Source organism: Rosa chinensis, chromosome 2 (genome assembly GCF_002994745.2).
Source record: "Rosa chinensis cultivar Old Blush chromosome 2, RchiOBHm-V2, whole genome shotgun sequence".
Classification (NCBI taxonomy): Eukaryota; Viridiplantae; Streptophyta; class Magnoliopsida; order Rosales; family Rosaceae; genus Rosa; species Rosa chinensis.
This window is the reverse complement of record NC_037089.1, coordinates 77241217-77311650: the sequence shown is the minus strand read 5'-3', so window position 1 is coordinate 77311650 and position 70434 is coordinate 77241217. Positions and strand designations below refer to the sequence as shown.

At 38.4% G+C, this 70434-nt stretch overlaps 6 protein-coding genes and 2 long non-coding RNA genes across 14 annotated transcripts; 4 read left to right on the top strand and 4 right to left on the bottom strand.

Moving 5' to 3' along the window:
* The first annotated feature begins 18608 nt into the window (after positions 1-18608).
* Positions 18609-20062, top strand: LOC112189162 (transcription factor MYB41). The gene is made up of 3 exons (XM_024328430.2): positions 18609-18836; positions 18923-19052; positions 19177-20062. The coding sequence occupies exons 1-3, from the start codon at positions 18704-18706 to the stop codon at positions 20027-20029; spliced, it is 1116 nt and encodes a 371-aa protein (XP_024184198.1). The 5' UTR covers positions 18609-18703; the 3' UTR covers positions 20030-20062.
* Positions 20063-28396: 8334 nt separating this feature from the next.
* On the top strand, positions 28397-30475 carry LOC112184861 (uncharacterized GPI-anchored protein At4g28100). The gene is made up of 2 exons (XM_024323090.2): positions 28397-29700; positions 29936-30475. The coding sequence occupies exons 1-2, from the start codon at positions 29071-29073 to the stop codon at positions 30263-30265; spliced, it is 960 nt and encodes a 319-aa protein (XP_024178858.1). The 5' UTR covers positions 28397-29070; the 3' UTR covers positions 30266-30475.
* Positions 30476-32999: 2524 nt separating this feature from the next.
* On the bottom strand, positions 33000-37196 carry LOC112184862. Its single transcript, XR_005806620.1, has 4 exons — positions 37048-37196; positions 36820-36925; positions 36060-36232; positions 33000-33179 (listed from the first exon to the last, which is right to left on the bottom strand). It is a non-coding gene; the product is annotated as an uncharacterized LOC112184862 (long non-coding RNA).
* Positions 37197-37332: 136 nt separating this feature from the next.
* Positions 37333-39992, top strand: LOC112184864. Of its 3 annotated transcripts, none has more exons than XR_005806619.1 (5): positions 37337-37686; positions 38009-38080; positions 38785-39060; positions 39151-39211; positions 39324-39992. It is a non-coding gene; the product is annotated as an uncharacterized LOC112184864 (long non-coding RNA). The 3 variants fall into 3 exon arrangements; XR_002930104.2 differs by having other exon boundaries at positions 37340-37686; positions 38920-39060; XR_005806618.1 differs by having other exon boundaries at positions 37333-37686; positions 38009-39060.
* A 3730-nt stretch (positions 39993-43722) lies between these two features.
* On the bottom strand, positions 43723-47425 carry LOC112184865 (equilibrative nucleotide transporter 3-like). Of its 3 annotated transcripts, none has more exons than XR_005806616.1 (5): positions 46079-46192; positions 45807-45962; positions 45097-45718; positions 44253-44406; positions 43723-43986 (listed from the first exon to the last, which is right to left on the bottom strand). XR_005806616.1 is itself a non-coding variant. In XM_040514786.1 (4 exons), exons 1-4 carry the CDS (start codon positions 47277-47279, stop codon positions 45653-45655), a joined length of 342 nt encoding a protein of 113 aa, XP_040370720.1. In that variant the 5' UTR covers positions 47280-47425; the 3' UTR covers positions 45214-45652. The 3 variants fall into 3 exon arrangements, 1 of the variants encoding a protein (XP_040370720.1); XR_005806617.1 differs by having other exon boundaries at positions 46120-46134; XM_040514786.1 differs by lacking the exons at positions 43723-43986; positions 44253-44406 and adding an exon at positions 47265-47425 and having other exon boundaries at positions 45214-45718; positions 46079-46183.
* LOC112184863 lies at positions 46794-52969 on the top strand. Its single transcript, XM_040514785.1, has 3 exons — positions 46794-46999; positions 48678-49007; positions 52754-52969. The coding sequence occupies exons 1-3, from the start codon at positions 46977-46979 to the stop codon at positions 52797-52799; spliced, it is 399 nt and encodes a 132-aa protein (XP_040370719.1). The 5' UTR covers positions 46794-46976; the 3' UTR covers positions 52800-52969.
* A 2152-nt stretch (positions 52970-55121) lies between these two features.
* On the bottom strand, positions 55122-58484 carry LOC112184859 (equilibrative nucleotide transporter 3). Of its 3 annotated transcripts, none has more exons than XM_024323086.2 (10): positions 58107-58484; positions 57428-57496; positions 57209-57313; positions 56937-57092; positions 56705-56848; positions 56477-56582; positions 56035-56207; positions 55793-55953; positions 55453-55711; positions 55122-55359 (listed from the first exon to the last, which is right to left on the bottom strand). In XM_024323086.2, exons 2-10 carry the CDS (start codon positions 57464-57466, stop codon positions 55252-55254), a joined length of 1251 nt encoding a protein of 416 aa, XP_024178854.1. In that variant the 5' UTR covers positions 57467-57496; positions 58107-58484; the 3' UTR covers positions 55122-55251. The 3 variants fall into 3 exon arrangements, with proteins under 3 accessions (XP_024178854.1, XP_024178855.1, XP_040370718.1); XM_024323087.2 differs by lacking the exon at positions 58107-58484 and adding an exon at positions 57989-58076; XM_040514784.1 differs by lacking the exon at positions 58107-58484 and adding an exon at positions 57602-57877.
* A 3977-nt stretch (positions 58485-62461) lies between these two features.
* LOC112183729 (cytochrome b6-f complex iron-sulfur subunit, chloroplastic) lies at positions 62462-64155 on the bottom strand. Its single transcript, XM_024322071.2, has 5 exons — positions 63994-64155; positions 63661-63899; positions 63218-63335; positions 62875-63057; positions 62462-62750 (listed from the first exon to the last, which is right to left on the bottom strand). The coding sequence occupies exons 1-5, from the start codon at positions 64030-64032 to the stop codon at positions 62649-62651; spliced, it is 681 nt and encodes a 226-aa protein (XP_024177839.1). The 5' UTR covers positions 64033-64155; the 3' UTR covers positions 62462-62648.
* Between the last annotated feature and the right edge of the window lie 6279 nt (positions 64156-70434).

Genomic DNA, 70434 nt, shown 5'->3' with positions numbered 1-70434 from the left:
AGGGGAATCAAGCAATTACAAATCACAGCTCAATCAGCATTTAGTATCATCAATGTAATTGATATTTCCGTTGTAATCATATCCCTATATAAAGGGATTATGAATGAAATAAGTAAACCAATTCCAATTGTCATTTTACTTTAACACGTTATCAGCACACTCAGAGCCAATAGCCAAAGAAAAAATCTAATTTTCTAGTTTCATTCTTCTTCCCGTCGAAAAACAAATCAAAACCCTAGAAGAAAAAAAAAACATTTTTTTCTTCTTTTTCTGCCGCCACAAACAACAACAATTCTAAAAAAAAATATTTGTCCAAGACCGGCCCCATCCAGACCGACCTCACCTCCAGATCCTTCGCCCAGCCTCTCACAACCGGCGGCGACCTCCAGATTCTTTGCCCAGCCTCTCACATCCAGCCCCTCCAGATCCTTCGCCCAGCCCAGAGCAATTTGCTCTCTGCACCCACCGGCTTCCCGGGTCCTTGCCCAGCGCCTCCAATCCAACCTTGCACCGCTGGACAGCCAGATCGATCATTCAGCCTCCAGCCTCACATCCGGCAGCAACCCCAGCCCCGCCTACAACAGTGCTGCTCCCTACCGGCATCCACCACTGAGCCCATCGCAGCATCGATCCCTGCAGCAACCTAGCCGGCAAACCTGCACCTGCAACCCATCCCAGCAGCTCACCAATCCCGCCTTGCTGCTACCTTGCCCAGCCACTGACTAGCCGAGCCGCTGCCTTCTCCGATCCAGCCACCCCGCCTCCGCCTCCAGACTTGCTCGCGGTCTACCACCTGCAGCCCTCGGCTCCTGCCCAGAAGAAGAACAGAGCAGAAAACCAGAAAACGCGAAGAAGGGAGAGAGAAAGAAAAAAAAGACTTGACCCGGGCCAAAGTAAAGACCTGGCCCAAAAATAAAAACAGGCCTCTGCGGCCCACAGAAAAAAAAAAAAAAAAAAAAAAAAAAGGCATTGCGGCCCAGAAAAAAAAATATATATAGAAACAGGCCACCCGACCCCAAAAAAAACAATAAAAGAAAAGAAAAGGAAAAGACCCGGCCCACTGCTTAAGCAGGCCTTGCGGCCCAGAGAAAAAAAAGAAAAAAGAGAGGCCCTGCGGCCCAGACAAGAAAAAGAAAGAGTAGGCCTGCAGCCCAGAAAAAAAAAAGAAAAAAAAGCAAAAGAAAAAAAAACAACAAGGCACACTGTTGAAAAGGGAAAAAAATACAAACAGTACCCAACCTATGGCCAACTAGTAACTTCAATACCCAAATTTTCAAAACTATCACTTTGGTACCCAGGTTATCTAGCCCGACCCAACTTTAGTACCTAAAACACTGTTTGCCGTTACGGTGTTAGCCACCTGGCAAACTTTGAAGGGTATTATGGTCCCTTCACTGTTCGTCTTCTTCTTCCTCACACTCTCTTCGTGACCAAAACCCGGTCGCCGTCTGCAGTTCAAAACCGTCCCCGAAGCCGTCGCATCTTCCAGAAAAAGAGAAGTCACAACGAATCCCACCACCAATCAAGGCCCTAACTCCGATCCTCACAGCTTGGGAAACATCAAACAACATCAATCCAAATCTTTGGAATTTCATTTCCCATCTTCATAGTGTGAGTGAGTCTCAGAGAGAGAGAGGCATCGGGAGCTTGGCCGAGAGAACCACAAAGCCGTCGAGAGCTTCACTCGGCAGCGCCTCCAGGTCTGAAAAACCTAGCTGAGATTCACCTCATTCTTATCTGAAAAACCTCTAAGTTGCATAATTCTCAGTATGTAGAGCTGCAATCGCAACAAACACGAAATCTCTTTGCGAAAAGCAAATATCTCAAATCAAATCCTTCATAAAAATGATGAACAAATAAACATTAATTTACACTAACACAACCAAATTAAGCAACAATTCAACACACATTGAATCAAATTACTCAAATTGAAGTTCAATCGAAAGTCAAGCATACCATCTGAATCTTCATCATCATCAGAGAGAGGGAAATCGAGCCAAGTCTCGGGATGCATAGAAACATTTCTCACGAACGCAAGAACCTCCGGCGTCACACCGAGAGCCAGCCCAGCCGCCTCGGCCTCTTCCTCCGATCCAAACTGAAGCAAATTCGAAGCGATCTTAGTGAACTCCGAAACCGCCATATTGCTCGAAAGCTTCGAGATCCCGCTCTTGAACTTTCCGCCGATCTCCGCGAAATCGCTCTGGATTCCGGCGATCACGTCCTCCTCGGAGAGCTCCGGATCGGACGGCTCTCCCTGCTCGGCGGGTTTCGGAGTGGCCGCATTGGGCGGCGGGGCGAGAAACGAGGCGACGCCCCAGAACTAGCGGGACAGGGTTTTGGTGAGCTCTTGAATTTTCGCGGCAGGGGTTGCGGCGGGGGGGGGGGGGGGGGGCAGCTGGAGAGGCGGAGGCGCGGGTCTTGGTCGTTGATAATGGTTAGAGAGAGAGAGAGAGAGCGAAGAAGAGGTAAAAATATATATATATATATATATATAATGAATTAAATATGAAAAGACAAAATTACCCTTCAATATATGTCACTTGTCAGACGTCGTTACTGAGTTAACGGCACCAGGTACTAAAGTTGGGTCGGGCTAGATAACCTGGGTACCAAAGTGATAGTTTTGAAAACTTGGGTACTGAAATTACTAGTAGGCCATAGGTTGGGTACTGTTTGTATTTTTTTCCCTGTTGAAAAAAAAGGAAGCAGCCCAGTTTTTCTCAAGTCCAAAAACATCGCTACGCACTCCTGCATCAACACGCACGTGTACTAGGATTGTTTTATTTTCTCGACAACAAGCATGTTCTCTTTTATTTATTTATTTTCATACTTTGGTATATTTTTATAATTAGACCTTTTTGAGCATGTAAAGTTAGGTAATTTTAATCATTTTAAGCATGCCTTGTTATTTATGTTTTACATAATTATGTTTAAGCATGTTTTAATTATGCTATAGTTTATACTTTATATTGAACATGCCATATATATTTTATTATATATTATTTAAGCAATTGTGAGCATGTTTTGTGAATTTTATTTACTCTTATATATTCCTAAGCATGCCTTTATGTTAGGGGCGGGCAGAAACCGAACCGGACGTCAAAAACCGGCCGAACCGGCCCGGAAATCCAGTTTGGGGACCGAACCGGGTGAAACAGGGCTGCAAAAAAAAAAAAACCGGACCGGACCAGTCTGTAACGGTTCGGAACCGGGTTTGTAATTAGAACCGACCGGTAATAACCGAACCGAACCGGATATATATTATTTATTTAAATTAATATTATTTTAGTTATTTTAGTATTATGTTTATATTTTTAAATGTGCTGTCGAATTGTAATTGGTTTAGGTCCAGGTACAGGTACACCCTGCTGCACTGGATTACTGTCTCAAAATTGAAAACCCTAGCAGATTCGCAAACTCCCATCAGCCTCTCATTTTCAGTTTTTCACTTTGCACTTTTGCAGTCTTTGCTAGCCTCCTCCCGACCTCATCTCTCTCGAATCACGACGAAGACGACTGAAGCTGACTGCGCCGACGACGCTGACGACTGACGACGCCGAAGACTGACTTTGCTAGCCTCTTCCCGACCTCATCTCTCTCGACTCACGACGAAGACTGACGCTGACGACTGAAGCTGACGCAACCGAACAACCGAAGACTGACGCCGACTGAGCATGGAATCAGTACTTGGGTTAATTTGTTCAGCTTGTTTCGATTTTGATTTGTTACTTGGGTTAATTTGTTCAGCTTGTTTCGATTTGTTCAGCTTGTTTGGATTTGATGGATCATACTTGGGGGTTAATTTCGATTTGTTACTTGGGTTAATTTGTTCAGCTTGTTTCGATTTGATGGATCATACTTGGGTTAATCTGATGGATCTTAGTCATCTTACTTGGGTTAATTTGTTAATCTGATGGATCTTAAAACTCCATGACTGGTTCTGTTTCTTAGGTTTCTTTATGAGCTGGTGTACCTTGTTGTTCATAAATTTGGCCATGTTTCTTGGATTTGTTAGTTAATAGTTTTTGTAGAATGAACAAGCATCTTAGTTACTCTGCATTCTCTGAAAATGGGCGTTGTTCTTAGTAGCTGGATTTTGGATTCATTAGTTTCTTACTTACTGTTTGAGAATTGTGGTTCGATTGGGAATGTTTTGATTTACAAGTGTGAAATCATTATTGAGCTGCTCTGTTGTTTATATTTGTATCTTGTTTCTGTTTGTATCTGATTCTTTACTGATGCTAATGATTGTTTGAGACTTTGATGGTTGTGGTTTGGTGCTAAATTATCATGCTAATTCTGTTTTTTATTTTACTGTCAGGGAAGTGGAGCATCTCAAACTCCCAATGCGACACCAACTGGGTCAAGCACCGGAACAACACCAACTGCTACAAGTGAAGCTGCTGCACCGCTTATGCTTCCTCCCCCACCACCTTCTGCAGCTGCTGCTCCAATTAGTGAAGCTGACTATGTGAAGAGGAAGAACCAGTCTGCAGCATGGGATCATTTTGAGAAGATGAAGAATCCGGATGGTACTCCGATGGCGAAACCAAGAGCTAAGTGCAAGTATTGTCCCACCACGTATGCTTGCGACTCAAGATCAAATGGGATGACATCCATGAGGACTCATATGCTCTACCAATGCAAGAAGTGTCCGGCATACGAACCAGCTAAGAAGCAAAAATGTTCTACTTGTAATGTTCATTACTTGATTTAGTGAACAGATTATGAGTGGTTTATACTTTATTTTGTTGATATTTTGATAGTAATGGTTACTCATTTTAGGACGGTTAAATTTGTCGACTTTGGTCGAAAATATGTCAAAAAGAAAAGAAAGTCGAACATAACCGAAACCGATCGGCACCGCACCGCAAAACGGTGTAATCGAAGTAAGCAGTATAGGTTTTTAAAATGCGGTTGCGGTTTTAAATATAGCACAACCGAATGAAGCGGTTCGGTTGCGGTTTTAGCCTAACACCGAACCGCGCCCACCCCTACTTTATGTTATGTTATTGCTTATTTTACGCATGATATATTATTGCTATTATTATGTGTAACATATATTTTGATATATATTTGTGAAATTTGAGCATGTCATGTAATTTATTTTAATATATGCTATGTTTTTATTATTTATTACGTACTATGATTATTACTTGTTTAGAATGCTATACAAAAAGAATTGCGTTTTGCCATGATAATGAAAGTTCATGCGCATTATAAATACACACTTACTGTGATAAAGTATTGTCACATAGCATTGGAAAAAAATGTGACCATTACGAATCTTGGTCTTGAAATCTAATTCATACGTTTGGAAAATAATTCACGTGGATGTCTTTATGACTGCATAATTTATTTCTTCTCTCTTGTTTATGTAGATGGCTGATCCAACTCGACCTGAGTTTGACATCTTGGACTCAGACTGACTTGAGTACCACCGTTGGGTTTCTGATGTAGAAACTGCCTTTGTGGCAAGAGTATACACTGCCACCATTACCGACCCCAAAGTCAATCGTCTGATAAGGTGAAAGCAAATGTCTTAATGTTTCTGAGGCGACATATTGCTCCTAGCCTCCGTTGGGAATACCTTCAATTGAAGACACCCAAAGAACTGTGGGATGCCCTTAAGGGACGTTTTGGGAACATTCATGATACATTGCTCCCAGAACTGACCGTTCAGTGGAATCAAATCCGCTTGCTTGACTATAAAAGGGTACATGACTTCAACAAGGATATGTTGCGCCTAAAAGCACGTCTAAATTTTTGTGGAAAGGAACTCACAGAAGATGATATGATCCAGAAAACTCTTTCCACTTTTCCTACTTCAGCAATTATACTAGCGAACCAGTATAGGCTGGAGTACGATAACAAAAGAATCACAACCTTCAACAAGCTGATCAACCTACTGCAAGTGGCTGAGAGCCATAATGAGGTTCTTTTGAACAACAATGCCAGGCATTTTGGGACAAATAAAATTCCTAAGGCTAATTATGGCAAAGTGAAAGGTGGACAAAACCCCAATGCAAAGGGGGTTGGACGTGCTGATCTCTACCCACGTGGCAACAATGCACCACGTGGCAAGGGCCATGGGGGTCATGATATGAGCCGTGGAGGCCCTCCCAATGTATGGCGCAAAGATGGTGGTGCTGGCCCTAGTGGTCATGGAAACAAGGTGCAAAGGGCACCTAAGAACCCTTTAGTCAAACAGAATAGAGTTGGCAATGAACCATGCTATAGGTATGGAATCATTGGGCATTGGTACAAGAACTGCCAAGCAAGCAACAGAGTAGCAGCCAATTACAAGAGATATAGGGAGTCTAAAGAACAAGAAACTCAATATATGGAAGAAGGAGGCCATGACCCAGATGTCAACCTCTCAATTGCAAACCTCAATGGCAACAAGGAACTTGCTCAATCAATGGATGCACTAGATTTTGATTGACCTGCTTTATCTATTAATTTTCCAAAGACAGTTGTGAAGGCATAATGCCTCACTTTTACTTAGACTATTGTTTTGGTCTTAAAGTTTATTTTCAATCATGGATTGATGAATAAGATTTCTGAACAAGACCTTGATTTAATTATCGTATTAATAATTTTTGAATTTTATTCTGAAGCACTGAATTTATTCAAATTTATTTACCATACACATATTTACATGGTTCGACATAGCAGTATAAAGATGTAAAGCAATACATCTAGTGAAAAATTATTAGAATGAAAAGAATATCATTCTACGCAAATAGAAATACTCTAAAGAATATGAGCTATATTTTCTAAATACCTCCCATTTATTTGTAAGAATGAATGGAGGAGAACTTGAGTGCTTAATTGATAGTGGGACTACCCACACAATATTAAGAAATAGGCAATTATTCATTGAACTAATAGCTTATAATTCCTATGTGACTACGATGATTGGATTATCACAACTAATAAAATGGCGAGAGACTGCCAAATTTTTGCTGCCTAATGGCACAACATTTAAAGTCACAGACGCTCTATATGCACCAAGAGCTAATCAAACCTTGTTAAAGTTTCAAAGCTATTTGTGCCAACGGTTATCATGTAAAAACACACCGTGAGAATGGAACTGAATACCTTGATATTACATCTAATGACTATGGAAGGAAATGCATCTTAGAGAAACTTATGAGTCAATCTAGTGGACTGTACCTCACTACGATTCGGATCATTGAATCATATACTGTCACCAACAATGAAATGTGGGACACTGACTCATACAGGCTTTTTCATGACCGCCTATGGCACCGAGGTCGTGACATGATGATCCGTATTTTTAAGAACTCACACGGACATCCCTTCTTTCGAGTGAAAAATGGGAGAAAAATCCTCCACACTGCAAGGTGTCGGTTCTAGTATTGCTCAAATACAGTCATTGCCTTCTGAAGTACCAGAAGCACTACCTCCCTCCCATTATGCCTCATTGACTATTTCAAAGGCACATCACTCGTTTTGCAAAGCCTTCTCTTTAGCAAAAACAGGATTGAGACCTTCCTATGCTAAAGATACAAAACAAAACATTCCATTCTTACAAATGATACAAAGAAATGTCTATGGACCTATCCATCCAGAATGTAGACCATTCAAGTACTTTATGATTCTAGTGGATGCTTCGACAATCTGGTCACATGTCGTTTTATTGTCCACAAGAAATGCTGCAATACTCCTAACACAGATTATGCGTTTAAGGGCTCACCACCCTAATCACCCTATCAAGTCTATAAGGCTTGATGATGTTGGAAAGTTTAAATCAAAAGCATTTGATGATTATTGCATATCTATTTGGATCCATGTAGAGCATCCTGTACCCCATGTGCATACACAAAATGGTCTCGCAGAAGCCACCATCAAAAGGCTACAGTTGGTGGCTAGAGCATTGGTTATGCGCACCAACCTGCCTATATCTGCATGGGGTTATGCATTATTGCACGCAGCTTTACTTATTTATTTCAGACCCACAACTAGCTAACCATGTTCTGCGTACCAGTTGGTAACTGGATATGAGCCTGACATTTCATACTTACGCATATTTGGTTGAGCAGTATATGTGCCTATTGCGCCCCCACATCGCACTACAATGGGTCCTCAGAGACGATTAAGTATTTATGTTGGATACGAATCCCCAACAATTATCCGCTATTTGGAAACCTTGACAGGCGAGCTATTTACCGCTAAATTTGCGGACTGTCACTTTGATGAGACAGTCTTCCCGTCGTTAGGGGGAGATAGGAAAAAGGATTTTCCAAGGGAACGACAGGAATTGTCGTGGTTTGTCCCCACTCTGTCTCATTTTGATCCCCGCACTTCACAAAGTGAAAGTGAAGTGAAAAGAATAATCGATCTTCAGAACGTAGCAGATTTGATACCTGATGCGTTTACTGATATCGTAAAAGTGACGAGATCACATATACCAGCTGCAAATGTGCCTGCAAGGTTAGAAGTCCTCAACAAGGGGCACGATGCCGCAGATAGAGGCACAGCAACCGCACTTAGTGGAGGTGTGGTTGAGGCCGTGGCTCCCTAAGGAAGAGGGGGAGGTCACTTGGTTAGATTGACACTCACCCAAGGAAGAAAAGGTTGAATAAGGCACAAACTAATCATCAATGTAAAGAATCCCTCTCATGAGATTATCTCTGATTATAGTTATGTCTATGAATCAATACTGGAGGACGCTCCGATGTTAAAAATGATCCCAGAGAACAAAGAAATCTCATAGGATTATGAGAGTGCGTATGAGTTGATAGAAAGATCTTCCATACACATTGATGATATATACTGTTGCTCAAGGAATTATAGAGCACGATGATATCGAACCACGCTCTGTTGCAAAATGTCAACAAATAGCATATTGGCCTAAATGGAAAGAAGCAATCCAGGCAGAATTAGATTCTCTAACTAAGAGACAGGTATTTGGTCAGGTAGTGCTAACCCCACCAAGTGTAAAGCCTGTAGGAATGCGTTTGTAACTAGGTTGAACGCTCACTTTACGGATTAAAACAATCCAGGCGGATGTGGTATACCCGTCTAAGTGACTGCTTGATTGGGAAGGGATATAAGAACGATGAATTATTCCCCTGCGTATTCATAAAGAAAACAAGTTCCGGATTTGCAATTGTAGCAGTATATGTCGATGATATGAACATAACAGGTACTCTTGATGAAATAAGAGAAACCGCGAGCTACTTGAAATCCGAATTTGAGATGAAGGATCTTGGGAAACTTGATTCTATCTAGGCCTTGAACTAGAATACCGAGTTTGTGGAATATTAATCCACCAGTCTGCATATGTCCAAAAGTCAGGCGATATAACATGGACAAAACACATCCTGCTAGCACTCCCATGATCGGTCGAAGTTTGGATGCAAGGAAAGATCCATTTCGTCCAAAGGAAGATGACGAAAAGGTGTTAGGAGCTGAAATTCCCTATCTAAGTGCAATAGGCGCATTATTGTACTTAGCCCAATTTACTCGACCAGACATTGCATTCTCAGTGAACTTGTTAGCTTGATTTAGCTCAGCGTAATTGGAATGGTATCAAGAACATTTTTTGATACCTAAAATGAACCATTGACTTGGGACTGTTCTTTCCCTATAGAGAGACAAGAGGGACCGCATATGGAACTGCAATCCCTAAAGGAAATGTTGATGGCGAAAGCGCCACTCACTACACTGAAACACCAAATGACGTTTTGGTTGGTTTTGCTAATACTGGGTACCTCTCTGACCCACATAAAGGTCGTTCCCAAAATGGTTATGTATTCACCATTGGGAACACGGTGATATCTTGGAGATCAACCAAGCAAACCCTTGTGGCTACCTCCTCGAACCACTTAGAGATCATCGCTCTACATGAGGCGGTCCGTAAGTGTGTATGGTTAAGAGCTATCATCACACATATTCGAGGGACTAGTGGTTTGAGTTCTACCACTGAAGAGCCTACTTGCATTTATGAAGATAATACAGCTTGCATCGAACAGATGAAGCTAGGATATATCAAGAGTGATAATACAAAACACATATCGCCAAAGTTTTTCTACAATCAGCAACAACAGGCCCTCCTCAAGATTCAAGTGAATCAAGTAAGGTCTGAGGAGAATGTGGCAGATTTGTTCACCAAATCATTGCCTAAGGCCATATTTGAGAAACATGTGAAAAACATAGGAATACGAAGACTTTCCAAGCTCCCCTGATTAATGTAAGTATCAGGGGGACGTTTAGACGTCAGGGGGAGTCTAACACACACATGTCATACTCAAATGTAAAAGGTGCGTTGTGCTCTTTTCCTTCGACCAAGGTGTATTTTTGTCCCACATGGTTTTTATTGTTACTTGGCAAGGTTTTTAGTGAGGCAACAACTCATGCACCATTTCGTCTTTGACTTGGCACAAGGGGGAGTGTTAAAGGAAAAGCACATTATGTGCCTTCGTCAAAGAAACAGACGAAGAGGGAATCAAGCAATTACAAATCACAGCTTAATCAGCATTTAGTATCATCAATGTAATTGATATTTATGTTGTAATCCTATCTCTATATAAAGGGGTTATGAATGAAATAAGTAGACCAATTCCAATTGTCATTTTACTTTAACATGACTCTAATTTTATTTTTATCTATTTATTTTTATTATGGATTAATTTTTAATGATTGAGAATCCCTCATAATATATCTCAATGCCCAACTAAAATTATTCAAAAGCAAAAAACCAAACTAAGAAACCAAAATAGAAATAACAAAAACACAAAAAAAAACCTACACCAACCCAAGCAAAGCAACTGAAATGAAAAATTGACGCCTAAAACCCTCATGGTGTACATCTCAACAACATCACAACACGAGCCTCCGCCTAGCTAGGATAGTGTAGGGCTAGGGCTGTTACCCTAGCCCTCATGGGAAAGGGTATTCTCCTCCAGCTCTTCCACAGCAAGGCCCACACCCTCTACCTCTACAATCTTGGGTTTGTTTCGACAACCACAGAGGTGACCTTTTTTCTTTAGCACCTTCCCAACAGTAGTAATGGGAATCTCTACAAGCCCCCGAGCAAAAGTTTCTGGCAAAGGCAACTCAACTAAGCAAAGACGTTTCCCAGTCATAGGTTGATCATCTTCACGAAGCTTGCGCACATCCAAAACCATTGCTTGCCCTCAAGCAGAAAGAAGCCCAGGTTTAGGCCCAAATTTTAGCCCATAAGTTAACAGCCCAGAGGTCAACACCCTGGAATTCAAAGGCCCAGTTTTGGTCAACCCTTCAGCAGCCAACCCTAATTCAAAATTAGGGTTTCCCGTCAAAAATGTCGGCGTTATCAAACCAGCGCCCGCCGTCCTCAACAACGACCCAGCCCCTACCCTAACTTCCAGAATGTGATGTCTCGGAAATTCGTATTTATTTTTCAAGGATTTTTGGGAATTTAAATAGTGGGTATCGGACTATTTCGTGACTCGTGGATGGAGCGAAAGTGTTTCGGGCGAATAATTATTCAAGAAGCGTCATTTAGGGGGGGCGCAAGGGTTGACTTTTTATTCGTTGGGATTATCCCAAAACTTTCTTCACGAAAGTTGTAGAGCACGTCGATACGAGTTCGTGAACATGCTGAACGCGAGAATCGGAGTTCGTATGAAGAAGTTATGGGCTTCTGAAAAACTTTCCATTTTCGTATAAAATGACGAAAATTTCTAAAAATTGCAAAAGAGCACAGATTTCCCAAAATGGAAACCCGAGCTTTCCTCTTCTCTCCCGAGCCCGTGTGCAACCTCCATTTTCGCCGGCTTCGTTCTTCCTCCTCCGGCCACCATAGGACTCGATCCAAGGTGGGTTGTGTTCATCTTGCTACCCTCTACACGTCTGTGGAAGCAATCGAAGGCGGGTCGAGTTGTAGCTTATGCTACAACGTCAAGAAAAACCCTAGAAGAGGTCGAAATCGCCTCTATTCGCCAATCTTCGTTCTCCCAGCTCTGGCCACCTTTGGCCGTGGTTCCAAAAGAGATTTTGAACTTCAAGGGACGTAGATATTTCCCCCAAGGTGGGTTGCGTCGATTTCATCTGTGGAGATCGAACTGGAGCGAATTCAAAACTAGGGTTTATCGGATCCATCGGCTTCTAAGGTAAAATTGGATCGATCGGTTTATAATTGGACTTTGGTGTAGTTATGAAAGTTGAAATTGGAGTTGAGATGAAGAACTTTGGTGTTGGGAGTTTTGTCAAATTCTAACTTTGGGCCAGCGGCGGCGCCGCCACTGTGGTGGTGTTTTCCGGTGGTTTCCGGCCACCTTAGGGATAGTTTTTGTTCCTGAGTCCGATCTACTCGTCGATATGAGCATTTTGATATATTGTTTGTAATTTTTGGAGATCGTATGAGCATGTTAGGGTTTTTACAGTTTCGGACCGTTCGATGTTTCGATCCGTGAGGATCCGAGCATCCGATCGACTTGTGGTTTTGGCATATCGATCGTAGAAGTATTCCGGAGACATTGGGTGGTCTTATATGTGGTTTCTTCTTGATTGACATCACTTTGGGGATTTTAGTTCAAAGTAGGGGTTTCGGACTTAAATCATTTGTGAATCGTTACTGATTTGAGTTCATTGGTGATTAGGTGCTTCTAAAGGTGAATTGGAAAAGTTTTGGTGAGAGTGTTAGTTCGGTTCTGTATAGAAGACGCAACGGGATTCTGAGGTGAGTAATCTCACGATGTTCATTCACGAACGGGTTTACCATATTGTCTTGGAGTTATGGGATTAACTGTGACTATAGTGGTATTAGTGGCTTTCCTAAGTGGTTGATCATGTATATATATATTTGCGTGATATATATATGTATTGGTAGAATCTGTGTGATGAGTTGGATGATTGCTATCTGTGTGATGACTGATGAAATTGTGTATTGAGTTGTGATTGTAGGATATCATGTGTTGAGATACCATGGGTCTAATATGACCGTCTTAAGTGAGATTTAAGATATGGTAGCTTGTGTAGAAATATCTGTGTAGCTTGTGTAGGAATATCTGTGTGATGAATTGATGACATCAGTATGATGAATCTTTGTGATGATTGTCATGTAAAGCTTGTGTAGAAATATCTGTGTAGCTTGTGTAGGAATATTTGTGAGGATTGTTATCTGTGTGATAACTAGCAATGAATATATGTGATGATCGCTACCTATGTGATGACCAGCTATATCTGTGTGATGATTAGTTGGATGATCACTATCTATGTGATGACCAGCAATATCTGTGTGATGATTAGTTGGATGATCGCTATCTATGCGATGACCGGCGATATCTGTGTGATGATTATGCGTGATGATTGCTATCAGTGTGATGATCAGTAGGATGATGAATATCTGCGTGATGACCGGTAGAATCTGGCGATGTTCAGTGTGATGAATGCTCGGTAACGGAGCTGAATTGTTATTAAGTTAACAATAATTGAGAAGACTATTGTGATGGTTGGGGCTACCTACAGACGTCAGAGTGTGGGATTACGATGATTACTATGATTTGAATTGCTTGACTTAGTGTGACCTCCTGAACTAAATTATATGCAGGGGTTACCCTGAATTGTTTTGCTTGTTTTGAAATGTGATTGCTTTGTTTCTTCTTGATTGTATTAATTGATGGTTTGATTTATCTTGAAGACCATAGTGGTGACGATTGTGCTCTGTGTGAGGATAGGAAGGTGATTTATTGTTTTCACCTTGATGTCATGTTGATGACAAAAGCTCCTGGAGGGAGGGAATGAATGTGATTTGGAATTCGCCGTAGTGCGTTAGAATGGCGTCAAACATTGCTTGAGGAAGTCTTGTTTGATTGAATTTGTGTAATGAGATGCTAGGTTGAGAATCTGAGCATGTAGTTTAGTCACCAGTTGACTTATGTAGGCACGATATGGAAGGTTATGTAATTGAAGGCTGTAGGTGTAAGATATGTGCATATCGTGTTTAGATTGAGGAGACTTAGGAAATGTGTTTTGCTTTGAAGTTTTGAGTTTACTCATACGGGCTTGCAAAAGCTTACCAGGATTGTTGTGTGGCAATCCGGTACACCATTCCAACGGTGTAGGGGTTATTTATGCAGGTTAGGATAATCGTGGTTGAAGCTGAGGTAGCGCCTTTGCAGCTTTATGGTAGGAAGCTATTTCTGTGACCTTACTTTTGATAAGGACTTCCGTTGTAGTAAAATCTGAGGAGCATTTACGTTTTATCTTGTTGTTGACAATTTAATTCGTAAGCTTATGTAATATATGACTCTGTAGAACGGGTCAATATTGACATAGTGAGTTCAGGGCATCAATATGAACTTGGGTTAAAAAGGAAAAAAGTTTATAGGTATTTTGTATTGATGGTTGAACGTTCACGCATATATAATTATGAGATTATATATCGATTTTTATTTGTGTTAAAAATCAGGGGCGTGACACAGCAGCACCACATGCTGTTCCTGTACCACCCCAGACTGCTTCAGCATCGCCTCAGACCGCTCCATCACCGCGCCACCCTCTGACGCCGATTCTACGAAGTCCGGTTCCAAACTTCAGGACTCTAGTAATGGCAGAACCTCCGCCACCAGGCTTTTGTCGCACACGCTGCCTCCATGACCAAAGTAGCCACACCCAGGACAAATTCCATGGCACTTTTCGCGGCGAAGCTCCAAAAGCACCGAAACCTTCGATGAGAACTCAAAGGTACGTTGAGCCCAAATCCTCCGATGTACATCATGAACCAAGCGGATCCTTTGAATGGGATCCTTCCGTCACAGCGCCGTATGGTCAGCTTGAACAAAAATTCCCAGAGCATTGCCGATCTGGGTTAAGGCTCGTTCGTTACGCATGGCAACACGTAGCCCTTTCATCGCCACCCAAAGCTCCAAAGAATGGAAAGAGACCTCATCCAGTGATCCGACCCCATCGTAGTCCGCCAACACCAAAATAGAGCTGCTGTAAAACCAAGGACCGCAGTGAAGGACGTGGTTCTTCTCCTCCTGTTCGTTTAACTGGAAAACAAAAATGCTGCCTTCCTCCTCACGGATCAGAACCTGCTTCTTCAGCCTCCACACCCTTGAGATCACCGCCGAGAATAACAAAATCACCACAAGGCTCCTCGGGGTCAGAAGCCGGCCACACAGATAAAGGAAAGGGTCATGAATGGCATCCCCTCCCCCGGTTAGGCTCACCACGGCCTCCTCTGACAGTGCAAGTGTAGAAGTAGCCCCACCCGCCTCCATTGCTAAAAGAGCTCGATCAATTTCGCAAGCTAGAGAAAACCCTAAGAGAGAGAAAAGCCGACAAAAAAAATCCTATTTGAAATGTTTTTTTTTTTTTTTGCATGCTTTGGTTATCTTCTATATGTCTTATTTGAATCTGGCGAATGTAAGAAAAAGATTTTTTTTCTCGCTTGATATTTCCCCCAATTTGTATCAAAATCTTTCACTAGAGCACACTTGCTCTAAACCGGAATCTCATTGATGCAAAGATGTTCCCTGCACTGCACCGCTATTTCTCTATGGTATCTGTAATATAATCCATTAATTCTGGTGTCACTGTCCACTCACCTACGATCGCCACATGTATCATATCGGGGCACAGTACAGCGCAATGCCCCAGAAAACTGGTTGCTCAACACCAGAACAAACTTACATCATCCATCATTTACGTGTAATTTCACCATGCATCGCATGCAAGTTTGGTACCGCAACCCTAATCCACGTGTTCACAAGTGACAAAAGCACGCGCCTAATTCGGCCTCATGCCTGATCGACGAGCTCTGATTATAAAGGCCAATCTTATATTTTTATTAGGTCAAACTGTATCTGGGCAAATGCAGATCTTCAAACTAGAACAAACAGCAGATCTCACTGATAACAGATTAACAACTACGTAGAATAAACAATATGCATGGACGAGGGTGTGTATAATGTACCAAATACATAAGTTAACTAAGGGCTCGATGTATTCCATCCACAAAACTTTGATCAAATCTGATCTTCAAGCTAGCCCTCATTCGACTGCATCCATATGTATAACTTGTATTATTTATATTAGTACGTACACCATGACATAGACGCAATAATGTATACTATTCTATTGATATCATATTCAAAGTTTGTTGGGAATTTTTCGGAAGCATAGCTCACTTCCACAAGTAATTAGGAACGCTATTTAACTATTAACTAACCCGTTTAATATAATATCCTCTAACAACCCTAGATTTGTGCATGACAAGTTATTACCTGAACTGGTACGTAGCTAGGCTAGGAACAAAGCATGCTTAAAATTCGTCAATAAACAAAAAGAACCCTAAGTAACAAGGTGTTTTACTATACATGACCACAGAAACGCAGATCTGCATGACCTAGCCAAATTAAGAAAGAAAATCAGATTGGGCATCTGTCACTGCCTGTAAAAAATTTTAAAATCATTCTATTTATCCTTGGAAATTTTTTATACATATGCATGTCTTATGAACACCAACAGGGAGACAGAGATAAAAATATTACGATTTGCTGGCGCTCAAATAAAATTGGTTAATTTATATTCCAGACTTGGATGTACTGGATCGTAGTATTTCCATCTTGTTCTGCGATTTCAACAGCTGATATCATCCATGCAAATTGAAAATAAAATCAGATGAATATTATAAGTGGTACGCAGAAAAGCAGCCAGCATTTGTTGAGGGATCGACGTTCTTCTAGATTTGGTCTCAGTTGGGAACGCAGAGAAGAAGAAAGCAAGCTAGTTTACGCTAAGAATTAATATTAATACCATTTGACTAGTTTCGGTATATGTTAGATAAAAGTGGATGGACTGCAGTATCTGATTTTCAATGACTTCAAGAAATGTTTGATCTTGTAGTTGCAGATTGAGTGCTGGGCTTGCTTGCAGTTGCTCCTGGATGCAGATAAAAGCAACAGATCAAGGACAAGTGTCGATTCAAGGAGACGGTTGACTTTGTTGTTGGAGAGTAGGAAGTACACCTGTCGCTGATCAGTACGTGGCTGGATTGTAGTGGCTTGATTTGAATATAAATTCCAGCTTGGAAAGTGAGCTTCGATCACCTAGGTTAAATTGTGTTAACAAGATGACACACCATCATGAACTTCATTCTTTGTTCATGACGAAGGTTGGTCAAAAGTAAACAATTTTTTTCCTTTTTGGTCTGGGGCTAAAAGTAAACTAGATCGATCATTTTGACATGATTTCCTTTTGTTTTTCTTACGAGACACACAAAAGGATTAGGATCCTGTCAGTTTTTTGAAAGGACAACATTTCTGCGATGCTAAATTTGTCAACATAATACCCTAGCCTTTTCAATTAGAGTAGGACCAAGCATGGAACTGTTTTTCAAAGCCTTCCATTTAGATTCTAACCAATCAAGAAATTAAAGTTGAGGTTAAGGTTCAGAGGAGATGAATAACAAGAATGCCTTCTAGACCATATAACAGAAGTATTTTAATTAGACTTTAATCAGCTAGCTTCCAGGTTCTGATTCTGCCTAAAATTTTGAGAAACTAAACTCGAACTCTAGCATGTTTATTTTCCAATAATATTTTATGGAAATAGTGCCATTTGTCAAAAAAAAATAAAATAAAATAAAAATAAAAACGAAATTTATAACTCAGCCTAATTAGGAGACTCAGTCCCACACTCGATTGGAATTTTATTAATATTTTTCAGGAACAATGTTTTTTCTTACATATATGAATCAAATTAGCTCATGTAATACTGTTCACTCATTGTTGTTTATAGCTTGTCTTGTCTAATTAATAACATCATTGTTTATAGTTTCTCTCTAATTGATAGCATTAGTGTTTATACCTTTACAGTTATTATGTTTTATAGTTAATTTCCATCTGATTGAACAATAACTAAAAAGCTATGGCTATGGGGAAATTGACCTTGCTGATGAAAGCCGACGTAAATGAATTAATAATCTCTTAGTGTACAAGTAATCTCAGAAGGACGAGGTTGATGTAGAGATTAAGATGTGGAACCAACAGTAAATGAGCGAAAGAAGCTAGCTAGCTAGAAGGAGAACAATTTCTTGTTGTTGTTGATAGGAGATGTAACAACCTTACCGTCCAATAACTTTCACTACGTATACGCAGAGAAATATTAAGGTCAAACCTTTACATACTTGAACCCTAGTTTCATAGCTAGTTTTAGTAATGCCATATGTTCCTGGTGGCACATGCGTATCCAAGTATCTTTGAAGAGCTTTATTAATTGTATAAACATATACATATTATTTATATCTAAAGAAACAAAGAAAATACACATGCATGAATTATTGTACCTTTTCAGTGTAAAATAGAATTTACTAGATTGCATCTTTATTTTAAGTGTGCAATTCATACGGTACCCAAAGAAAAAAACAGGAGAAGAAGGTACTGTTAACATATTCTTAAGCAAAACAGCGGAACATGGCATTCATATTTTATACAGTATTTGGAGTACATAAATAGGCCAGGTGGCATGGGGACGGCGCCAAATCCCTTTGACTTAAAAATGTTTCTGAAGCTTCATCCCTGACCCAGTATATATATATATATACACAAATGGGACGTCTTTCCCATTAGACCATCAAACTTCAACTTGAACTCTGATTAGTCATAAAGCACTTTTACTTAGAAAGCTCCTACATCCTCCTCATCAACCAAGTTTCAGGTTTCGACAACATTTCATCAATATGGGAAGAGCTCCTTGCTGTGACAAGAATGGACTCAAGAAAGGTCCATGGACTTCTGAAGAAGATGTTGTTCTCGTCAACTATATTCAGGAACATGGTCCAGGCAATTGGCGTAACCTCCCAAAGAACGCAGGTATATACATACTTGATTTTCGATTTTCAATTAGTCTTCCTCTTCTTCATCTGACTAATAGTTTAATTGTTGATGCATACGTATAGGACTCCAAAGATGTGGCAAGAGTTGCCGGCTTAGATGGACTAACTACCTGAGGCCTGATATAAAGAGAGGAAGATTTTCCTTCGAAGAAGAAGAGACTATAATCCAACTTCATAGCATCCTCGGCAACAAGTATGTAAATAACTTGTATAATATGCTTGATTACAAGTGATTATATTAACTTTTTTTTTCCTTTATAGGGTTGTTAATCAATCTGATTACAGCAACTTACATTTGTTTTTCAAAAACTTGTTAGGTGGTCAGCTATTGCAGCTCGCCTGCCAGGAAGAACTGACAACGAAATCAAGAACTACTGGAACACACACATCCGAAAAAGGCTTCTCCGAATGGGAATCGATCCAGTCACTCACGCTCCACGCCTCGATCTTCTTGACCTATCTTCCATCCTCGGTTCCTATGTCTCCAATATCAACCCAGCTGCAGCACTTCTCAACCTGTCAAACTTGTTAGGCACACAACAAGCCCTTAATGTCAATCCAGAACTGTTGCGGTTGGTAACCACTCTCTCGTCACTGAAACAAGGAAACCAGCAAATGTTTTCACAAAACCAAAACCAGGTTTGCAATATTTCCCAGGATTTACAAAACCAGTTGGTCCCATCGTTACAGTCCAATCCTCAGTTCCAAAATCTCTTCCAAGATGACTTTTCTCCAGACATGGCAAATCTAAAACAGCTCATGCAAATGATCAATACTGAAGGCAACTTACCCAACATGTCCAACTTCAGCAGCCCAGCTTCTTATTCCCAGGAAAATATAGTCCCTAATTCCAATTTCGGTCCCGAAACAGCTGTTTCCAATTTGCCAAGCTATGTACCTAGCAGTACTTCTAATTCTACTGTTCCTGAGTTGGCAGGAAATTCATTTTTCCAATTGCCTTTAAACAACAGCAATGTTAATCATGATTTCGGGTTTGATTCTGTTCTGTCGACGCCTCATTCGAGCCCGACTACCTTGAATTCTTCGGGCACATACAACAACATAAACAGCAGCAGCACAGAGGATGAGAGAGATCTGGAAAGCTATTGCAGCAACCTGTTGAAGTTTGAGATCCCGGACAGTACCTTGGATATCAATGATTACATGTAATTAATGTTATACTTAATTATTTGTTTTTTTCAATTATTGTAGATCATAGTCAACTCAATGTAGCTACTACGTACATTATGTTTCTAGTTTTGATCATGTACTAGTTCGTAGTTGATGTTGATAAATATGAGATTCTTTGTCATCGATTGTTTTTCTAATTACAGTACTTTGAGTTTTGCCACTCATAGATGAATAGCGCATTCCTGTATATATTGAGTTGCGATCAGAAGTAAATGGCAGGCTTGCAAATTTCAAATGAAATGCAATGTCGTCCAAAAATCTAAATCTGCAGAGTCCGCAAAGTACGCTCTAAAACTGATTTGTTGTCTTAAAAAGAATTAAGTTTCAATTTTATTTCTTCCTTTTAAACTTTTTGTTCATAAATGATCGATTAGGATTTAACCATGAGACTTATAACTCATTTCACTCGTTTTGCATGCTTTGTTTAATTTAAAGAAGACTTGCGTTAATAGGACTCTGATCGAAGTGATTGATGTTCTGGCAATAATGGGCTAGCAGGTGGATGGATTTTGTTGTTTTCATTGTGGTCAAGCAACTAACCATCTTCGTCTTCACCCTATAGCTATAACTCTTTCAGTCTTTCTTTGTCTTTGCCGCCCAGTATCCAAAAGGCACTTGTTCAATTCAAAATAAAATCCAGTTTGATCATTCTAAAGCTCAAAAGCGTGCTATTGTCTTCACATGCCTCTTTTTATCTCTTCGTGATCATCATTCTCAAAACAGAACCATATATTTGTATAAATCCCTGTTCTAGTGTTGAATTGTTGTATGGAAGCTAGTGCATGCTAGCAAATTAATCAAAACACTAACTCTAGCTATTAGAATCTAATGATTACTTTTTTGTCTCGATATCTAATGATTACTTTCCACTTATTTTCTTACTAATTATTCAGAGAGACGAATTAATTAAGGCGAGTCTTTTGACTTCCATTAATTACTTCTCATATTCCATAATGCAACCTTAGTTTCAAAAGACAAGACATTTGAAAAGTTGCATTTTAATCTGTTCCAATCAAATCCATTTCAATGTAGTTGTTGTGGTGATTTCACACATGAAGCTACACGAACTATTTGTATTGATCCCCGAGGAATGCTAGCAACCTTCCCTTCTAACTTTCCCCTTTCAACCTTTTCCATTCATTGCTCGCCACGTGTATTTCACTATCTCTAAAAAACAGATAATTAATAGGCAAAAAAGATACATTTTCAATTTCCCTCTCTACCCCTATTTACTTACTTTCAACAGTATTAAAACTCATCAGTCTTCTCACGTTTATCAACTTCTCTCTCTCTCTCTTTTTTTTTCTCTGAATCATTGTGGAATAGAAGCTCTTAAACTTCCATTGACGCCATCCTCCAGTCTCCATCTTTTCTCTTCACTGGGTTCGAAAGCAGCGGTGGTTTTCAAAGGCAACTGATCTAAATATTCAGGTTTCCTTCTTCTTCTTTTTTTTTTTCTTTTGTCTAATAAAACCTATGATTACATTAGATTATGAACAATAGTTCATCGTTGAGGAGTAGGCTAGAAAATCCAATATGAAATTATGCTTTTGATTTGTTCAATTGTAAAAGTCTACCATTCGTATTAGGATTAGAGAATTATGCTTTTGAAATTATGTAATCAATCATTTGTGCAATTGTACAACATTACGTCTCTACAATTGTGGCTTTGTGCAATCAATTCAAATTATGCTTATGATTATTGATAGGATTAGAGAATTACGGATTCTGAACCTAAGGTGGTTGACCCTAAAATTCAGCGTTTCAATGACTTGTTTCATAAATACAGAAAAGTATGTGAAGAAGGGTCTCTTTCTGATCAAAAGTATGATATTGCAAAACGTTTACTAGAGGAGGCCTTTAGACAATGTGGAAGCATCAATCCTTCTATTAATGTCAATAAAGAAATGGTGAAGAACATTGACAAAGAGAATGTCAATAATAAAGTGAGCTGTGACATTCATATTCTTGATCCAAAAGTTTCAAGCACAAAAGGAGCACCTAAAAGAATACGATCTGGAGTTGAAATCAGTTCAAGAAACGGTAACAAAAGATCAAGAAAGGTATGATCTGGTTCATATATTTTCTTTTGTATATATCAGTATTCAGTGGCACTATAATTTATGGGAAATTTATATGTCCTCTTGCCAATTTTGTAGGCACAAGAAAATCTGGAAGTACCTAAATATAAGACAAAAAATACCTTACAGAAGGTGGTTGTCATGTTATAAATTTTTATATGCATACTCCTCTTAAATTTGTCTCTGTGTGATGATAACCATATGCTATTGTTTTATTTTTCTTTATGCTGCAGGTACATGAAAAAGTAGGGGATACAAATTTTGATAATAATGAATGTACACAAGACTGCTTGCAGGATATTGGTAAGTTTACAACAATGCAATTTTTTTTTTAGTATATGCTTTTGAATACGAATCAGGAGACATTAATTATAGTACTGATGCGTGTTCATTTTTTTTTTAGGGAATACGCTGGACTAAATGCTCAATTTGCACCACAAAAGAAGAAAGTTGGATTTGCAGCATAAGGAGCAAAATTGACTAGTTTTTGTTTGGGAAAGCTACCTATATCGATCAAATAGTGTTGAACAAGTTTTGATCATGTGTTAATTAATAGTACTATGGTTCATGGTTATTAACCAGTTGTTATAGCCATGACATAAATTATACTTTGTCCTTGATTCCTCTGTCATTGATTAGTATTTGCACCATTTTTCATTTCAAAGCCTTTTGTTAGAGGATGTTGCAGGTTGCTCTTTTAGTATTTTTACGTTCTCTGTACTAGTATATATCCTAAGTATGCTATGCTATTACTGCTTTATTATCAAGCTTATCAGGCCCTGCTCTATTTCAATTGTTTATTTTGGATGAAAACGCTTAAAAGCTTGCATATCCTACCAAACAAAAATAGAAAAAAAAATTATGGAAAAAAAAGAAGAAGAAGAAGAAGAAATTGATAAATGCGAAAATTAATGCAAATGAAGATAAGAAAAAGAAGAAGTTGATAAATGTGAAAATTAATGCAGGTGAAGATAAATAGGGGTAGAGAGGGAAATTGAAAATGTGTCTTTTTTTTCTATTAATTATCTAATTTTTAGGGATAGTGGAATACACGTGACAAGCAATGAATGTAAAAGGTTAGAAGGGAAAGGTTGGAGACTTGGAGGGGAAGGTTGGAGGGGAAGGTTACTAGCATTCCTCTTGATCCCCTTCAAAGAGAGAGAAAGGAATTAAAACTCGTTTTCCAATTTTATTTGTTTTCACATTGTAAATGATTCATTCAAGGATGAAGCAAAGCATGACATAATTATTGTCCTATAAAGTGTAAAATCAAAGAAAATAGGATGCCCGAGTCAGACTCCTAGTGGAAAGACCAGTCACGGCTTTGATCGATCGATTCTTACACATGTTTTCATTCTTTTCCTCAGATACAAATGCACATTTTAGGTCAAAATCACTTTTTTAGTTTTGGTGGCACTCCAGATCCAAAAAAATAAAGTTTTGGTGGCATTGAAAAGAGAAAAGATTAATGCATGTTTTTCACAGCATTGACTCTAGGTAAGACATGTCAACTTTTCGGATATGGTGAGAGATGGAGAGATGTGACTGTGAAAGGCCTTGTGCCTAACATTGGGTTGAGATGCTTGGAGACGATCTATAGATCAAACATGGCTTGAAGCCCGTTTCTATACCCAAATGTATCTTGAAACTCATTATTATAAGCCTAAATATGAACTTTCAGAAACATCATCCGAAAGCTACTAGTAAAAAGAAGCGTCCGTCGACTAAATGGAAATGCCCTCCGTGTGGTAGACTGAAAATCAACATCGATGGTGCTTATAGAGCTGATAGTGATGTTGGGGGTATTGGGGTGGTAGTTAGAGATGATTTGGGCAAGTTGTATTGTAGCTATTGCTAGACTTTTTCTGCATGCACACTTAGTTATTAATATGGAAGTTGAGGTGTGCAGAGCTGATCTTCTTCATAGTATACACCAAGGTTGGACGAAAATAGAAATTGAGAGCGACTCTACCTTTCTGATTGCTGCACTCAAGAGTGAGGAGAAAAATTTCTCGAAGGCAAGTTGGGTTTCTGATGATTGTGAGGAGTATCTAACTACTTTTTCAATTAGCGAAAATATGACATATTTACCGTGAAGCAAATGGTGTTGCACATAGGCTTGCACACCTTGCTAATTTACTTCATATCGATGATGTTTAGTTAGATGAGACTTCTACTATTATTCAGGATGTTCTTTAAGTCTCTAAAAGGATTATTGTAATTGTTCTTCTGTTGCACGTGTTTAGGTTTTATGTCCTCCCGTTGCATAATTTTAATTCAATAAATGGAATCGGGCGTGAGACTGAGCTTCCCAGTTAAGCTGGGTTCCAAACCCCTTCAAAAAAAAAAAACTTTTATAATTTAATTTTTCATTTATTAATGAAACATTTACTTATTTAAAATGTACAAAAACAAAAAGAGTTATATTTATGTTTAAGCATTCTCTTGCATTTAGAAACATGAATTCTCTTACAATAAATTCTTAATTATGAGATTAGTGCACAATAAATGAGATCGTCAATAATATCTTAGTAGAATAAAGAGCTAGAAAAAAGAATAGTCAATCCTAGGTCTACTAAAGTTACCTAAATAAGTCGGTGAACTGTGGCTTGCTGATTAGCTAGTCTAACTAACACCGTGGAGGTCATGAGTTCAAATCTCACTGACATCAGGAGTGAGGTTGGGTGGGGTAGTTACACTATTGTCCATAATCAAAAAAAAAAAAAAAACAAGAAGAAGAAGAAGCTACCTAAGTAAAAGTTTTAAAAGAATCCCACTTCCTGAAATAAGAATCCAGTTCCTGCTAATGACCACCAGCAAAGAACACCGCAATAGCGGTAGAGATAACACACAAGGGAGGAGTCTTTGGAGGCTTTAAGCCATTGCTATATCGTGCCTTCAAGAACAAATTAAGAATCTTAAAGCCATATGTGACCGCGTAGACATGCTAACAACTACTTTAGAGTCGCCCAAAAGTCCTATTTTGATTGTCAATTGATGTCTTATTATGTTGTGCTAATATTTGGATTTATGTACTACATCATTGTTCTCCTACATTTGATATAAATGTAAAGATAGTTAAACACAATTGATCAATGTGTGCATTGGAGTGTTTCTCATATCGAATTATTTCCGTGTGAATATCTATGTGAATTTCATCTATGTGGAATGACTAGTTTTTCTAGTAGTGTGAGTAAGTAATTAATTGACTAAATAAAGAAATCTAAATTTAAATACTCATCATCTTTTAATTATTAAGGTGTTGACCGATGGCCTTAAGCACCCTTCGGCCTTTGAACTCGAGGTCCAATCCTTATTTGGCCCGATTGACACCTTTGCTATATTAGTAATGTACCTCTGTTACACAGATTCATCGCAGATATAAGAAGGCAAGAGGCCAAAATCCGAAAGGATCAAGAAATTGTTATAACGTGTATGTGCAACTCAATCGTTCCAACATTTTTTGGCACTCATAAGATGCACGTTGAATCCATCTGATGAGATGGGGCACTCATATGCTTGTTATATGCATGCAACATTCACAATCCAATAGTCCCCTTTACCCCTGCAATCAACCATGTACAGGTAATACCATTACCCCGACAGCCGTACAAGCAGTATACAAAAATTTTGTCCAATAATTTGGATTTTGCAACTCCATGATTACACTTTTTAGGCTTTTCCTTTCCTACTTTTCCAAGCTCGATGATCAATTAGCCTAAGCACTTTTGCAACAGTCATCTTCTTCCTTCCAACCCAATCTTTTCTATATAATAACATCTCTGGTTGAAAATCATACATAGTAGCATGATACACAAAAGTCCATCCCATTACAATGGGGTCATACTGCCCTTTCTTAGGGTCCTCCATGGCGTTTCTCAAGGACCAAATTGGGTTGTTGTTGCTTACAGCTTATGTAGTCGTAGGAGCAGTTGTTGTGATCCTTCTTTTTCCTCTACATTTTTCAAATGGGGGGGACCCCTGAGCCATCGCAATACCAGAAACCAAACAAAGAGTGTTTAAAAATGAAGATAAAGAAAGGAGTGTGGAGCTTTTCCTAAAGGAACTTTTGGTTGGAATAATTTGTTCTTGATTGACGCTTTTTGTTTGTCTCGTCTCTATAATCCAACTCCAAACGTATATAACTCCTATAATTTGACAACTCCCACACTGTTTTTTCTGTGATGCATATGGAACCTAGCTATTTGGGCAGTTTCTGCTAATTTGTCCTCAGTAACCAAGGGAATATATAGATGCAAAAACAGCCCGGTGTTCTAATGTTTCGAAATATTAAAATTATAGATTCGAGAGACATTTGACTCATTGTATGAGGTAAATTTCAAATAGTAACTAAACTAACGGTTGTGGATTCTAAAATTTACCTAGTCCGGAATACTAGGGTTGGGATTTTTAAATCTAAAAACAAGAAAACTGAACCGAACCGATCGGTTCGGTGCGATGCGGTTCTTAGACTGAAGTATTCGGTTTCTGTTCTGAACCGAACCAAATGAAGAGAACTCCGTTTGGTTTCTGTTCTTAGTTATGGAAAAGCAAAAAGACCTGAGGAACCGATTCTCTTATGTAATATACACATGCTGCTCTCAATTATACCTAAACCTAAACAATTTCCGCCCCCAAATTAGATCAGTCTTCGATCAAAAACCTCAGAACCTCGACCAAAACCTCCCCAAACCTCGACCAAAACTTCTCAAGCTTGACCAAATCCAAAACCTTCTGTTCGATTGATTCAGTTGAGCATGGAAATCAATTTGACAATTTCTATTCTTCTCTTCTGTTCCAAACACCGAAACACAGAATCAATCAATTTCTATTCCAAATTCTTCAAATCTATTCTGGTCTTCAATTTCATCATTTCAATTCTCAAATCATGGCCGAAGGTGAAGCTAGCTCTTTTGAAAAATCTGCAACCTGTGCTGGGAAACTGAAGGCTGGTACTGTGCTGATTTTTGCATATTGCACCAGAAATAGAAAGCAGGTCAGAAACTCAGAAACAAGCTCAATTCTGGTATTTTGTGTTAAACAGCGAAAAGCGTGCCTTGTGGCCCACCATTGTACCGATATTGTCCCAACTTAACCACCCGATAGGTGTTGGGTTTTAATCACAAAAGGCCTCGGTACAATTGGGTGAGATCCACCCACTTATAAGTTATATTTTATTTGTCACTTTTCCAATGTGGGATCTTTCCTCTCCAACACGCCCCCTCATGTGCAACCTAACTCTATGTCTCCACGTGAAATTAATTAACAATCCAATTCCCACATTGGAAATTGGGACACAAGTCTCATATTAGAGACTTGGCCAATATAACAATCCAAGGCCCACACCGGACACTTGGTAACAATCCAACATTTTGTAAATCAAGAAAATGAACCCGACAAACCGAGGAACCGACCCGAGCATGGTCAGTTTGGTTTCATCTCGGTTCCAAAACTGGAAACTGTCAAACCCGAACCGAGATGCAGTAATCAATTTCGGTTCTTATACCGGAAATGGCAACACTGACCCGAGGCCAGCCCTACGAAACACTACATTTTCAAGAAAAATCACCCTTCTTCAAATCTTGAAGCTCATTGACACCATTTTGGACATTTTCCAGTCTCAATATCTTGAGGGAACCGGTAAAACACTCTTTGATAGTTTGGAGGGATACCATTCCATATGAACCTTGCCCTTACTTCCCCTTCTTTCTCTCAATGAGCCATTATGTGTAATAGTTTATGTTATCTTTTGAAATTGAAAGCCAATTTTGGAAAGCTGGGTGCTATGGCTGTCACGCAGACTAAACTTTTGTCACAGACTGGAGAAAGAAGCTATACCTCTAAATAAAACCAGTAAATGGCCACACGCTCAAGTCACGCATATGGTGCTTGCTTGAATCAGTTCAACACAGAAGATGTCAAATCCCTAGGATGCCCTCGTTTCCCATTCCAAAGCTGCACCCAACGTTACCCTTTTCCATTCACAAGTTTCAATACCGAAAAGTTTAACCCCTTCTCTTTCTTTTTCACTAAAAAAATGAAAGAAAGGAGGCAACTTTCATATCAGAGAAGGGAGAGGGTGCGTTGAGATTGAGGAGGATTAGAGAGAATAAAAAAGAAAAGGACACCATAAGCTGACAAATCTCCACACAGCCGTTTCTCATCATACAAAAGCCAGTTCTACCTTCTACGGTTCTACCAAACCAATATCTTATACATTTCCCATGGACCCCTCCAAAACCCAGTTTACCCTTTTCATTTGAATTATTGAATCCAAAAGTACTAATTTTTTAACGAATAATTTTCAATTACAGTAGTGCTTACTTTGGTTTGTGTTTTAGGCACTAGAGGAGACTGATTAGTGTGCATAAATCCCAGAGAGATCTCTCAGTCAGCACAAGGCAAAGACCTAACCTTTCCTTTTCATCTGGATCGTAAACCCACCCAAAACCAAAACCCATCATTTCATTTACAGTAGGAGACACAAGAGATAAACCCTTCTTCGCTTCTGGCCTGGGCTCTCTCCCATTTTCATCTTCTACCCACAGTTTTCTTCAACCTTTTGGCTCTTGCTTTGTTTTGGGTTTTGAGGAGGAGGAAGAGACATTTCACAGTTGCAGAAGCTTAGCACTCAAACCCAAACAAATTAGCACTATTACCAGCATATCAAATCTCTGCTTTGAATATTTCAGTACCTCTCTTTTCCTGCTTTTCACCTTTTCACCATTCATAATTCCAGAGAAGCTTAAAAGTTGTCTCCTTGAAACACCAAAGCTTCCAAAAAGCAAAAGATTCAAAGCCTTTATCTTCTCTTTTTTTAACCCTAGCTAAAATCATTTCATCTTCCTCGGATAAAGCTACAAACTTTAACCTCGCTGCACGAATCCACTATTGTTTTTCTCGTGAAACCAAGCACTCTCTCCCTCTGTGTAGTCAACAATGCCATCATTTCCGTTCACTTTCACGCTCCTCATTTTGTTGCTTCTGTCAACCCTCCACATCTCCCGAGCCGGTTTACTCGCCGAGCCGGTAACCGGTCACGGCCAGCCTCTCAAGCCAGGCGAGTACTCCAGCCCAAACACGGTCCCGGCCTACCCGGTCCAAACCCAGGCCCAGACCTGCCGCCTTGACCTCTCCGCCGAGCTCTTCGGCGGTGTCAACGAGGCCTGCGGCCGAAACCTCGACCGCAGCCGATGCTGCCCAGTCCTCGCCGCCTGGCTCTTCGCCGCTCACGCCAGGTCAGCTCTGGAAATCTCCTCCGCTCCGGCTCCTTCCGCCGGCGGCGACCTTCCGATGATGCCGGACGACGCGCAGAAGTGCGTGAACTCTCTCCAGACCTCGCTCCTCAGCCGAAACATCCGGATCCCACAGCCGAACGCCACGTGTGACGCCATTCTCTGCTTCTGTGGGATCAGGCTCCACCAGATCAGCTCCCTCAGCTGTCCGGCGGCGTTCAACGTCTCCGGGTTCCGCAACGCCACCCCAACCGCCGCGGTCAAGAATCTCGAAAGGAACTGCCGTAACTCTTCCTACACTGGCTGCACCAAATGCTTCGGCGCCCTCCAGAAGGTCAGTTTCGTCTTTTCATAATTAATATAGTTACATACCTGGTGTACGTTAATTGTCACATAGTCACATAGACAAGGCATAAGAATAGGATTGAAAGCGATTGTGGAGGGGGGGGGGGGGGGAACTGGAAAACGACCCCACACATTTCCTTGTTCTATCTTGTTTCCAAGTCCGGAAAAGAAATATCGTTAGTTTGTTTGACGAGAATGCCCTTTGTTGCGGTTGGTATTTACAGCTGAAGGGCGGGACGAGCAAGAACGGAACAACGAGGGACAAGAGCACGAGCGAGAGGGCGGGCAAGATGTTCGACCGGGACTGCCAGCTCATGGGGCTGACGTGGCTGCTGGCGAAGAACAAGACGGCCCACATTCCGACCGTCTCCGCCGTGTTGCGCGCCATAATGTACAGCGCTCACCCGCCGCACGAGAACACGTGCAGCCCGGACCAGGAGAACATGCCGCTGGCCGTTGATTCCTTGCAGTTTGACAAGTCGTCATCGCCGGCGTCGGTGTCTTTGTTTCCGGTTGTGCCCCTAATCACGGTTTTGGTTTCTCTGTTTGTTTAGGGGAATCAGAGGCAGAGCCTCCTCTGGGTTCTCAACATTTTTTGGGTAGTCCCTGTCGGGTGTTTCACGTGATGCTAGTAGACAAAGCGGGCGATTGGGTTGTTTTTGTCATTTTGCACTGCCCTACTGTAAATTTTCAGCTCGTTCCAGTTTCGGACATTGTTTAGTAATTAGTACTACAACAGGGAAGAGATCTTTTTATTTTTTACTCGTTGCATTTCTTAAACATTGCGTTTTGGCCAAAACCCAGAAGGTTATTTACTCCATTGAGGGTGGTGAAGATTTTGTGGAGGTGCATTTATGATAAATCATTAGGAATTGAGAACCCAATGGCCATTAATAACAAATTCTTGAGGTTGATGGATACCTGATTCCCAGGAGGAAGAAAACTGGGTATGTTGGTCGCGTAGTAAATGCAAACTCTTGGACCAAGAAGATGCTCAAAATTTGGGATTATAATAGCCTGAGAGTGAAAGAGCTTGTTTTTTTTATGAGGTTTAAGAAGAATTAATTAACGTAATTTTTGGTTTGAGTAGTTTCACATGTTTTAGGGAGTAGAGAGTGAATTGCGGATGGATGTTTGTCACAAGTTAAACGCTCTAGGACAAATGGAATATGGGCAATGCGTCCAAGAAGAAGTTCATGAGTTGTTTAATGCAAATGCACTTTAAATTTGGAAGCTCTTTTCAATTTGTACAAGGATAGTGATTCATGAATAGCTTAATCAAATCCAATTAGGCTATTTTAATTGTCAGCTTGCAGGTAATTATTTAAAATGGATCAAGTAAGTCTCATCTCATATATAAGTAGGTTCTCTCGTTCTTGAAATCAAAAATATATGTCGAACATGAGAGAAAATATTCATTGTACTGACATATACTTGCATCAATTGAAAGGGTGATTTAGTTAGACCTCTCAATTTACTATTTAGACCTCCTATAATTTTTCTAAAATTTTAATTCTTATTTTACCCACCCTAAAAATGAGAAGAGAAGAAAGATCTGATTGTTGCAGCACAGTCGTACTCGTGTTCCCATCCCTATAGATGATCTTCCTTTCCAGTTCAATTTACTCGACTATTTGATCTTTCCCAGCGATGAGATCGACTTGAAATAAGATTAGAATCGATATTTGGCATTGTACCCAAGCACCCAATTAAACCTCCCTTCTTAGCAGCAAAACGAGAAAAGAAGTCATCAAAATCAAAATGACTCAAACCCAGAAAACACAAAGCTCAACAAGACCTAATTCATCATGCTTTTCTCCGGGTATGGTTCTTTTCAATCTATATAAATATGGATTTGGATTTGGCAAGCCATCAATTTGAATCTCAACCCAGCTACATACTTGCACTGTTGAGTCCCAATTCAATCTCAGAATCAAGAACTAGCAATCAATGACTATGGCTACTCCGTTTTATCTTTAGACAGTGCTGACTTTCATGGATATTCCCTGCTATTTGTTTTATTGAGTTATCTGGTGGCAAATTAAGTTATTAAGTGTATGGCCCTTCTCCATTAGTGGTATTAATTTAACAGATATGCTTTTGATGTGAAGTTTGAGATAAATGCTGGATTTTCTTGCAGCATAACACTAAAGGACAGCTCAGTGAGGCTTGCTTATGAAGCTCAACCACGCCCTAAAGCAATAGGTTCTCTAGCTGGGGAAACCATTGTAAAGTCGCTTGTGGAACAAACCATACAGGCATCATATATGATGCCTGCCCTATTGCTCTGTTTGCTCCTCTGTGATTGTGTTATTTTGTGTTCCTCGTTTAATTATTTAGTTTCTTTGTTAATACAGTGGCAGTGGATGAACAGGGCTATGTATATACATGAGTGTTTCTATATGGCATGATCTTTTACTCCAAATTTGAAGCATTTCAACACATTAATGTATCCTGCGCTTATACAAAACCTCTATGTTCCAGTTCAATAATGTGGCAAGGGGAAGTACTTTTCGACCATAATATGACAGTTAAACTCTTTCACAGACCAGTATAGGTCTTAGTTGCAGCATTAGTAGTTTCTTCTTCTTTGGCACTGTCAGAGTCTTGGTTGAGGCATTGATTGAAACGTATTGCACTATGGTTGATTGTTCATCCCCAGTTTATATTATTGGCTTGAACACTGATTTATGATTGTAATGCATATTTACTCTATTGAGGAGAACACAAATAAAAGAATCATTTAAAAAAAAAAAATTGTAGAAGGGGTAAAGTAGGAAATAAATTTTTACAAAAATTTGAGGAAGTCTAAATAGCAAATTGGGAGGTCTGAATAGAACCACCCCAATTGAAATAGACGGCTAGATAAAGGGTGATTCTAGTTGAATCTCCAAATTTGCTATTTGGACCTCTCATACTTAATACACCTCTAATTTACCTTTTAGAATACTTGAATAGCTAAGTAGACCTTCTTATTTTTACCAAAATACCGGTGAACATGAGATACAATAATCTGTTACTTTACTTTTATTTATATCTTCAACTATGAGAAGAAGAATGAATCAAAATCACATGATGTTGCTCTCTTATTAGTAGGTCTGTCCGACTCTCCTCCATCAAAATTAATCAGAGGGTTGGTTATTGATCTTAATATGTTGCTGGAATCCCTTTGAATTTGCTAAAAGAATGATTTTAAGGGTTTTAGGTTGGAAGATGGAGTAATAAGTATATCATAGTATTCAATGAATTTAGTTTTAACAACCAAGGTGCAAAAGTTATTGGGTATGTTTGAGGAATGAGGACATACCATGTACCCAAACTGTGAGATCCCGTATCTTCTGATAGGAATCCGGGGAAAATTGACAAGGTCAGCACATAGATTAGAAACATATCAATTGCGTAATCAACGTTTTGAGCTAACAATTGTTTGTTCCCCAGCCGCTGCATCTTAGTCGGATCCTCTGCATCCTGCATAAAATTGTAGTGTTTCACTATCGTGAATACTACTTGGAACATTTGTTTCTAGCATACTAATTAATAAAAAGGACAAAATACTGTTTACTCTCAATATTTATAGGGTCTCGACGTTTCAGTCCCTGACGTTTCAATTTTACCTAAAAATTCCCTGAACTTTCCAATTTCACCAAAAAAGTCTCTGCCGTCAATTTTCAGTTAAAAAGTATGTTATCTTGCTGACGTGACACTATTTTAACAGTAAAATGACTATTTTACCCTTACTGACAAAAAAAAACTCTTTTTTTCCTTTTTAACTCTTTTTTCTCTATTTTTTTAATTTGTTCTTTTTTATTCCTACTTTTTTTTAAAACTCTTTTTTCTATATTTTTTTAATTTGTTCTCTGTTTTTTTTTCCTACTCTTTTTTTTAAACTCTCTTTTCTCTTTTTTTTTTATATATATTTCTTTCTCTTTTCTATTTACCTCTTCCTCCTCTCTGCTCTTCGGCCTTCTTTTCCTCCTACCTGATCGCAGCTCCAGTTTTCGGCCACACCTGGAAACCGGAATGATCGGGTTCTCTTCCCTTCAGATTCCGGCCCCTTCATGGTGTCGGAGCTATATCAGAAGCTTTCTCTCGACGTCAATAACGTTTCTTTAGTGTTGGTTTGCTGAGATGATGAACCTGTTTGGCTCCAGTTTTGTTGCAGCTGGTCAATAGTCTCTTTTCTGCGCGGGCGTGCCAGCACCGTTCGGGTGCGGTCGTCGGGGGTGTCCCTTGACCTGACTTCTTTCAAGAGATTGTGGACGAGGGGAGCACCAACCTCGTCGTAGGATTCTTTGTGCCTCGTGGCGAGGACTTTTGCTGAGCTTCTTGAAAATCACCAAATCAATACTCGATGTTGTAGATCGAGCAGAGCGAGAACCACTGGGAAATGAGGAGAACTTGCTAAAGCGTGACTTTAGCTTGGCTGGGTTGCTAGGGCGTTACCCTTGCTTGGCTGGTTCTGTAACCGTTGTGGTCGCGGTACTACCGTCGGCTCCCGAGGAGACTAGGACCGAAGCACTTTGACAGAGGGTTTGGTGGCACTGAAAGTCGGCTTCTGAGAAGACTAGGACTAGGAGTGTGATCACCGGTAAGAGAAAGAAAAGGAGAGGAGTTGCTCTTAGAGAGGTTGCTCTAGAGAAAACTTAGATCATGTTAGAGATGTTGTTGTTGAATGTGAATGTGTGTGTTAGAATGAGAGGAGAAGGTGTTTATATAGGGAAGAAAAAGAAGAGTGAAATGATGAGTGGAAGAAAAATAATGAAAGTGGAGTATGAAAGTGATTTGTAAAATATGGAAAAGATAGAGAAATGATGAAATGAAAGCAAAGCATGAAGGTGCAGAAACATGGAAGTGATGATGATCGATTAAAGAGATTGTAGAAGAAAAATATATCCAAGGAAAAAGAGAAAAGCATCTAGCTTTCTTCATGTGGGTAGGAAACATGAACAATGTGAATATTGAGCTGGTTTTAGGTCAGTTTCTGCCCCTTTATTCCTTCAATTATTTCTCCAACAAGACTTCAGTATAAGCCTTCGACTTCTTCATATGAAATTATCCACCATGAGTGTAGATTACTGTGGTAAAATTTCAGAATTTATTTCCATGTGGTTGGGCCGGAAATGCTGCTGGACCTCTTACAGGTCCAGTTTTCCAGTTTTGCTTCTATAGAAAATTGGGCTGATTGTTTGAAGGCTTTCCACTTAAAACTAACTCTGGCACTCTTCATAAGAAATGATACTTGGGATGTCTAGTATTAATCTGGAAAGTTTCAGCTCATTTCGATTTCATTTGGTTAGTCTGCCGCCCCTCCTTCCTTGTTTAGCTCGGTTTCTCCTAGCCGAAGTAGGAAAATATGCTAAAGTTGACTTTTCATACTTCCATAGTAGGCTTTATTTAGCCTCTAAATATATATTTCGAGCTTGTCGACAGTATATAGCTTGAGCCACTGATATTGGCTCAATTTCTCCAACACGTGCCTTGTCAGACAAAAATATTCATTTTGGGTCCAAACAGAACCATTAGAGATTCGAAGAGGATAAGATATTTGAGTTTTCCTTTAGAGAGAAATGTTTGAACAGTTTTGGCACCAAAGAAAGGGAGGTGGAAGGTGAATTGATTTGATTTGGGTGTGCTCCGATTTGGTTTGGAACCGCTGTATGGAGAGGGGTGAATAGGAGAGGTGGTGATGCTCGCCGAAAGTTGGAGCTGCGATCAGGGAGGAGGAAAAGAAGGCCGAAGAGCAGAAAGGAGGAAGAGGAAGAAGAGGTAAACAGAAAAGAGAAAGAAATAAATAAATATAAAAAACAAAAGACAGAGAGAGAACAAATAAAAAAAAGAGGAAAAAAGTTTTTTTTTTAAAAGAGAAAAAAAGTAGGAAAAAAAAAAGAACAAATTAAAAAAAACAGAGAAAAGAGGGTTAAAAAAAAAGAGGGAACAAATAAAAAAAAGAGAAAAGAGAGTTAAAAAAAGAGAGAAAAAAGTGTTAAAAAAATAGAGTAGGAAAAAAAAACAGAGAATAAATTAAAAAAAAATAGAGAAAAAAGAGTTAAAAAAAAAGTAGGAATAAAAAAGAACAAATTTAAAAATAGAGAAAAAGAGTTAAAAAAAACAAAAGATAGTAAATTTTTTTTTTGGGGTCAGTAAGGGTAAAATAGTCATTTTATTGTTGAAATAGTGTCACGTCTGCAAGATAACAAACTTTTTAATGGAAAATTGACGGCATGGACTTGTTTTGTGAAATTGGAAAGTTCATGGACTTTTTACGTGAAATTGAAACGTCAGGAACAGAAACATCGAGACCCTATAATTATAGGGAGTAAACAGTATTTTGTCCTAATAAAAACATACTCCTTCCGGTAATGTCTGGATGCCACCAGCAGCAAGGTCAGCCGAAACAGTTTTAGATCCTTCTGATGCTGCCTTGGAGCGGTAGAACTTCACAATTGGTAGCTTCGGAAAGACAACAGCGTACAGAAAAACACATAGCAGCTCAAAGAATGTAGAGATGGAAAAGAACATAACTGCAGGGGAAAGAACATAACCAGTATTTAGTAACCCAGCTGAAAAGAAGTCCATTATGCTTTATGCTATTTAAAAATACAATAATTAATGTTGAATAGAATTGACATCAATCCAATTCAAGCATTAACTTATTCCACATGGAAAGCAAGACCATGTACATATATGAAATCCATTGAAACAAGGGCATGTTTACTTACTTGGAATGGAATGGAATGATTACGGAGTAAAAACACCCCTGTGTTTACTAACACATAAAGTAATCGGAATGATTCCAGGTAAAAGAGTTCCTGTGTTTACTAACACATGAAGGAATCGGAATTGGTGTAGGTCCCACCTATTTATCAGGAATAGATTCCTGAATACTCAGGAATTCGATTACTAAGGGAGGAGATGAGTTTAGGAATCATTCCTCCGGAATCAATACCGATTCCTTTCTTCTCCCATTCCACTTGTCTCCGATTCATAATTATTTTCCATTCCAAGTAAGTAAACGTGCCAAAAAGTATTTAACCTTGCATTAACTGTTCCAATAGAAAACACTATTATGTGCACAACAAATATGAAAGTTAAGGGATTAAGAACCTACTGGCTCCCTTGCGCAGACCATTCTGGGAATTCTAAAATATTGCCTTTGTAAGTAGCCTCAGTCCAGAGGTTAGGGCCCCTGATGCAGCCAAGCCAGCAAGGAAAGACTGAACAGTTCAAAACACGAAAAAACCACACATTTACAACCGGGTACAAAGACTTTTGAAAACGTGAAGCAAAACAGAAACTGAACAGAGAAAAATGCAACTGTGTCACAAACGGTACTGACTTGGATGAATTCTGGTTTCATGAACGAGAGGTCTCCAATCATTCCTCCTCGCACATGAGCATCTGCAACTCCAAAAGCAACACTAATGGCACAGATTCCGATGTAAGTTCCAATACCTCCTTTTCCGGATGGGAGGAGGCTGGAATACGCAGCATGTAACTTACAGCCACTGACAGGAGTTGACGTGGCACGAGGAGAACCACTTGATGGGTCAAAGTAGGGGCTGAAGGTAATTTCACAGTTGACTGTGCCGTTAGAGTAAAACGTGTTTTACAGCCTCTTCGTTGGCGTATCAGCAGCCACAAAGTTAATCCCATCGTTTCCTCCCCAAACCCGTCTCTTCTCAGACCCAAAGTCACTCACTTCTGTTCCTTCTCCTCTCACCGCTCGACTTCATAACCAAACCATTCCTTTTCGCTCTTTAACCAAAATCCAATCTTTGAACACAAACCAAGCCTATTTCGTGGGTTTTCCGGGAAAGCAATTGGATTTTTGTTTGAAAGGAAGTTTAGGGTCGTGTGAGTGCAAAAGAGGATGAAGCTGAGGAGGAAAGTAGAGGGGAGAGTACCATGCCGGAGCGGTTTAGGTACTTGACCGAAGAAGCTCCTGACCCTCCTGTGAAGTTGGCATGGTTTCTGGGTAAAATGCTTCACTATCTGTGTCTATCTTTTTTTGTGTTTTATGAGAAATTGGTGATGATTGGAAAAGTGAGAAAAATGCAAGATTGAGTCTTTGGGCTTGTGTTGAATTGGGGTCTTGGTAGTGTGGAATCATAGTATTGTTAAAACTTGTACTGGGAATTTTCCATTTGGTATAGGCACGGCTTCCTTTGTAGCTCAATTTCAGTTCCATAGATTTGAAAAATAATTAGTAGAGTCTTGTTTAGGATCCTTGTTTGATTTAAACTAGTCCTTTTTTTTTCTATCCTTTTTCTTGTGAGTACAATATTTCGTTTCTGCAGTTTCACAAGGATTCAAGGAGCCCATTTCTACGGTCTGGCTGGAGAGTAGCACATGGCAGTGCTACTATGCTGGTAAAGATTTCAGATTTTTCTTCTGTGTATAGAACACTGTTTTGAAGGATTCATATGATGTGATTTGCTTGTGTAGCCAAATGGACAGTTGTCAGTATTGTTGAAAAAGACCAATTCATAAAGCTCGTTAAAGTTGAAAATGTTATAAAAGTTGTACATGTTGTCCTGAACTTCTGAAGCATAGAAATTTCTGCCATAAAATGTAGCATAAATTTTACACATCTGGGTGGCTTAATTTGTAATTAGTTCCTAGTAAACACAAACAATACCATTAACCCTTGCACACAAGCATCACATACAAATGCTGCCAATAGACAGGAACATGACCCAAACTACAAAGGAAAGATTATACTTTTCTCTTTAAGGATTAGAAACAAGTTTTCCACTTAAGAGTGTAATCTAGTGAGTGTATCTTTGGGTGGAATCAATAATACATAGTGGTTTATATGTGATTGAGCTTCTTAAGAGTCCAAGAGCACTGTTAAAGTTAATTGCACTGACTGAGAGAAATCATTAATGGAAATAGGCAAGTGGCTTTAGTTATGAAGCCGTAATCATTGGAAACTTATACAGAAGTCCTACCTGCTTTTCTATGTAGTGTAGAATATGATGCAGGATATACTTTAATAGAAAAGTGATTAAGTTGGGTCGTTGAAATCATTGATTAAGTACTTAGCTTTTTAGGATTTCCATTTACTTCTCAGGAAAGCGTCTTGTGTTATTGCGAGATGGGCAAAAGATGTCGGGGTTACTACGGTATTTTTAGCAGTTTGTTAGTACTAATTTGTTGGTCTTCTGTATTTAACCTTATGTGTGGTCTGATCCGAACGTAAAACAAGTGAATTGGTGTGGTAAACGGTAGCCACAAGCAAACGGGTGGATGCAAGAGGCATGGAAAAGAGAGAGATGGACAACAGACATGTATAAAAGAGTTCATGAGGCGATCCAAGTAAAAGTGGAAGTTCATGCAGTTCAGACGAGTAAGTAGTTTATGTCATAGCACATTGTTTATATAAAAAAAATATGCAGTCATATGTAATGGTAATTGATGTAATTGATTGTGAATAAAGGTCAAGTCCATCGAAAAATCCCAAAAAACGCATGAAGAAATTAGCATCGGCAGTTAATGAGGTACAGCGTTCAAGTCATTTTTTTAATATCATTAAAAACAGTTCATGGAATGATAATAGAATAAGGCTGACAAAGTGGGAAGTGGACAATGACAATTACAATTATGTTTCAGGAAAAGACCGGTGACACTGAAATTACCATAAGAGGTGATTGCCAAGAAGATGGAAAGAATGGAAGCTTCATAACAGTTCTGGTGAAGTTCCGATTATCATTTCAATGGCCGGCCGGGCAAAAGAGTTCAAACGGACTGTTGGAAAGCTGTCAAATGAAAAGGTTTTAGCAATCAGCGATATGGGATTTGGTAATATTTTCTTGTTCCGGTGCAGCAAATTGAACCTCCACCTTTGCCAAATGTTGGTCGACAATTTTGATGTTGGCATGAAGATTCATGGGAGGCACTTGATGATCAGCATGAAGATTTTAAGCGGGTAATGAATGTAAGGGATGAGACTTGTGAAGTAGAACTAGCTGGTTGCTTGGATGATGCAGATATCGTGCAACTGAAGAGCATGATATGTGGAAGTGATAGTGAAATCAGTATTGACCGCTTGTGGAAGTGATACCACTTTATTAACCTACTATTATTTCTATCAACATCTACACTCCATATATTCAACCAAAGTTGAAAACATTCCAATCCATATATCATGAACAACCAGAATCAAAGTTGTAAAGAAAGATGATAAATCATATTTATTCCAGAATGATTGGCAACATAGGCCATGACTTCAGCTATTGTAATCCTTCATGTTGGGTTACTCAAATAATTTCCTTTTAAGATCCTGATAATTCCCCCTGCATGCAGTGACTCTACAAATTCCAGATACTAATTACTCTAAACCCTAAACGACATCATCTTTACAAACTGCTCACTACTACTACTCTCGAAATCTACCACTTGATTTGTTCTGAAAACATATGCCAACAAATTGCCCCTTAAAATATATAATATAGAGGGAGAAAACAAAACTGCCTTTTAACAAAATACCCGAATAACCATTCACATGTGAAGCAAAATTAAAAGTTCTACCCACTGCAATGTTCTATTTGGTACTCTCCTTGAATCTTTGAAATTATTGAACTTAAATTGTACATATCTTAAACAAAACAATTAAAAACAAATGTGCAGAACTAACAACATCAATACAAAAAGCAAGAAAGCCTTGTGGCACAGATCAAAGTGACTCCTAATCAAACTACCTCTGGTGCAGCCATTGGATATTCTTCAGGCAAAATAGTTCCAACTTGAAAACTCCTCCTGAACAAAATTCTAACATTTTATCAGGATAAAATTGCTGCTTTACAAGGAGATGAGCTCTTTCTTGCCTAGAAACTTGTCAGAGTAGCTGCGTACATTTTGATCAACATTTTGTGCAGCAATACTCTCAGCACGCTACGTTGATGACTAATATGTCATTCACATTCAAACGGGCTCTTATGAGCTTTATGATATTGTCACACCCCGAATTTTGAAATAAGGATTCAAATCCGGAACATGACTAATAACAATACAAATAACGTTCTGAATTTTTCTCTCAGAAACAACCACTCCTTACACCTCTTAATATTACATAAACCAAATCCTCAAGTTACTTATTACAGCACACTCTCACCAAATCAAATTGTAAAACTAAAGTGAGTATAATTCTCCTCACAAAAACAAATGTTGTAAATCTAATACTAATACTCTAAACCGCACGATCACTGCCCTGATTATCCTGACCTGTGAGATTACCCGCTACACAATTTGAATAGTGTACCGGGAATTGCAACAACACAAAACCCGGTAAGCTTTTGACAGCTCGTGAGTAAACAAGAAAGAACTGTTGATTTATTATGTTACAATTATTATAACTCAGGTAAACAATCAACACACTCACAAGGTAACTCCAAAAATCACATAAACATAAAAGTAAGTATTTTTCGATACTCTCTTTTAAAACTCAACCAACAAATATTGCATCATTAATATGTGAAATAACATTAAAGCAATGCATGCTTGATTTTCTTTTTACCAACACCTTCACATATTCAAAATATATCATGGATAGATATTTGATCAATATAACATAAGTACACTTCTCTTTTTAGTGAATTTTCGGATTAACTGGTAACAAATCACAGATCCACGTGTTAGGGTCCATAATACCAAAACACGGGAAAACTAGGTTGACTGGTAATAAATCATAAATCCGCGTGCTAGGGTCCATAATACCAAAGCACGGGAATCCACATGCTATGGTCCATAATACCAAAGCATGGGTAAGCCGCAGCATACCAAGGACACCCTCCAAAGTATGTATACTCAAAGTACCACCCTTCCTAAGAGTATAATAGTGCACTATCTGAAGGGACTAGGGCCCACAACTTAATCGTCATCATAACATCAAAACACATTTACCAGTAATTCACTTAAGCACGGGGTTGTTGAAATCACCCGGCTTCATAATTGTACTTTTCAGACATAATCAATTTCACAACATACAATCTTTATAAATTTTAGATCGTGTAAATGTATATGTACACCCATATAAAGAGACATATTATTTCAAGACAAATCTTTACTTCTTAAAATAATTTCCACATATTCACAATTGGGCATATAAAATAGCTTTCACATCACATTATCAACATTTCATTATTCAACAATTAAATGGGAGATTAATAGCTTGAATAATATCCAAATCAATTCTCAATCATTTCATCATACCAATCACACGCCAATTAACATATATATTTCACGTAAATATATATATACGTAATCATCCGTTCGGGAATGACCACTAATACCAACTATAGTTCAAGCATAAAAACCGTGAAATTCATTTGTATAATAAAATCATTTTACTTACCTATGGACCGTAGTTGATCAAGTCCATATGATTTAAAACAAATATTTATTCCACAAATATTTTCACACAATTACGACAAAAATAAAGTAATTAAATTTATTCGGTTCGTAATATGAACCACGTGAGGTTTACTCACCTCTAATCCAGCTGCGTCTTCTAAAAAGTCAAATATAACGATATTCCAAACGCTAGTCAACTCAAACCGTCAAGTACCTAATCAAGTACGGTCTTTGCTTAGTAAACGAAACACGAAATAAACTTAAACGACGATCCAACGGTCAGATTCTAAAATAAAGACGATCCAATGGTCAGATTCTAAAATAAAGACGATCCAACGGTCGGATTCGAAAATAAAGGTGATCCAACGGTCGGATTCAAAAATAAAGATGATCCAACGGTCGGATCGAAATTATATGATGATCCAACGATCGGATCCTCACGGATCGCCCTTAGGATCATCCTCCAAAATTATCACGAAGATCCAACGGTCAGATCTTCCTGAATCGTCCTTATAAACATCTCCACAAAATTTCATGAAAATCCGACGGTCGGATTCTCACGAATCGCCTTCTGAATCACTATTCCACAATTATACGAAGATCCAACGGTCGGATCTTCGCCCGTAACCTCACAAAGTCACCGGGACAGTCATACGATCAACATATTAAAATTTGAAGTAAAACCGATGGTCTGATCTTCACAGATCGTAAACCGAAGATAAAACGTTAAAACGTAAATCCACTATTTATCAACTTTTTCTAAAATAACCTTGTAATATATCAAAACGCTCGTATGGATGCGTAGATCATCGTCCAGATAGTATAAACTCAAAATATGGTCCGACGCGCCGCCACAAGCGGTGGTCAGTGGGTGGTCAACACGGCGGTCAACGCGGCGGTCAACCACCTCCGATGCAAAAGTCGTCAACTACAAACTTCTTCAGAATAAAAGGGTGATCAACTTTCATACCTGGAGCTAAGCCTGGTTCGGCCTAGATCGTCCTAGATCAAGCTTTGAAGTTTGGATTAATCTGGTGCGTCTGATCAGATTCCAGATTGAATCAGGGACGTCAAAATCTTCAACTCGTGATCTTTCACTCCACACTCAAAATCGTCATGCAAGGAGGATATGAGGATGATCAGGGAGAGGAGGAGATCACGAAAATGGGAAGGATCGGCCCGTGAAACGCCGGCGTCGAGGTTTTCCAGCCGGGTCGGGTTTCGCACGGCTGAGGTGGCTTCGATCCAGCTCTGTGGGCTGCAGCGGGGCAAGACGACGTCACAGGGAGACTGGGCGGCGCTGGGCGACCTTGGGAAGGGCCGGGTCCCCGACGGAGGAGGCCGGACGTGAGAGATGGAGCCGGGTCGGGTCAGACGGGTCGGCCGCGTGGGAGAGGAGAGAGAACGGAGGTTTTCGGGGACTGTTTCGCAAAAAAAAAGAAAAGTTTCGTCCTTGAATGAAAATTCCGGATTTTTTTCGATATTTATAGGAAATTCCCAAATTTCAAATATTCATAACTTATTCATATGAACTCCGAATATTGCGTTCCACATATGCACGCGATCGTATCGACGAGCTCTACAACTTTCATGAAGGAAATTTTCCCAAATTCGGTACGTATAAAAAGTCACTTTTTGAGATTCCCCTAAATAACGTTCGATTTCGAAAATAAAATCGTTCGAACTACTTCCTCATCTTCTCCAAGCTTCGTACTCGCTCCTAATACCGCGAAATCAATTCTAAAAATCCACGGAATTTAATTTGGATTTTTCGGGGTATTACAGATATGCTTTAGTTGCCAAAAGCAATGCACAAAGGCATAGAGCAACTCCTTCACTACTACTTGTTAATCTCTGCTTAGTTCAGCAATCCATTAGCTTCGAGAGAGCTTCCCTCATATATCCTAGCCCTCGCCTTATGTGCCTGACATCAGGAAAAAAGAAGAAGAAGAAGAAGAGTATTTAGTTTCACAGTTCAATGGTATCCTAGCCCTCGCCTTATGTGCCTGACATCGACAACTTCTTGCTCATTGCTAAAAACATAACCAAATACATTTCGACAAGCAAAGAGGGTTGTGGTTACTATAGTTTTCTCTGTGATTGCAAGAAACATCGCAGCACATGTAGCTATACAAGCACATTCTCTGTGTTCTGTACTGAATAACCAAAATTTAGAAAGACAATACTTACCATACAGACAGAACTGAAGTTTCAAGAGCCGGATTTTGTAGAATTCCGGACAGCAAGATAAGCATCTCAAATGACCACCACTCCAGACAGATTCAACTTGACATCAATAACAAGTAACAGAGCACAGGAATGGGTCCAGCATTGATCCTTCAAACTTAATAGTAAGAAAATATGCAAGAGTGAGACAAAACAAAACAGAAGAAGCTTCATAGGCAACATGATTTCACAGTGCAGTAATCCAGATACAAACAAAGCCATGAACTAAGCCAATAATCTGGCCCAAAGCAACTATCACCCATTGAACTAAGCCAAACACTAGCACTACCTAAAACCCACAAACTTTACAGTAACTCATCCACGTCCTCACATTTTTCACCTAACCAAGCATAAATGTAAAAACAGCACTAGTAAAAGACAAATCTTTCACAGCTCAATTTACTAATCCAGCCACATTCCAAAACCCAGAAACTCAACATTTCCAAAAACCAATCTGACCAAATAGAAAACGAATTTTAACCCAAAACATTGAACAATGCGAATTCAAAACAAACCAAAGCAAACTCTTATTGGAATCAAAGCCCAAGAGTAAGCAGAATTCCGAAGCAGTAGAAATCAAACCCAAAGATCATTTAAGAAATCAAACGCAGACCCCAAAAACAAAATGCATACCAATACAGAACTCACACAGATCAACAAAAGCAAAAATGCGACTCCATCATTCAAACCCAGAACCAATAACGCACTCAGAAGTCAGAACCCCCATAACAGATTACAATATGCAATACCCAGACACAAAAACTCCACGGAATCGACGAAAACCCAAAGCAAGAGACTGATTCAATACCTTGAGAAATTGGGCGCGCATAAGAAAGCGAAGACCTTTGGAGAAAGGAAGCAAAACACAGAGAGAGGAGAGAGAGAGAATTGGGCTTTGGCTGCTGTGCTCTCGGTTTTTGGAAGGCTTTTAACGGTTTCAACGGGTTCAGCACGCATGGCTTCTCAGCTTCATCAATGCCATCCTCTTTTGCATTCACAAAACCCTTAACTTCCTTTCAACGATCCTCAACTTCCTTTCAAACAAAAACCCAATTGCTTTCCCGGAAAACCCACGAATCGGTTTGTGTTCAAAGATTGGATTTTGGTTAAAGAGCAGAAAACGAATGGTTTGGTTGTGAAGTCTGAGTGGTGAGAGGAGAGAAAGAACAAAAGTGACTTTGGGTATGAGTAAAGTGGGGGTTTGGAGAATTGGAGGGGAAAGGATATGGGATAATGTTGTGGTTGCTGATGCGCCAGTGAGGAGGCTGTAAAACGTGTTTTACCCTAACGGCGCCGTTAACTGTGAAATGACCTTCAGCCACACTTTGACACATTCAGTGGTTCTCCTTGCGCCACGTCGCCCTTCACGATGGCTGTAAGTTACAGCCTGCGTATTCTAGAACTCCCCTTCCGGATGTAGCTAAATCCAACTAAATATGACAGAATGAAGAGGTTTAGAGCGTTGATTACATCCGCTCGCATCAATGACCTATATCACACAAAACCAATAGTACTTACCACTAGCACCAAAAGAGTACTTAGGAAAAATAAGGTATATCCAAATAAATTCCACTTCCTAGTATTGATCTTTGCTTCATTATATGACAATGCTACGAGTGTAAAAAGCGCATACGGCTGATACACTAGAGTGAGGACCCTCGGCGGATGATATCTCTGCAGCAGAGGAAACAGGAATTAATCATATTGTTCGGATAATCCTGAACTAATCAAAAACGTAACATTACTGAAGTACTGGGAACAAAAATTCAATACTAGGATACAAAAGTTACCGGGAACAATGCAGCATAGTAATCTAAGATTGTAATCATACTGTTCCATGAAAAGAGGCACCCATTTCCCAGAAGCCAACAGACTACCATTGCAGCAAACCTCCCCTTTGATAATCATAACAAATGCATATCAGAAACTTCTTGATAAACAAATAGAGCTAGTGAGCTACTCTAAAAGCAACTTCATTCTAGTTCGAGGACCACAGAGAGTTCACAAACCTGAGTTTGATTAGTATTAAAACAAGACTCTGACATCAAATTCCAGTGTGTGCCTAACATAAACAAACTATCATAGTCAACCCCAGATTCATCAATGATTATGATTAAAGTAATATTGCTCTTCAAATCCATTCTTGCACGGCCACAAAAACGTTATGCACTGGTTCTGAGTTTTGACAGGCAGAATGAGTTTAAGTTTACCACTTTACCTAGAGAAGTTAATATTCTCCCAACCCAATTTATAAATCAGCGTATAAATTGCACTGTGGATTCCTCTGCACCTAAATTTTCAATCTTTTTGGTTCAGGAAGCAACAAAACTAATAAAATCTAAACCCCCATCAATGATTTGACTTTTCCTCTGCTCTGTGACATGTGCACAAACAAGAGACGGACACCACATGTGGATGCAACGTTATCAAACAGATAGACTATGAAAGATTGAAGCTCTACGAATGAAGGGTCGGACAGAAATTATTACAGTTAGAACAGGGTAGGATGGATTGGATATGTGTGGATTGAGAAGAGAGACTTTTGCCTTTTGGGGTTGAATCTTCCAAGCTTTTATGGGAATCTGAATCTGCTGGTATATCCTAAATTGCCCAATCGCAGACCACGCTTTCCATAAAAGAAAAAAAGAATATGAAAAGTCCAAGCTTTTTGCTTTGAAGCCGCCAGTTATGTATGTGAAACCAGTGGCAGTGTACGTAGGAGAATTCTAACTCTGCTCGATCTATTCAGGGCCGGTCCTGAGTTTCTTCATGCCCAGGGTGAAATTTTTTTTGGTGCCCAAGGTTAGTCTTGAGATTTTTTTGTTGACGATTATGAGATTAATTCAACTTCGAAAAATTACGAATTAATAACAAGTTTTTAAAGTAATCAACAAAATCACAAAAAACAAGCAACATAACTTCTAATATCCAAAACTTTAAAATTAAAAAACACTCAATATCTATTTTGATCTATACCTCAAGCTGAATCATGAAATATCAAAAAATAGGTCAGCTCACCGTAGAAGAACAGAATAATACAGAAGAGAAATATTATTGGGAGATGAAAAGCATATAGGAGAAATATTGGAAATCACAGGCGGTGCAAGTGAAGAATTGAGGGATTTAATGATCATTAATTGAAACCCCAAATTTAAAGAGAAATTTGTTTGATTTCTAGGTTTTAGAGAGAGAGTGAAAGACTACTATAATGATATTTACAGTTTTTTTTTTTTAGAAAAAATGATATTTACAGTTCACGATTACTTAAAAAAACGAAAAATAAGAAGAATAAAACATCCAACTAGTGTCGTCTAGAATTCTGAAATAAGAATTTTTTTTAATTGGCAATTTGATAATGGTACTTGATGAAATCATGCTAGAGCAACCAAGTGTTTTTGTCATGCTTGACATGTGTACTAAGAAAGCCATGTGATATTCTCATGGTAATGTACCCGTGTAATACTGCATGTAGTAGTGATGTACTAAGATGTGGTTGCAAGGCATTGTATCTAACAGCCTTTGACAGGTGTACATGAGACATTATCAATCACACGGGATGTAAAAAAAAATTCTACGTGTACCGTGGACGTATGCTAGTGAATTTCAAAATGTGTAGTGTCAACAACTTAGCCAAGCTTAGCCCATGCAGCCAATAGAGAGACATGCTAAGATTATAATAAATATGGCATTCTGTGATGTTGCTCTGTGCAACAGAGAGAGCAAACTAATTGTATACGAAGGACTTAGCTCAGTGGATGCCGGAGGATTCTTCTGGGTATGGATCCAGTGACTCGATGGCGAGTTCTTGGAAACAAAGCGCTGCTACGCAGAGCTGGTGCCCGGGTGTTGAGAGCAAATATATATGTAATTCTGGATGCCGGAGGATTCTTCTGCTTCTTTTTTTTTTTGCGCAACTGCTGCCACATGATGGTCAGACTTAATTGATGATGCCCGACTGGGTTAGTATAAACTCGGAAATGTTCATTGATGTTATGAAGTCTGGACATGCTGGTCTGTGTGTCGTGAAGGTGAATTATGCATGAATTGCACTGTGCCTTAAGTTTGGTCAACGAGATCAGATGGAACAGGAGCCGCCCGGGTCTCTTGACTAGACTGTTGGGTGTGGAGAAGATTTGAGGGTGAATATCACTGAGTGACGAAGAAGTTTTGGTTTTTTTTTTTAACACGCTCCATACTCCATAGCATATATTGCTGTTTATATATAATTATATCAATATATATATATATATATAACCTTAAATTCATAATTGTGCCCTACCTTCCCTTGGGCCCTGGGCTGTCGCCAAGGCCGGCCCTGGATCTATTCCTATGTTTTTGCAGTTTATTTCAAACTTGTTATGTAATTACATTCATGAATGTATTGCGCAGAGCCGTGAGGTCAGCTCTGGAAATCTCCTCCGCTCCTGCTCCTTCCGCCGGGGGCGACCTTCCGATGATGCCGGACGACGCGCAGAAGTGCGTGAACTCTCTCCAGACCTCGCTCCTCAGCCGAAACATCCGGATCCCACAGCCGAACGCCACGTGTGACGCCATACTCTGCTTCTTGGGATCAGGCTCCACCAGATCAGCTCCCTCAGCTGTCCGGCGGCGTTCAACGTCTCCGGGTTCCACAACGCCACCCCTACCGCCGCGGTCAAGAATCTCGAAAAGAACTGCCGCAACTCTTCCTACACTGGCTGCACCAAATGCCTCGGCGCCCTCCAGAAGGTCAGTTTCGTCTTTTCATAATTAATATAGTTACATACCTGGTGTACGTTAATTGTCACACTCACATAGACAAGGCATAAGATAGGGGTCGTCAACGGGCTCGGGCCGGGCCGGGCCGGGCCTTGCCATATTTTTAAATAATTGCGGGCCGGGTCGGGCCGGGCTTTATTAAAAATCAAAGGATCCAAGCCCGTCCATATAAAGCGGGCCTTGCGGGCTTTTTCGGGCAGGGCCGGGCTTGACCTTGCGGGCTTTTTTGGGCCGGGCCTTGCGGGCTTTATTTATAAATAAATATTTAAAGACACAAGTTTTTTTTTTTAATCAAGCTTTGGAAATTCAATGGATAATGATCAAATACAACCAAAGATAATAGATCTATATAACTATATTGTACCAAAAAAAATCTATATTTATATATAGATACTAATTTATTGATAAATAAATTTTTAAAGACACTAATTTTTTATAAACCTATATTTATATATCATACACTCCAAAGAGCAACCCCTATCAATTCAAAGAAAATGGAAAAACCGACCGTTGGAGGGGTTTATTACAATAAATTATGAGTATGGTAAAAAATTTAGCCAATTTCACCATATTTTAGAATCCGATCGGATTGGTCAACCGTAGTCACTTATATGTTTTATTGTTTGACCGATGGCGTGGCAACCGCGAAACGTGCTTATTTTTTCACATCACGTTTGTATATATTATTAATTTTAATTACAAACACATTGGTGTATACCAATTTTATTCCTTTAGTTGTATGACTTATACATTGCATTTAAATTGTTTAGGTTCATTCTAAAGCAACCATGAAGTAGAAAATGAATTCGGAGAAACCAACCGCTCGATGGAGAGATTGTAATGTTTTATGGTGATTGTAGAAAATCTAGTCAATTTCGTTATTGTTTCGAATTCGATCAACTAGGTCAAACGTAGTTACTCTTATAAACCTATATTTATATATCATACACTCCAAAGAGCAACCCCTATCAATTCAAAGAAAATGAAAAAACCGACCGTTGGATGAGTTTATTACAATAAATTATGAGTGTGGTAAAAAATTTAGCCAATTTCACCATATTTTCGAATCCGATCGGATTGGTCAACCGTAGTCACTTATATGTTTTATTGGTTGACCGATGGCGTGGCAACCGCGAAACGTGCTTATTTTTTCACATCACGTTTGTATATATTTCATCGATGGATGTGCGTGGACATAAGATAAAAAAAATTAATTTTAATTATAAACACATTGGTGTATACCAATTTTATTCCTTTAGTTGTATACTTATACATTGCATTTAAATTGTTTAGGTTCATTCTAAAGCAACCATGAAGTAGAAAATGAATTCGGAGAAACCAACCGCTCGATGGAGAGATTGTAATGTTTTATGGTGATTGTAGAAAATCTAGCCAATTTCGTTATTGTTTCGAATTCGATCAACTAGGTCAAACTTAGTTACTCTTATAAACCTATATTTATATATCATACACTCCAAAGAGCAACCCCTATCAATTCAAAGAAAATGGAAAAACCGACCGTTGGATGAGTTTATTACAATAAATTATGCGTGTGGTTAAAAATTTAGTCAATTTCACCATAGTTTTGAACCCGATCTAATTGGTCAACCGATTACCGATATGTAGAATATATATATATATATGCACATATTCTATATAGAATAATAGAAGTATAAGAACTTCCACACACACACACACATATATATATATATATATATATATATATATATATATATTATTATATTATATATATAAACACACACATATATAAATATATATACATATATATAAACACACACACACACATATATATATCTCTATATATATATTATATATATAAACAAACACAAACACATATATATATATATATCTCTATATATATATCCTCTATATAAACACACACACACACACACACATATATATATATATATATCTCTATATATATATATTATATATATAAACACACACACACATATAAATATATATATATATATATATACATATATATAAACACACACACACACACATATATATATCTCTATATATATATTATATATATAAACACACACACATATATAAATATATATACATATATATAAACACACACACATATATAAATATATATACATATATATAAACACACACACACACACACACACACACATATATATATATATATAAACACACACAAATATATATATCTATGTGTGTGTGTGTATATATATTTATAAACACACACACACATAACTACAAATATATATATATATATATATAATATTTTACAGGCATTTACGGGCCTGGCCTAGCGGGCTTTTACGGGCCGGGCCTAGCGGGCCTTTGGCGGGCCGGGCCGGGTTTTTGCGGGCTTTAGGCGGGCCGGCCCTCAGCCCACCAAGGCGGGCTTTTGCGGGTTTTTTGACCGGCCGGGCCGGGCTAAAAGCCCTCCGGGCCGGCGGGCCTCCATCGGCCCACTTGATCCGCGGGCTTTTTGATGAGGCCTAGCATAAGAATGGGATTGAAAGCGATTGTGGAGGGGGGGGAGACTGGAAAACGACCGCACACATTTCCATGTTCTATCTAGACCTGTAAATGGATCGGATCGACTTAAATCTAAATCCGTTTATTTAAAAAAAAAATTCGATCCAAACCCGCTCCATTAACCCTGCGGATCATTGATAGCTTGATCCAAATCCTTATCAGCCGGATTAACGGATACCCGATCCGCTAATCCGACCCGTTTATAATTTCAAATATTTTAAAATTTTAAATAGTAATATTAAATTTATATCATTATACCTCATAAGATATTAATAAAATATTAAAATAACAAGAAAACTATCACCAAAAGTAGAATTACGTTATCAAAATTCTTAATGCTACCCGTTCCTTAAATTTTTGCAAAAAATTTGTATTAAAAATTCTTCATAATTTATATTTTATATTTAAAAATATATATATTAATAAAAAATAATATTTTATTATTACAAAAACGGGCCGGATCATTAACGGATCGGATAGACCTAAATCCGTATTTGATCCGTTAAATAAACAGGTTAACGGATTCAGATTATTAACGGATCAACGGATCAAAATTTTAGATCCAAACCCGTTTAATAGCCACGGATCTGGAGCGGGTCCGGATCAAAATCCGGTCTATTTACAGGTCTAGTCACTTCTATCTTGTTTCTAAGTCCGGAAAAGAAATATCGTTAATTTGTTTGACGAGAATGCCCTTTGTTGCGGTTGGTATTTACAGCTGAAGGGCGGGACGAGCAAGAACGGAACAACGAGGGACAAGTGCACGAGCGAGAGGGTGGGCAAGATGTTCGACCGGGACTGCCAGCTCATGGGGCTGACGTGGCTGCTGGCAAAGAACAAGACGGCCCACATTCCGACCGTCTCCGCCGTGTTGCGCGCCATAATGTACAGCGCTCACCCGCCGCACGAGAACACGTGCAGCCCGGACCAGGAGAACATGCCGCTGGCCGTTGATTCCTTGCAGTTTGACAAGTCGTCATCGCCGGCGTCGGTGTCTTTGTTTCCGGTTGTGCCCCTAATCACGGTTTTGGTTTCTCTGTTTGTTTAGGGGAATCAGAGGCAGAGCCTCCTCTGGGTTCTCAACATTTTTTGGGTAGTCCCTGTCGGGTGTTTCACGTGATGCTAGTAGACAAAGCGGGCGATTGGGTTGTTTTTGTCATTTTGCACTGCCCCACTGTAAATTTTCAGCTCGTTCCAGTTTCGGACATTGTTTAGTAATTAGTACTACAACAGGGAAGAGATCTTTTTATTTTTTACTCGTTGCATTTCTTAAACATTGCGTTTTGGCCAAAACCCAGAAGGTTATTTACTCCATTGAGGGTGGTGAAGATTTTGTGGAGGTGCATTTATGATAAATCATTAGGAATTGAGAACCCAATGGCCATTAATAACAAATTTTTGAGGTTGATGGATACCTGATTCCCCGGAGGAAGAAAACTGGGTATGTTGGTCGCGTAGAAAATGCAAATTCTTGGACCAAGAAGATGCTCAAAATTTGGATAATAATTAATAGCCAAAGAGCTTGTAAAGAGCTTTTTTTTTATTTTTTTTTATGAGGTTTAAGAGGAATTAATTAATGTAATTTTTGGTTTGAGTAGTTTCACATGTTGTAGGGAGTAGAGAGTGAATTGCGGATGGATGTTTGTCACAAGTTAAACGCTCTAGGACAAATCGACTATGGGTAATGCGTCCAAGAAGTTCATGAGTTGTTTAACGCAATGCACTTCAAATTTGGAATCTCTTTTCAATTTGTACAAGTATAGTGATCCATGAATAGCTTAATCAAATCCAATTAGGCTATTTTAATTGTCAGCTTGCAGGTAATTATTTAAAATGGATCAAGTAAGTCTCGTCTCGTATATAATAGGCCTGGGCGTCCGAACCCGAAAGACCGAGGACCCGACCCGAACCGAGGGAAAAAGCCCGATTCGGTTCGGTTTTAATGTAGGAATTTTCGGTTCGATCTAAAGCCCGACTCGATTTCATATAATCAGTTCGGTCTCGGGCTTCACATTTTCAGGGCCCGAAAGCCCGAACCGACCCGAATACTGTAGCAATTGTCACATGTCAGTCCTTGATTGGGTGATATAATAATATGTTAAATAAAAAAAAATATTAACAACCCTAAAACGCTAAAACAGGTCGAGTAACCCAACCTTACTCACCTCAGCCTCCCTCTCTCAGTCTCTCTCTCAGATCGAGTCAATACTCAATAGTCGATACCATCTCAGATTCTCCCTCTCAGAACAATCAAGGACGTCCTTTCCGTGCTGCCACGTCAGATATCGTGGTCGGTGCTCAACAATTTCCACAGTGCCGTGGATTTGTTGTCATCGTTTATCGGGTCGGTGACCCCTTACAACAACTAGGTTCAATGGGAAGGAGCTTGCTTTTCCGGCAACGAAGCCCGGCTCGAGTTCACCTAAAGCAATAAATAAATCTGATTTGGGTGGTGGCGTTCTCTATCTCAAGGTTCGAAATTTTTAACCTTTTGGTCTGTAAAATCAGAAATTTTTAACCTTTTGGACAATCAGACAATGTATTTGTGAGTTTGTGTTGTAAGCTATGAAGTATAAACTTGTAGTAATGCATGATTATTGTTATGTTAATGAGATAATTGGATATTTGGAAATGCATTCTAGATTTCTAGTCTTCCAGGTACTAGAAGTGCAGAACTGCAGTTTGGAAAACAGGGAAAACATGCAAAGTTTGTTGAACTGAAAATTGGGCCCGAAAAGCCCGAAAGACCGAACCGGCCCGAATGGGTTCGGTTTCTATCGGTTTTGATTTCGAAAAAAGCCCGAACCGAAAATTTCAGTCTCGGTCTCTGTCTTACTGATTTTCGGGCCCTGCCCGACCCGAGCCCAGCCCTAGTATATAAGCAGGTTCTCTTGTTCTTAAAATCAAAAATATATGTCGAACACGAGAGAGAGAGAGAGAGTATATAGTGTACTGACATATACTTGCACCAATTGAAATAGACGGTTAAATAAAATCAAGTAAATTTTGTTGTTATAAAATACAAAATTTCTTATAAATGATTCAGATTTGCTGGAATTTTTGATTCATTTGCACTGCCGGTGCATAGAAGAATTTTACATCAAATACGTTAATTTCATTTTATTATTTTATTCAAGATGTCTCCAATTCCTATTAACAATATATCCCCATTTCATCCTCATTTCATGTAAGTAAATATGTGATTGAATTTGAAATATTCTAGATTACCTCAAATCAATTAAAATTGAGTACTGTTTAGTCTAAAGGGCGTCAGTCATGTATCTGCATTGTTTCTGGGCTCAGCCTTGTATATCATGAATTTCCAGTGATTGGTCTAGCTCATTTGTCTTTTAAAATGTCTAGCCCACTTATTAGCCCACATGGGTTGAGCTTTCCCTCTCTACTTCCAAAAATTTGTGTGAAACTCATCATGCTTTTCCTAAAATGTAGGGAGGTTACAGAAATAGATACATACAATACAGAAAGCAAATATTAGACCTGCGCATCCTAAAATGGTCTTGTTGAAAAAGACCCAAGCTCCGGTAATTCTCTTTTTGCATTTCATTAATGAATCACCCAGTCTAACAAATTAGAATTCCAATATATTTTCTGGCAAACTTGGAGCAGTAAAATATGAACAACCGTTGAAATCTGATGTAAGAAATGATCACCAGCCCTTGCCTATAAGCCACAACCAGTCGAGTGTTACACCTGCAAATATACCTAATACTAAGAACACTACCAGTAGATTTCCCAAAGCATTTTGTTCCGGTCCCTGCAAAACCAAATTGTATTAAGTTTCCGCTACCATCTTGACAAAGCAGGTTATATTCAAGTTCAAGTATTATCATGTGTCAAGAGCACAAACCTTGTAGCCTTTAGGTGCTGTAGTGAGCACACAAACAGTTAAGTAACCATTGGTTAAACCCAAGAAGGATGTAAGCATGATCATCCAGCCTTGGTCTCCATACTTGGCAGTGAAATAGAACGCAGGAACGAGTAAGAAACGAGCAACAATTACAACCATCAGCCATTTACGTGATTCTAACTTGAGGCAATCTAAGCATGGAACGTATCTCCCTATGAGATCCCACACATTGTACATTGCAATCAAAACCAGTGCATACCTGATAAGTCAATAGATGTTAGACAGTTTTAACAACCAAGGTGCAAAAGTTATTGGGTATGTTTGAGGAATGAGGACATACCATGTACCCAAACTGTGAGATCCCGTATCTTCTGATAGGAATCCGGGGAAAATTGACAAGGTCAGCACATAGATTAGAAACATATCAATTGCGTAATCAACGTTTTGAGCTAACAATTGTTTGTTCCCCAGCCGCTGCATCTTAGTCGGATCCTCTGCATCCTGCATAAAATTGTAGTGTTTCACTATCGTGAATACTACTTGGAAAATTTGTTTCTAGCATACTAATTAATAAAAACATACTCCTTCCGGTAATGTCTGGATGCCACCAGCAGCAAGGTCAGCCGAAACAGTTTTAGATCCTTCTGATGCTGCCTTGGAGCGGTAGAACTTCACAATTGGTAGCTTCGGAAAGACAACAGCGTACAGAAAAACACATAGCAGCTCAAAGAACGTAGAGATGGAAAAGAACATAACTGCAGTGGAAAGAACATAACCAGTATTTAGTAACCAAGCTGAAAAGAAGTCTATTGTGCTTTATGCTAGTTAAAAATACAATAATTAATGTTGAAAAGAATTGACATCAATCCAATTCAAGCATTAACTTATTCCACATGGCAAGCAAGGCCATGTACATATATGAAATCCATTGAAACAAAAAGTATTTAACCTTGCATTAACTGTCCCAATAGAAAACACTAATACGTGCACAACAAATATGGAAGTTAAGGGATTAAGAACCTACTGGCTCCCTTGCGCAGACCATTCTGGGAATTCTCAAATATTGCCTTTGTAAGTAGCCTCAGTCCAGAGGTTAGGGCCCCTGATGCAGCCAAGCCACAAAGGAAAGACTGAACAGTTCAAAACAAGAAAAAATCACACATTTACAACCGGGTACAAAGACTTTTGAAAACGTGAAGCAAAACAGAAACTGAACAGAGAAAAATGCAACTGTGCCACAAACGGTACTGACTTGGATGAATTCTGGTTTCATGAACGACAGGTCTCCAATCATTCCTCCTTGCACGTGAGCATCTGCAACTCCAAAAGCACCACTAATGGCACAGATTCCGATGTAAGTTCCAATACCTCCTTTTCCGGATGTAGCTAAATCCAACTAAATATGACAGAATGAAGAGGTTTAGAGGGTTGATTACATCCACTCGCATCAATGATCTATATCACCCAAAACCAATAGTACTTACCACTAGCACCAAAAGAGTACTTAGGAAAAATAAGGTATATCCAAATAAATTCCGCTTCCTAGTATTGATCTTTGCTTCATTATATGACAATGCTATGAGTGTAAAAAGCGCAAACGGCTGATACACAAGAGTGAGGACCCTCGCCGGATGATATCTCTGTAGCAGAGGAAACAGGACTTAATCATATTGTTCGGATAATCCTGAACTAATCAAAGACATAACATTACAGAAGTACTGGGAACAAAAATTCAATAATAGGATACAAAAGTTACCGGGAACAAGGCAACATAGTAATCTTCGATTGTAAGCATACTGTTCCATGAAAAGAGGCACCCATTTCCCAGAAGCCAACAGACTACCATTGCAGCAAACCTCCCCTTTGATAATCATAACAAATGCATATCAGAAACTTCTTGATAAACAAATAGAGCTAGTGAGCTACCCTAAAAGCAACTTCATTCTAGTTCGAGGACCGCAGAGAGTTCACAAACCTGAATCTGTGGCTGTCCATTATCATCAAGGTCAGCCATGAACTCTTGCTTCCGATTTCAACCAGCTCCCTACAAGTTTAAGCAAGTTAAGCACAATCACGTATACAAGAGGAGACCTGTTGAAATCATTTATCAACAACTAGTTTAAATTAAATAGAATCTCTTCAAAGATACCATATGTGATTATTTGGCTTTAAAGTCTCTGCTGAGATTGATTAGTATTAAAACAAGACTCTGACATCAAATTCCAGTGTGAGCCTAACATAAACAAACTATCATAGTCAACCCCAGATTCATCAATGATTATGATTAAAGTAATATTGCTCTTCAAATCCAATCTTGCAAGGCCACGAAAACGTTATGCAGTGGTTTTGACAGGCAGAATGAGTTTAGGTTTACCACTTTACCTAGAGAAGTTAATATTCTCCCAACCCAATTTATAAATCAGCGTATAAATTGCATTGTGGATTCCTCTGCACCTAAATTTTCAATCTTTTTGGTTCAGGAAGCAACAAAAATAATAAAATCAAAAACCCCATCAATGATTTGACTTTCCCTCACCTCTGTGACATGTGCACAAACAAGAGACGGACACCACATGTGGATACAACGTTATCAAACAGATAGACTATGAAAGATTGAAGCTCTACGAATGAAGGGCCGGACAGAAATTACTTACAGTTAGAACAGGGTAGGATGGATTGGATATGTGTGGATTGAGAAGAGAGACTTTTGCCTTTTGGGGTTGAATCTTCCAAGCTTTTATGGGAATCTGAATCTGCTGGTATATCCTAAATGGCCCAGTCGCAAACCACGCTTTCCATAAAAGAAAAAAAGAAAATGAAAAGTCCAAGCTTTTTGCTTTGAAGCCGCCAGTTATGTATGTAAAACCAGTGGCAGTGTAGGAGAATTCTAACTCTGCTTGATCTATTCCTTTGTTTTTGCAGTTTATTTCAAACTTGTTATGTAATTACATTCATGAATGTATTGCGCAGAGCCGTGAGGATTGAGGAATGGGACTCCAAATCGGGAACTATTTTCTTTCCCGGGAAAATCTCGATGAAGGAGAAAAGATAGGGAATTGATTATTGTTTGATGCGGTTTGAATTTTATACGACGTTAATCGATGACCAACCAGTTGGCTTGCCATAGAAGAAGACAAGGAGGAAAGAGGACCATTCGGCGTTCACATTTTAGAGGCGTTGACTCTGCCGTCACGGCGCGTATTGCTCACTCATCAGTTTCACATTAGGACACGAATCCATCATGTACTGTTCACATGCTCAAATTCCGGTCCGTTACCTTGATGAGGTGAGTTTTCTCTAACGGTGCGTTTGGATGAGAAAATTACGAAATTTATAAATGATGGAATGTTTAACTTCATCAATCTAAAATTCCATTAATTGCAATTTCTGTTGTTTGGTTGTATCCATTTAGGATTTGAAATGTGTAATAAATTAAGAAAGTTTAAAATAAATAAAAAAATAAAAATAAAAATGCCTTGTTTTAGAAATGAAAATTGAATACTACAAAGGAATTCGTAAATGACACCTCCTTTGGCAGATATTGAAGTGGAAAATTTAAATGATGAATTCTTTCGTTTTTTTTCACAGAGAAATTTAAAAGGGGAAATTACTGGTTACTCCCTGTACTTTTAGGGTGTCGACAGTTCAGTCCCTACTATCCTAATTTCGACAAGTTACTCCTCAGACTTTCAAATCTCACACAATTTGGTCCAAAATGACTATTTTGCCCCTCCCTTCCACTTTTTGTTTTTTATTTTTCTCTCCTTTCCCCTCCTTTCTTCTAAAATTCATAATTAATTCATACGAACTCCGATATTTACGTTCCATATATGTACGAGATCGTATCAATGAGCTCCACAACTTTTATGAAGAAAGTTTTTCCAAATTTTGTTTGTATAAAAAGTCAATTTTCACGACCGCTCCAAATAACATTCGTTTCGAAAATCCACTTTCTTCTAAAATTCATAATTAATTCATACAAACTCTAATTTTTGCGTTCCATATATGCACAAGATTGTATCAACGAGCTCTACAACTTTCATGAAGAAATTTGTTCCAAATTTTGTATGTATAAAAAGTCATTTTCACTACCACCCCTAAATAACGTTCGTTTCGAAAATCTCCTTTCTTCTAAAATTCATAATTAATTCATACGAACTCCGATATTTGTGTTCCATATATGTACGAGATCGTATCGATAATCTCTACAATTTTTATGAAGAAAGTTTTTCCAAATTTTGTATGTATAAAAAGTCACTTTTCACGACCCCCCCTAAATAACGTTCGTTTCGAAAATAAAATCGATACGGAACCGAATTTCTCTTACAACTACTTATGAAATAGTCTCAATATTAATAATTCAAATATTTGATATTTCTTGGGTTGTGTGTGTGTGTTATTTTGTGGTTGGGGGGGGGGGGAGGGGGTCGTGAAAATTGACTGTTTATACATACAAAATTTGGAAAAACTTCCTTCATAAAAGTTGTAGAGCTCATCGATACGATCTCGTACACATATGGAACGTAAAAATAGGAGTTTGTATGAATTAATTATGAATTTTAGAAGAAAGGAGGGGAGAGGAGAGAAAAATAAAAAATAAAAAGAAGAAGTCAGGGGCAAAATAGTCATTTTCGACCAAATTGTGTGAGATTTGAAAGTCTGAGGAGTAACCTTTCGAAATTAGGATAGCAGGGACTGAACTGTCGACGCCCTAAAAGTACAGGGAGTGACCAGTAATTTCCCCAATTTAAAATTTCCAATATGATAATACCAAACGAGGGAATTAGCTTGTAGGAATTATGAAATCCACACTTTTAATTAAATTCCATCATTTTTTCCCTCATCCAAACACACTCTAATAGTTACATATAAGTTGGGCTTAAAATGAATTATTACATGAAACACTACATTCATTTAACACAGCTTTAGGATGATTTATTAGGGATGTTTTGTTTTTTAATGCGAATTAGGGATTTTTTGTTGTAAACATTCATTTACCAGGGTAATCCAATTAAATTTGACATCATGCTCTATTAAGGGGGGGTGTATTGTATATGGAATTAGTGGAACCTTTAAAGAAATCTATGGAATTTAAAAGTCTGGATGTATTCAATATAGACTTTTAACAGTCTATGAAAGTCTTGAGGTATTCAATTAGGATTTTTAAAGACTTCATAAATTCCACCAAAATCTAGGGGTATTCAATTAGGACTTTTAAAAATGAAGAAAAGTACAGAGGTATTCAAAATATCATTCATACTTATGGAATTAGAAAATCATAGATAATTATGGACTTTGTAGTGTTATCTATACATACCAAACTCCAATAATTTTCCAGCCTTTAGACCAAAGATTTCAAAAAGTCTATCAAAGTTTCCTCTTAAAAAAAAAAAAAGTTTATCAAAGTTCTTTTCTCTACGCACGAAGAAGTTTGTCCTTCATCATCTCTCTTTCTTTATTTTTTTGTCTTTTCTCTAATATTTTATAATGTCAACCTTTTTTGATACCCGACATGTTCATTGTAGTTGTTGAATGTGATTTTTGTTTTGTTTTGTTTTTTTTTCAATTGTGATACTTCCCCTAATAGCAATAAAAATGATTTATGAAACCTTAAAACTCAAATATTGTGGTATAACCCTAAGACCTTGAACCATACTAAATTTTATCTTATTAATTAATTATTCTCATTAATTTGAATTTATATTATGGTTCAAAAAAAGGTTGAACAATTGAATTTCAATTGATTGATTATAGATCAAGACATTGACCAATATTGCTACAATATATGTTAATCGGTGAAAACAAAATTGATGAGAATAATTAACCATAAACATCAAGTGATCTATATTGTATATTTATGTTGTTGGGAGATTAGGAATGAGAACAAACTCGCTAGACATATTAACAATCATTTATTTGAGTCAATTTCTGTTAGAAGATATTGGAGTATTGAAGAGACAACAAGTTATTATTTTGTTTTGTGTTTAGGCTACATTTGTTTTATTTATTTTTGTTTTTGTTTTTTTTTATTTTGTACATCCTAGGAAATCTGTAGAAGTCATTCATAATAAAATATATAGATTTTCATAAATCAATAAAAGTCTGTTGCTAAAATCAATGGTTTTAAGAAATCCATAACAGTCTATCAACTTTTTAAAGAGTGTGTACTTTTCAAAAAGTCTGTCATTTAAAAAAAGTCTGCACAAATCCAAATACAATACACCTGCCTAAAATGGAATCGATAACCTGGATGTTGTTGCTTGTGGATCAAGCGACCCAATTTGTTGGTGAGTGCACTGAGCAAGAACCCGGAATTACTTTTGTCCGACTCGGTGATGAACAACAAGGATTGGCAAACAGGTACCGGTTGGAGATTCAAATAATCAAATCACTTCGTTTATGGCTAGTGTACGTTATGTAGCTATGACACTGCCATCTTCAGAGTCACAATAGGTCTGATGTAATTTTCCAGGGGTTTGTAAATTCTGATCCGAGGTTTGAAATTGTTGAGCCTAGAAGGTTTGCCTTGGTGTGTTTTCGACTTAAACCTAGTCCATTGGCGGAACGAGTTACACTGAGTCACTGAACCGGATCAACTCAAGTGGGAGTCCTTATATGAGCCACAGTGGGGTGTATATGTTGAGATTTGCGGGCCGAGCCACAAAGATGGAAGTGTTGTCGATCCTAGCATGGCAGTAGATCAATGAAGGAGCTGATTTACTGGTTGAATGTGTATGGTAATCTGTAAATGTATGTATTATCTGTATAATGTAATACATTGTTTTAATTGCTGAGGTAGGATGAATTTGATGAAGTTGTTCTAACCTTGAACCGTTTTGCGTTGTAAAAAAATGTGTTGAGGTAAACAAACATGATGAAGCATTTGACAGTAATAGGTAACAACTGGCAAGATGCTCAACACTGACACCTGCCCGAGCCCTACCTGGGAATATTATCGACGGTAAGGGGACTAAAAAGTCAGGATAATAGTTGGTGTGTGTGGTATTACTTAGACGGAAGCAAATTAGAAATTATGCTACATTCAAAAAATTAGGTCCTCTCCTTGCATATTATATGCTTTCGAATGAACAAAGGGTGAACCTTATATGATACAGAGATTAATGTCTGCGAATGATGGCAGAATAAAGTGAAACCTTTCAAATTACAGATATGATACGAGAGAGATGGATTGTGATTTAAGCCCACCATGGATCCTCACCGGTTCTGAAATCGGTTTCGACCCAAGGAACAAATATTACCTTGCCTTCATCAATATCAGCATGAGCCAAAGCCAGAGACTGTTACAAGAAGTCAGATTACAGATTTTATTAGTTACAGAAAGAACATCAATTCTTGGTTACTGTATCATCGAGATGAAGTATGTAAATTGGTAAGAGTTGAGAAAAGTGTAAGCGAACTGACCAAAGGTGCAGGTCCCCTGACAACCCTTCCTTGGTCATTGTACTGGGATCCATGGCATGGGCAGATGAACTTGTTCTCGGCGGTGTTGAATGGCACGACACAACCAAGGTGAGTGCATACAGCATTGATTCCATATGTGGCAAGAGTTCTGTCTTTCTCCACAACAAGGTAGGTAGGATCACCCTGAAAAGCAAACAAGATATCCAAGTTACATTCTAAAACTGCATACTTCCTCAGTTCTCAACCTGATGTTTGTGTATAATATCAAGCCAAATTGCAGTCACTGAATTGCAAAATGAGACTTGAACTTTCCGATTGAAATAGTAGTAAGATTTATCAGTACCTTCAATCCTTGTGTGAGAGTCTTGTCACCAGGGCCATGGGTCTTAAGCCATTCTGATGCAATTACATCGTTTCCGAGAGCATCCTTGGCAACTTGACCACCACTTCCAGCACCAGAGCTATAATTGTTCCCCAGTTAAGAGTGTTAAAGAGCTAATGATAAAATGACAATCTATTCAATTCCAACATCCTAGTGTGAGCATGATATTGTTCAGAAATTAGAACCATAAAAAATAATCCTTGGTTATCATCCAACAACGTGTCACTAGCTTGTTCAATTTGGAATCTTTCTAACATTTGGTTTAAGGTATTCAACATGTAATCCAATCACAGTTAACCACAAAAGCACATACTAATCAAGCATACGTGTAGATTCCAATGAAAAAGCAAAGAACTGAAACAGAAATGAAAGGGTATACAAAGGAACCAATGATTCAAACTCACCCAGGTGGAGCAAAGAAAGTAGCATAGGGAACCAGCATGAAACCAGAGGGAAGTGAGATAGCACCCAGAAGAAGTAAATTCATAAGCTTCCTCTTACCCATGTCAGGGACATTATCAGCTGGAATTGCTGCCTGGCATGTGATTCTCATTCCCTTTCCCTTTCCCATCATCTGGGTCCTCCTGGGCATCACAGACAGGGCCTGTGCTGAAGAGAACATAGCACTCTTGCTGGAGCATAGCTGAAACAAATCAAACACATAGCATCCATAATTCTAGCTCCACTATATAAACCAACACTAAACATTTATCATATGAGACTGAGTTTGGTTTTACCTGTGAAGTGGTAGCAGAAGATAGAGTAGAGGCAGCCATTGTATCTGGAATTCTTGGAAATGATAGTGTTTTTTTTGTGTTATGGTGTATATTTTTTGATGATTGGCAATGACTACCACGACATCTAGTGGATAAGGGGCATTAGCCAAAAGGGTGCCACATTACCACATGTTTGAGATCAGGATTTTTCTTCTTTCTGCACACGGAAATCAAGAAAAATATACCCAAGATTGGGTTAGGCCAGCAATAGATGATTTGATAGATGAATTGGGCCAGACTTTGCCACGACAAAGCAATCCCTGTTGGGAATTTAATGGATTTGGGTTGTCTTTCCCATCAAACACAAATTTGTGGGCTTGGTATGTAAACCACAAAGGTCAAACTTTAGTTAGCAATTTGATGACAATAAGGTTTCTATTGGGAGTGAAATTTTTTAATCAACACTTCATGTTTTCTTCTTTTATCATCTTAAATTTTATTCTTATATAGTGTAGATTGTAAAAATATAATGTTGAGATAATAAAAAAATAAACATGGAGTGTGAATTGTAAAAGATGATATGTAAATTTCACTCCCTTTTTTATTTTCAATGATATTTGTTGGATGGACTGCTCGTTGGATATGATTGGTTCTTGTCAAAGATTCAAATTTCTTCAAAATTAAACTGATATTTTACCGAAATTAATTTGTTGAAATTTTAATTGATGGTCAAAATTTCAAATCTTAATTTAGGCGTACCATAACAGGGGTAGGAACTACCGACTATGAGTCCATCAACATGTGTTTGCTGAAAAGTGACAATGTTTGGTCTATGTTTCATGATTCCTCATTGACTTTTTTGTAATACCCAATTGACAAATCCAGCACCCCACTTTTTCCTCAGTTCGCAAACCAATCTTTTTCTTTGTGTTAAACTACCGACTTTTTTACTGTACAGTAATAAGAGCAATAATCAATGTTTTGCTGACTTGCACAGTTGCAATTCCAATTTTATAGGTTATGCCAAGTTGTTCTGCACCCAAAAATTGACATTGATTTTTTTCTCCCTTATACATACAAGTTCGCAACTCATCATTTCCTAAAAATAATTACAAGTAAAGCTAGATACTATATTTCCTCCCTTATTATTGTTATTTTTTTTTTTTTAATAAATGGCTGGTGCGGCTGTCGTGTCCTCAAGCCTTAATTAATGAAACCGTCGAATATAAGGGGAGAGACATTGAGCCGAAACCCCTTATTACAATAGGCACCTAGAGTACATCCTAAAATAATATTATGAGTCTCTACTAAACAATTGTATTCAAATACGTACCAACTAGCAAAGAATACGGTCCCTTATTTTTTTTTAATACATGACCAGTTTCAACTTATTATTTCCTCCCTTATTTCCTTCGGTCAAGTACTTTTCTCCTTGTATTCTTTTTGATAGACCTTTTACCTTTTTACCACATCCCTATATCCGGTGCTTCATATCCTAACTACATCATCATATTTTTTTCCCCAACTCTACATCCTAGCCTCATGATCAGGGTTAGGGAAACAAAAAATTGGGAGGAATTTTGGCACCCCAATCCAAAATCTAGTGCTGATGCAATCAATATGAACTTATAGCTTTTACGGAATGAATGAATAAATGAAAATATATGTATACATTGTTAAGAATTATGTGAGGCACCTCTATTTTTATCCGTTGCAATGTCTTTCTTTACTTATAGCTCATTCGAACATATACTTGTACAATTTTTGAGTTCACAATACAACTTATATTTTAGACTTCCGAATATGCGAGTACAGAAGTAGAGGTTAAATAAAATGATGTCTCAAATAATTACTACTCCTTTTCCCCAGCGCCCAAACTGTTGACTATTGCTGTTAGGTTCGCATGCAACATGCTGCCAAAGACGCGCAAAGAAACAACACAGAATAATTGAGGAATTTTCTAAGCTAGGGTTTCACTTTTGCCCTAAAGTAGAACAAGGCCCACTTCACCCCTGTCTCCACCCATGAATTTGCAAAACACAAAAAACTATATGAACATATTGAATTGAATCGAAACGAACTGGACAATGATGTTGTTATCTGCATGAGGAGGTATGGCGTGATACATTCAGTCATCATGTGCTGCTTCCCCATCTCTATCTTTTGTCACTCTCTACCTTCTCAAGAATAGCATCCAAGCGTGCAAATTACTCTCTGAGTCTCTGCCATTCTCATCTTAATCTTAATATCCAGATTAACTAAAACTCTTCCATATAGTTCCATTTAACAACTTCTTAACCTTTCTTCTTCCATCCCAACCACATTTACATGCTTAGAAAAAAGCAAAAGGGAGTGAAAGACCATATAGATGAAGAAAAAAGAATGGTTCTTTGGGTTTCTTTTGCTTTCTCTTGCACCAATGTAGCTAGCTTGAAAAAATAAAGACATGGAATCCCTTGTGTTTTCGTCAAAGATGAAGACACCCAAGGATGAAAGTTAAAGAAAGTGGAGAAATTTTGAAAAATGACCAAGTTTTGGTTACCAATTTGATTTATAACCTTGTTTTGTAAAAGAGTTGAAATATAACCAAATGATAGTATAAAATGTCTTTATTACCCTTAATGGCAACCTTCCCTCTCCACATTCATCTTATGCATGCATGTATGGCTTCAAGTTGTGGCACGCCATTGAGTATTTTTTTTTTTAACATCAGTTTCAAGTTTCAACGTTTTATATATATATATATATATATATATATATATATAATATTGATATATAATATATAATAGATCATTTATTATTGATATGTATGGACATGGACGTGGGGTGCTGCTGCTGCACCAAAGCACTATCATTCATATATAATTAAATATATGTAAAGGCTGAAGGCATGAAGCATGCCATACCCAGAGAGGCAGAGACCCAGACAACGTATTTCCCATTCGGCCATTCTTTTTGTTCCACTGAGAATCCCCATTCCCATGGGAGAAGTATTCAGATCAATGGTGAACCGTGGTTTCCCCAACCCTTCTTGTTTCAAGTATTGGCACCGACTTCATTTCTATTGGAAAGAGTTTCTGATTTGATTGACCAGGATAGCAGACGGTGGAAGATTGATCTAATTTTGAGTTTGATTGACCCAGAAGCAGCTAATACTATTCTGTCAATCCCTGTGAGTAAGTTTGGGTGCCAAGACAGGTTAATTTGGCAGATTGTTCTTCCTTTTGCCTGGAAAAAAAAAATAAGAATCCCCATTCCCCAAACAAATTAATGAACAACCAAACTCAAATACTCAATAGTTCCAGACTTCCAGTCTTATATATTGAGTCCGACTTCAAACTCAAATACTCGATAGTTTCTATATGCTGCATTTTACTTCTTCACCAAACTTGACATTAAGAAGCCATCTATTTTTTGATCTGGAAAATTCATTAAAGAAAGACAAATTTCCACAAAGAACAACAAAGGAAGAACAAGAAAAAAATACAGAAAGAATAAACTAAAACCAAACGACAAAAGCCTTCCAAACATCCTAATCTAGAGGGCGAGGGAGCTCATCACTTTGAAGAACAGCAGAGAGAAATATAGCAGATTGGTTTGTGCAGGTGAATAACATTGCAGCTAGCTAGCCCAGGACAACCATCAGTTTGGCCGTTGTCCCCTGCACGAGCAGTCTGCACTTGGTTTCCTACAAGAATGTCTTCTTCACCTTTTGTCTTTCTCAAGATAGTGGCGTGCCACAACTTGAAGCCATACATGCATGCATCAGATGAATATGGAGGGGGAAGAAAAGAATAATCAACTTCCATTAAGGGTAATAAAGACATTTTATACTATCATTTGGTTATATTTCAACTCTTTTACAAAACAAGGCTATAAATCAAATTGGTAACTAAAACTTGGTCATTTTTCAAAATTTCTCAAGAAAGTGGGAAGCAAAAAAAATATATATGGAACCCAAATCAATGATTAAAAGTAGAGGATCGAGATGGAGCAAGCTTGAAGCAACCCCCGAAGATAAAATGGAACGTTCTTCAAAGCTTTTTAGGGCATTTCGATCCAAGTGATCAACTAATTAAACAGCCTAGTGTTATTTGGCTTCTTGTGTTTCTGGAGCTCAAAATTTAGTTTACTATTCCTGGTGAATGTGTCCAAGTGAATTGACTCACAAGTAGAATCCTATGGAGATAGGGTACCTGTTAAGTACCTTATACTTACAGAGTTATAATGATAATATATGTGTAAATTGAGATCGTTTAATGCAATTAATGGTGTGCTATACAATTTTATAACTCAGTTTATATTTTGGAACGTGAATATTACTTGGAAGATGAAAATGACTGTCAATGGGAAGTTTAATGTTAACTGATTACATGTACATAACCTCAAACCTTTACAGCTGTACTAATTCTACCTTATAGGTTTTTTTTTTTTAAGTAATAAGGCAGCTTAGTCTAAGAGTTTGGATCTTAGAAAGTTAATGAAGTGAAGTAATTAAAAAGGGACAAAGAGAGAGGAGAGGGAACACATGAAAGCCAAAACTTCTAGCCTCTAACAAAAACATAATGACCAAAAATCAAATTAAAGAACAACAATCATTAGGAACATGAAGTAGGGCGAGATCACACATTTAACTTCATTGTAAATCACTGCAAGTGGCTTAGTGGCTCTTGCTTAATTAGGTGTGCTCCCCAATCTAAGTTCGAATCCCGAAGCTGTCAAAGTGGTCAGGCACTGTGCTGCAATGCACAGTTGGAGTTTGAGCATTTCACATATGCCGAAGGAGTTTATCTTGGGCCTAGAAAGCTTTTAGATTCCCTCTGACAAAGTAAAAAAAAAAAGTCAAAAAAAAAAAAACTTCATCGTAAGCACAATGTTCCAAGTACAGTAACGACCTCCCACATTGAACGAAGCATATAAATCTTCAATTAGAAACAAAAATTATTATACTGTCGTAAGAGCAACACGACACAACTTCATCAATAGTTTACTACAAGCATTAAAAGCCAATGAAGATACATATACATCGAAATAATATTTTGTACATCTATTACACCCTGTGATAGGCTCATGTATTGTACTTATTGGTCCAACCAAATAATTAATTTGAAATAATAATCAAAGGGTCATCAAATTTCCCATCACACTTTACTGAAACGAAAGTTTGAAAGGACACTGCTAAGTTTATAATTGATCATAGGCAAAATAATAATCTATTATTTTGCATTACGGTCTAATTATGATCAACCAGCTAGGGGAGGACCTCTTTTCTCCAATTCAACATTTTTTTCTCCCGTTATACTCAGATCAGTAAGTACGCGCATATTTTTCTTCTTCAAATTATATAGCTAGGACTACATATTCGGTCTTATTATATTTTCATATCTTCTTTCTTTAACTCAAAGTCGTCCATTCTCAAAAAAAAAAAAAAAAACTCAAAATCGTCTAAAAAGTCCATGAATAACAGCTATGTATATGAAAAAAATACAGTCAGGATGTGGTACAATATTGGGGTAATAATTAATTAACTGGCATTTTGTCTGTTAATGACTTTAAGTTATATAAAGATGATCGATCGATGGGGGTAGATAGTGAAAGGAAGTTTAGGTAACGATATTTAGGTCAAAGAATTAATGGGATTGGTGAATAATTTCAAAAGAGTTGGTACATTTGGGGCCTTTTTTTTCAGTTTGATATGAATGTTTGGCTTTTTGAGCGAGACTGATATTCCTCACATAATTATTATATATGGCAGCTGCGTTCTGATTAGGGCTTCGGTTTGATCAATGGCGTTGAAGAACAGATAAGAGTATTATCGAAGGGACCACGATTTCGATCGGCTAGCTACTGCTACGTACAGGGGACATAAACTCGTATATAAAAACCAGCAGGCTTTGATTTAGAAAGTTCTTAATGATGAAAATACGGTCCTATAAGGGGTCTGCTACTCTGCTATGTTTGTCATACAGTAATAATCATATGTGATCATATCGATCATATCATATGCAAGTGTATATATAAATTATTAGCCTCAGTCAGTTTCACTTACCCTGATTAAGGCTGGCCTAATTAATCATACTTATTTTGGCTAATATATAAGTGGTTGCATGAATAGGACCTTTGCATTAATGGTTTTCTACATAATTAAGCTAGCTAGCTAGTTGCGAATGTCACTCATTATTTGAGTATTACTGGCCAATTTAAAAAGTCAATTACCAACATATGAGGAAATTAGTAGCATACTAGTTCCTAATACACATATATCATATGACATAATACTTGCCACAATGATAATAACATGTCATGCCATGCGTTATCAGCCACTCATACAAATCTTTTATGTTTTTGAGCATAGGATGTTCTTGATTTTTTAATCATATTAGTTTACTTTTATTTGAGTTAAGTCTTCTGAAAAAGTTGAAACATCGCATATTGAAATGGAGTAGAATTTTTAGTAACATA

What these genes read in the sequence shown, in the direction of transcription:
- LOC112189162 (XM_024328430.2), top strand. Translation starts at nt 18,704, where the DNA reads ATGGGAAGAGCTCCTTGCTGTGACAAGAATGGACTCAAGAAAGGTCCA. An exon ending in TAACCTCCCAAAGAACGCAG is followed by an intron (nt 18,837 to 18,922) that starts GTATATACATAC and finishes GCATACGTATAG; the next exon opens with GACTCCAAAGATGTGGCAAG. An exon ending in CATAGCATCCTCGGCAACAA is followed by an intron (nt 19,053 to 19,176) that starts GTATGTAAATAA and finishes AAAACTTGTTAG; the next exon opens with GTGGTCAGCTATTGCAGCTC.
- LOC112184861 (XM_024323090.2), top strand. Translation starts at nt 29,071, where the DNA reads ATGCCATCATTTCCGTTCACTTTCACGCTCCTCATTTTGTTGCTTCTG. An exon ending in GCTTCGGCGCCCTCCAGAAG is followed by an intron (nt 29,701 to 29,935) that starts GTCAGTTTCGTC and finishes TGGTATTTACAG; the next exon opens with CTGAAGGGCGGGACGAGCAA.
- LOC112184863 (XM_040514785.1), top strand. Translation starts at nt 46,977, where the DNA reads ATGTATGTGAAACCAGTGGCAGT. An exon ending in TATGTGAAACCAGTGGCAGT is followed by an intron (nt 47,000 to 48,677) that starts GTACGTAGGAGA and finishes TGTATTGCGCAG; the next exon opens with AGCCGTGAGGTCAGCTCTGG. An exon ending in GCACCAAATGCCTCGGCGCC is followed by an intron (nt 49,008 to 52,753) that starts CTCCAGAAGGTC and finishes CATTTTGCACTG; the next exon opens with CCCCACTGTAAATTTTCAGC.
- LOC112184865 (XM_040514786.1), bottom strand. An exon ending in ACTATGCTGCATTGTTCCCG is followed by an intron (nt 45,963 to 46,078) that starts GTAACTTTTGTA and finishes CCTCTGCTGCAG; the next exon opens with AGATATCATCCGCCGAGGGT. An exon ending in GTACTCTTTTGGTGCTAGTG is followed by an intron (nt 45,719 to 45,806) that starts GTAAGTACTATT and finishes TGTCATATTTAG; the next exon opens with TTGGATTTAGCTACATCCGG.
- LOC112184859 (XM_024323086.2), bottom strand. Translation starts at nt 57,466, where the DNA reads ATGGCTGACCTTGATGATAATGGACAGCCACAGATTCAG. An exon ending in ACTATGTTGCCTTGTTCCCG is followed by an intron (nt 57,093 to 57,208) that starts GTAACTTTTGTA and finishes CCTCTGCTACAG; the next exon opens with AGATATCATCCGGCGAGGGT. An exon ending in GTACTCTTTTGGTGCTAGTG is followed by an intron (nt 56,849 to 56,936) that starts GTAAGTACTATT and finishes TGTCATATTTAG; the next exon opens with TTGGATTTAGCTACATCCGG.
- LOC112183729 (XM_024322071.2), bottom strand. Translation starts at nt 64,032, where the DNA reads ATGGCTGCCTCTACTCTATCTTCTGCTACCACTTCACAG. An exon ending in CTCTCACACAAGGATTGAAG is followed by an intron (nt 63,058 to 63,217) that starts GTACTGATAAAT and finishes TTTGCTTTTCAG; the next exon opens with GGTGATCCTACCTACCTTGT. An exon ending in TCAGGGGACCTGCACCTTTG is followed by an intron (nt 62,751 to 62,874) that starts GTCAGTTCGCTT and finishes TTCTTGTAACAG; the next exon opens with TCTCTGGCTTTGGCTCATGC.